This window comes from Astatotilapia calliptera, unplaced genomic scaffold (genome assembly GCF_900246225.1).
Source record: "Astatotilapia calliptera unplaced genomic scaffold, fAstCal1.2 U_scaffold_28, whole genome shotgun sequence".
NCBI classification, from domain to species: domain Eukaryota; kingdom Metazoa; phylum Chordata; class Actinopteri; order Cichliformes; family Cichlidae; genus Astatotilapia; species Astatotilapia calliptera.
The window spans coordinates 1-52,141 of NW_020535765.1; the positions used below are offsets into that span (position 1 = coordinate 1).

Consider the following 52,141-nt stretch of genomic DNA (forward strand, 5'->3'; position numbering starts at 1 on the left):
AACCACCCCAGGAGAGATCTGCCCTTTGCACACTATTCACATTCAGTCTTCATTAGTCAGCGGAGTTGTTAAAGTGGCTATTCGTTCTGCGTTGCCCATACCAGGCATTGACTTCATCCTAGGTAATGACCTTGCTGGAGGCAAGGTCATACCCATTCCTGAGGTGTTAGACAGACCCGAGCTGAGCCGGGATTCTGACTCAGCCCAAGACCAGCTTGCCATCTTTCCAGCTTGTGTAGTTACGAGGGCCCAGACAAAAAAGTATGGTCCTGACTTGGCCGATTCCTTCATGAGGTCAGATCCCGTTGGTGATGTGATTAACTTTACCTCTGGATCTAAGGTTCAGGCCACAGTTCCACCTGCTGACAAAACACAACCAGTTCTGGATTTGCCAGTCTCCCGAGAGGAGTTCATTATTGCACAGAAAAATGATGTAACCCTGTCCAAGTGTCATTCCTCCACTCTCAGTCAACAGGATGCCAAAGGGAAAAAGCTGGCTTACTTCTCTGACAAAGGTCTTCTGATGCGTAGATGGACAAGTGAGGTCTCGGAAGACGCTGACTGGTCTGCAGTATATCAGGTGGTAGTACCTACTGCTTATCGTACCCAGGTACTGTCCTTAGCACATGACCACCCATGGTCAGGACATTTGGGGGTTAATAAAACATACACCAGAATTCTGAAACATTTCTTCTGGCCCGGACTGAAATCTGATGTTGTTCAATACTGCCGTACTTGCCATGTATGCCAAATGACCGGCAAGCCAAACCAAGTAATCCCCCCCCGCTCCTCTCTGTCCTATCCCAGTAATAGAGGAGCCATTTCAAAAAGTGATTGTTGACTGTGTGGGGCCTCTACCTAAAGCTAAAACTGGAAACCAGTTTCTGTTGACGATCATGTGCGTTTCGACCAGGTTTCCCGAGGCAATCCCACTACGGAGAATAACAGCTCAGATTGTTGTCAAAGCACTGTTGAGATTCTTTTCAACCTTTGGTCTGCCTAAGGTTGTGCAAACAGACCAAGGCACTAACTTTAAGTCTAGAGTGTTTGCCCAAGCCCTGAAAACATTAGGCATTGAACACATAACCTCGAGTTCTTACCATCCTGAAAGTCAGGGGGCACTAGAGAGGTTTCATCAGACTTTGAAGTCTATGTTAAGGAAACACTGTTATAGTTCCCAACGGGACTGGGATGAAAGTGTTCCACTTGTTTTATTTGCCTGTCGGGAAGCAACCCAAGAATCTCTGGGATTTAGTCCCAGTGAGCTTGTGTTTGGGCGTGAGATGAGGGGTCCTTTGAAGGTTTTTAAAGAGAGGCTGGCTACACCGGTTGACAACACCAAAAGCCTTCCAGAGTACGTCAAGACACTGAATGACAGGTTGAAGGGGGCTTATTCCTTAACCAGGAACGTATTAGCCACGTCACAAGCGAAAATGAAGAGACACTTTGATCAGCGGGCTGTTGACCGTTCATTTCTGCCAGGTGACAGAGTGCTCCTTCTCCTTCCGGTGCCCGGCTCCTCTCTCTCCGTTAGGTTCTCTGGTCCTTATGTTGTAGAGAGAAAACTCAGCAAGACTAACTACATTATTCAGACCCCGGATCGCAGACGTCCCACTCGGGTGTGTCATGTCAACATGATGAAGCTGTACAACTCTCGTGAACCTTCAGCTGTGCCATCTGTGGTCCAAGAGCAAGTGGTTACGTCTCCGATGGCTTCGGTGACCAAGGTGGAGATTACTCCAGATGAAGATGGGTTGGTGTTACGAGGTGCTGAGCCTCAAAGTGCTCGACTAGGTAATTCTGTGATATTGTCAACCCTAACACAATACCTGTCCCACCTTCCTGCTGAACAGAGCAATGATATTATAACACTCATATCGGGATTCCCATCTCTGTTCAGTGATATCCCGTCTCAAACCACTGTCATAAAACATGATGTGGTGCTCACTAACCCTACACCAATCAAACAGCGAGCTTATCGGGTTAGTCCTGCAAAGAGGGAAAACATAAAACAGGAAGTTGAGTATCTTCTTCAGAATGGATTTGCAGTGCCAAGCTCCAGCTCTTGGAGTTCACCATGTCTCTTAGACACTAAGTCAGATGGAAGCCCAAGATTCTGTACAGACTTCCGAAAGGTGAACTCTGTCACTGTACCCGATGCACATCCCTTACCCCTTATCGATGACTGCATTGATGAAATAGGGCCTGCAAAATACATCACTAAACTCGATATGTTAAAAGGGTATTGGCAAGTGCCTTTGACACAGCAAGCATCTGAGATTTCAGCTTTTGTCACCCCTGACCACTTCCTGCAGTATACGGTTATGCCTTTTGGCATGTGCAATGCCCCTGCAACGTTTCAGAGACTGGTTAACAAAGTGTTGGGAAACATCCCTAACTGCCGAGCATACTTAGATGACATTGTTGTGTATAGCAGTGACTGGTCCACCCACATAGCTACATTAAAAGAAGTCTTCATTAGCCTAGACAGTGCGTCTCTCACTTTGAACCTTGCCAAATGTGATTTCGCTAGAGGCAGTGTCCTCTACCTTGGCCAGCAAGTTGGTCTAGGGCAAGTGCGCCCTGCAGATGCCAAAGTCATTGCGATTAGGGAGTTCCCCCAACCAACCACCAGGAGAGAACTGCGGCGGTTCCTTGGGATGATAGGATATTACCGACGGTTTTGTAAAAATTTCTCTTCTGTTGCTGCCCCTCTCACTGATTTAACCAGCCCCTCAAAGCCGTTTATTTGGTCTGGGAGTTGTCAGCAGGCTTTCGAAAGCCTTAAGGGCTTACTTTGTTGCACCCCTGTTTTGTCTGCTCCTAACTTCTCTTTACCATTCAAACTGGAAATAGATGCTAGCGCAGTTGGGGCGGGAGCGGTGCTTCTCCAGGAGGATACCCAGGGCATTGACCATCCTGTGAGTTACTTCTCTCGGAAGTTTGACAAACACCAGCTCAGGTATTCTACCATTGAAAAGGAGACCCTTGCTTTGTTGTGGGCCTTGCAACATTTTGAAGTCTATACAGAGTCAGGTCAGAGGTCAGTCCAAGTATTCACAGATCACAACCCTTTAGTTTTCCTCTCCAAGATGTATAATCACAACCAGCGGCTTATGCGTTGGTCACTGATTATTCAGAATTATACCCTCAAAATCCATCACAAAAAAAGGTTCAGAAAACATTGTGGCAGACGCGCTCTCCCGTGCTGTTTAGAGAGGTCACCAAACCCTGAGTTTGGTTTTTGAAGGGTGGGGGTGTTACGTGCCAAGGGGTGTGGCTTTGCTTTTGTGCTCTGTTTTGTGTTCTGTTTATCTTTCAGGCGTCAGGCCTCCTCTGATTGGCCAGTTCGAAGTTGATTGGCAGGTGTCTATTGGCTGGTCTGGGCTCAGTTGGCCAATCACACTCCAAGGAACACTACAAATGAGCCGCTCCCTGGCCAGCTGGGGGCTGCTGGCTTCTGCTTTGACAAACATTTGCGAACAGGCATCTTTATGTTGTGTGTGGTGGGAGGCTGGACAGGTAAGCCGGGGTACCCTATACACTGGTTGTAGATTTTACTCTGTTAGTCACACTAGGTTATGCGGTTGATGCCACCCTTGTATGTTTTCACTGACTTTTATCGAGTAGCTAGGTAGGCCTTTTGTTTTGCATTTTTCTTTCAGTTAGGCTAGGCCCTGGAAGCTACTGACCTCTTTTTGTTTTATTACTTTCTTTGATTTGGATCAACCGCCCAGTCCTCCTCCCCCACCTCTTTACTGTTGTTAAATTTGACTATCCAGGCAAGCACCCAATAAATCCTGCCTGATACTTAACTGTTCTGTGGTCTTCCTCCTTCATTGATTGTGGTTGTCCAGTGTTGCTGTCTCCTTCCTACCTTTGCCTCCGCCATGGTGGGGGGGACGTCAATCATGTTATAAAACACGGCGACTGGCCAGCGCCGTGTTCCTCTGCGGACAGTGTACTCCCGAACCATCTGGTCCATCACATCCACGCCACACTTTGTTTTGTTGTAAAGGGTGACAGTGTTTGGCTTCCTTTTGGTGGTGTTATCAGTCTGAACCACGCCGTGCATGCTGCTAAGAATATAGACTGTCCTCTTCCGTTTGGCCGCATACGCCGTCAGCGTGGCAGCAGAGGTTGAAAACACCTAAGAAATAAGATAAATTGTTATTTCCATAGCCCTTTTACACACAATGAAACACATAAACATAGAACCACAAAAGACCTGCAACATACCTGAGTGGTGAATTCATTGCGATCTGTCTGTCTAGTGGATTGAGGAATTTCCCTGCGACTCTTGTTGACTGTGCCGAGGATGGTGGTTTTCCGTCCAAGAAGTTTTCGCGCAAGTGAAAGCGATGTGAAGAAATTGTCTGTGGTAACATTTCTGCCCTTGTCTAGGAATGGTTCCATCAGCCTCATCACTACATCTTCAGACAGTCTCTCCCCACTGGGACGATTGGGGTCCTTGCCAAGATAAATGCCATTAGTTCAGGGAGGTCCATGAACCAATGAACATGCTCCGTTTGCTGTGCATGTTGAATAGTCCATTCTTGAATGCTATGAAGCATGTCAAGAGTGATGAAACACAGGAAGCTCTGAAGGCGACTCGAGATACTTCTCCTGGCCTTAGCCGTTGGCTCTCCATCTGCAGTGTACGGTTCTATTGGGGTGAAAGGGAGACGGGTCCCCACATGTTCTTCACGCCACACTGTGCCATCTTTCGCTGTCTCAGGGCAGAAATGTTACCACGGACAATTTCTTCACATCGCTTTCACTGGCACAAAAACTTCTTGGACGGAAAACCACCATCCTCGGCACAGTCAACAAGATTCGCAGGGAAATTCCTCAATCCACTAGACAGACAGATCGCAATGAATTCACCACTCAGGTATGTTGCAGGTCTTTTGTGGTTCTATGTTTATGTGTTTCATTGTGTGTAAAAGGGCTATGGAAATAACAATTTATCTTATTTCTTAGGTGTTTTCAACCTCTGCTGCCACGCTGACGGCGTATGCGGCCAAACGGAAGAGGACAGTCTATATTCTTAGCAGCATGCACGGCGTGGTTCAGACTGATAACACCACCAAAAGGAAGCCAAACACTGTCACCCTTTACAACAAAACAAAGTGTGGCGTGGATGTGATGGACCAGATGGTTCGGGAGTACACTGTCCGCAGAGGAACACGGCGCTGGCCAGTCGCCGTGTTTTATAACATGATTGACATGGCAGCACTGAATGCACATGTGCTGTATCAAGCATGCACCGGGACGAAGGAAAGACGGGTGGACTTCCTGGTGGAGCTTGCAAGGGAGTTGGCTCACTCTCATGTAGCTGCGAAGAAGGCAAGAAAAGATCAGTTGCTTTGGACACAACCCTCCACACCGAGCCCTGGAAAAAGAGCCACGTGTCAGGTCAAACACAGATGCAAAAAAAATCAGGCCACTGTGCGATGTGTTCACTGCTACAGGTACACATGTGGTAAATGCAGACGACAGATACCGTGGCAGTGCCAGGATTGTGAGTGATTGCTGAAAATGTTGAAATGTACTCACTCACTTTTTATCATTATTTGTAAATATGTGTACAAATGGTTGGTTTTTTGTACTGTTTTCATCAATAAATGTCAGCAACAAAGGACATACAAAGGACATGTGTTGATTTCTCCCTAAGATGGCAAACTGAAACACTCCACTCCCCCACCCCCTCAATCACTCACCCCCACTCCCCTCCCTCCAGAATTCTCAGGTAACGACCTAATATACATATGAATGACTCCAGCATTTGACTGACTGCTCTCCGGCTTTTAAAGGTAGAAACGCAAAATGATGACTCCGCGGGGGTCTAAGGTAGAAAACCAAAATGACTGCTCTCCGGGGGTCTAAGTGTTTAAGGTAGTGTCCTTTTGTTATTTGTCTGCCCCTCACCCTCAGTAACTCTTGCAGTAACTCTTGCTTCTGTCCTGGGGGTGGGGGTTAATTCTTCTCCTGCCCTGCACCCCAGTTCATTGTTCACATTCCAGGCCTTTTCTGTTTGTATTCTTACACACTAGCAAACTCCATATTATAATTTTGCAAGCCACCCTAAAATACAGTCTCTTTAGCTCTAATGTATATTCAGCAATCTATTATTCTCAAAACAACCAAAGTGGTCATCTGATGCAAAATGTAAAGAAATCATACATATATACCAACAAGACAGTGTACATCACTGTCACAACAGCATTTGTTTTCATTCAAAGGTTTTATGTCTTTGTGGTTCTCTAGTCAAAATGCCCAGGACGATTTTTTGTCCCAGTCCAGCCCTGATTGAATTCAAGCTACTTTGTATTCAGACATGGCTACAATTTAGATGGAAGACAATTATAGTCTAGTTGATGAATATTAAAATGATTAATCACTTGATCAGTTAACTTGTTGAAGAAAAATCCATTTGCGAAAATCCATACTGGGCTCTACAACTAGTTTCTCATTGGTTTGGGGATTTTTATATTCTTTTCTTACTTCTTCACAAATAGGAAAGTGAGATACTAAAAGAAATGATGAGTTGAATGCCAAAGTGGTCCACCCTTCCACCCTTATTTGAAATAGCCAAAGAATTGTCAGTTGACTACAACTCATTAATTACAGTTAAAATATACAATGAATAGTCCATCAAGTAAATATTTTACTGTTTTACTTGTCAGTTCTTTTAGTAAATGCTCCATCACTGCTCATACTTACCAAACAAGTAGAACAATTGGTGATTGGCTACTTTATCGTAGGTGTGCATGAGCAGACAGTCAGGGCAGGTCTGCAGGAACCTGTGATAGGAACTGGCAATTTTCACTGTGCAACAAAACACAAGCATTCATGATGGGAGGATAACAATTCTGATCAACTGAGCATGCAAATTGTACTGTGACAAACATCACACACCTGAGTGACAGATGTAACTGATGTGATTACATGTGTACATGCTGTATGTTGTTCACTGAAGCAACTTACTGTAGAACTCTAAGTCTTTGCCATCAACTAGGGACATGTTCTGAACATTCCTGAGGCAGCGATCCTCCCTAAAACAATGATCAAGCAGAATGGAAGTGGAAAATGGCAACATTAAAATTTCATCTGGATTGATAATGAGACACCAAAAGAAATATTGACTTGCACACCATGACGTTTTTCTCAATGCATCCTTGACCGACACTTTCAAACCTGATTTGACTTTAATAATAGAAGACTGAGTTCTAAACAGAGTAATCTGTGGCATTTTTTAATCAACACAAATGAGGGCGGCATGGTGGCTCAGTAATGACCACCGTTGCTGTTGCTGTTCCTGGGTTACCCCAGAGTGGACCTCTTTGTGTAGAGTTTGCTTACGTGGGTGTTCACTGGGAGTTCTGGTTTATTCTGCCACTGCTCTTACTATAGATACTCTTAATCTGAAGAGTTTCACTTTCTGATTAAACTAATATTTTGCAGAATATAAAAATTGCATGATGCAACCACACTAGTTTTTATATAAAGTTGCAATCAGTTCATTTCAGTATCAACCAGCTTTCTGCCAACAGTATAGCAAATTGGAAGTATTGGAATTTCAGGAGTGGGACCACACCTCCAAACATGCTCCTTCCGGTTCTGATCAATGTCCGGTCGTTAAGCGATGACGTGACGAATCCTACTTCCGGGCCTAAAGTAGTCTGCGTTTAATATGGCTTTTGTGTTGTTAACATGTTTAATGTTTTGTATTTTCTTCTATTTAATCTCAAAAAGCTCCTAAAACAGTCAGTGATCACCGTTGACCTCCCTCGGCTTTTATTACCTCTAATCATTTATTTAAGCTCAGTTTTTAAAACCTTAGGATGTAACTACAGCAGACTGAACGACCGGATATGTTCCCCCAGTTCACACCCTCCCTCGCCTTTTCAACTTCTTCTCTTCTATTTTGTACATCGGGAGCCGTCACCAGTCCCCTTCGAGGCCTCCCCCAAACCACAGCTCAATTAATGTCCAAGCCATTCACCTTTATCTACTGAAACACTATCAAACGTTAAATGAGGATGTGAAATTTGAGGTTAAAAAACCAGCAGACCTGTTGACGCAGCGCGAGGTAGGGAGTAACATGCTAGCCAGAATAAAACAGTGTAAATGCAGATCTCTGAGTGAGAGTTGAGAAACAGGTGGAGATTAGGATATATCCAGAGAACAGCTTTGCTATCAAAAACTATTCCACCATTATCTCCGCCATTATGATTTGTAGAACAGCACAATACATCTCAGTTAATCTGATCACCTCTCAGATGAATGAGCTCCTCACCCTACAGTTAGGTCCATGATTGAAGGCTGCTTCTAACAGCTTGGATGAGTTTACGGACACTGTCACCTCCTATATCCACTTCAGTGAGGACAGCATTGTGCCATCACGCACCAGGGTGAGTTATAACAATGACAAACCCTGGTTTACTCCTAAACTCAAAAAGCTGTGGCTGGAAAAGAGAAAGGCGTTCAGAAGCGGAGACAGGGACTGCTACAGAGAGGCCAAGTACAGGTTCACTAAAGAAGTGGACATTGCCAAACATCAGCACTCTGAGAAGATGCAGCAGCAGATCTCAGAGAATGACTCGGCCTCTGTGTGGAAAGGTTTTAGGAATATCACCAACTACAAGCCTAAAACCCCCCACTCCACTGATGACTTGCTCTTGGCCAACACCCTCAACGACTTTTACTGCCGTTTTGACGAGCCATCAGGCAGCCTTCACACCTCCAACGGCCCCAACAATAGAGACACTTTGGACACTCATTCCCCCACCTCTCCCCCCTCCATAGAGCCATCACCCCCATCAAACACTTCACCTACAACACCTCCCTCCAAACCCCACACCAAGGAGGATTTCACACCACCTCCTCCCACCACAACTCTTCATATTCATGAAGCAGATGTGAGGAAGCAGTTTAATACATCTTATTCTTATCTGTATGCAATATCATTTTGTCAAAGCTACTGGTGTAGATATAAGTTGCATACAAAGTGTCTGTGTGTGCAGTGTGTGGCATGTGATACACATTTGTAAGGCATAATTCAGTATCTTTTAACCCAAATTACTGCACAATCTTTTCTTATTGTCAGCCTGGCTGCGGGTAGTGCCTACACTTATTCAACAAGTCAAAATAAAACAGTCCTGACAGGGGAAGGCTTCTTGTGAAAAAGCTACAGATCCTGTTGATAGCAAAATTGATGTGCGTACTGAGTAAACAGGTTTGGGGGGCCGTTGCAAGCAGACGAGTAGCCAGCCACAGTCTGTATCTCATAGTTCAGCGGCCACATGTGGCTTTGCTTGTTCTTTCACAGTACAAGTTAATTTGGGTAAACTATGATTGCACAGTTCATGTCATCTTGTGCACCTAACAAGTGCAATATTTTCTTTTCCCCACAGAAACAGTTCTCAAATATATGCAGATGTCAAAATTTATGAATTGTTAGAATTCTTGTAGAGTCTTGATTAAGCAATCCTTGGGTGCCTTGAAAGGTGCTTTCAAATAAAATTATTATCATTATTATTATTATTATTATTGTTGTTGTTATAGTTATATCAACATTATCTAGTTGTGTCAGTGTATCCATCCCTCCATCCACCCATTTGTCCTGTAAATTACACACCAATGTAGAAAGAATATTTAATTTGCTAGTGTTCCCTGTGGCCTATGAGTGGTCCACAATTCTTATACAGGGAGTGCAGAATTATTAGGCAAGTTGTATTTTTGAGGAATAATGTTATTATTGAACAACAACCATGTTCTCAATGAACCCAAAAAACTCATTAATATCAAAGCTGAATGTTTTTGGAAGTAGTTTTTAGTTTGTTTTTAGTTTTAGCTATTTTAGGGGGATATCTGTGTGTGCAGGTGACTATTACTGTGCATAATTATTAGGCAACTTAACAAAAAACAAATATATACCCATTTCAATGATTTATTTTTACCAGTGAAACCAATATAACATCTCCACATTCACAAATATACATTTCTGACATTCAAAAACAAAACAAAAACAAATCAGCGACCAATATAGCCACCTTTCTTTGCAAGGACACTCAAAAGCCTACCATCCATGGATTCTGTCAGTGTTTTGATCTGTTCACCATCAACATTGCGTGCAGCAGCAACCACAGCCTCCCAGACACTGTTCAGAGAGGTGTACTGTTTTCCCTCCTTGTAAATCTCACATTTGATGATGGACCACAGGTTCTCAATGGGGTTCAGATCAGGTGAACAAGGTGGCCATGTCATTAGTTTTTCTTCTTTTATACCCTTTCTTGCCAGCCACGCTGTGGAGTACTTGGACGCGTGTGATGGAGCATTGTCCTGCATGAAAATCATGTTTTTCTTGAAGGATGCAGACTTCTTCCTGTACCACTGCTTGAAGAAGGTGTCTTCCAGAAACTGGCAGTAGGACTGGGAGTTGAGCTTGACTCCATCCTCAACCCGAAAAGGCCCCACAAGCTCATCTTTGATGATACCAGCCCAAACCAGTACTCCACCTCCACCTTGCTGGCGTCTGAGTCGGACTGGAGCTCTCTGCCCTTTACCAATCCAGCCACGGGCCCATCCATCTGGCCCATCAAGACTCACTCTCATTTCATCAGTCCATAAAACCTTAGAAAAACCAGTCTTGAGATATTTCTTGGCCCAGTCTTGACGTTTCAGCTTGTGTGTCTTGTTCAGTGGTGGTCGTCTTTCAGCCTTTCTTACCTTGGCCATGTCTCTGAGTATTGCACACCTTGTGCTTTTGGGCACTCCAGTGATGTTGCAGCTCTGAAATATGGCCAAACTGGTGGCAAGTGGCATCTTGGCAGCTCCACGCTTGACTTTTCTCAGTTCATGGGCAGTTATTTTGCGCCTTGGTTTTTCCACACGCTTCTTGCGACCCTGTTGACTATTTTGAATGAAACGCTTGATTGTTCGATGATCACGCTTCAGAAGCTTTGCAATTTTGAGACTGCTGCATCCCTCTGCAAGATATCTCACTATTTTTGACTTTTCTGAGCCTGTCAAGTCCTTCTTTTGACCCATTTTGCCAAAGGAAAGGACGTTGCCTAATAATTATGCACACCTGATATAGGGTGTTGATGTCATTAGACCACACCCCTTCTCATTACAGAGATGCACATCACCTAATATGCTTAATTGGTAGTAGGCTTTTGAGCCTATACAGCTTGGAGTAAGACAACGTGCATGAAGAGGATGATGTGGACAAAATACTCATTTGCCTAATAATTCTGCACTCCCTGTACTTCTAAACCTAAAAAAAGATGTAAGAGAAAAGAATTCTGATATCCCAGAATTAATTACTTAATTTATTTACTGAGTTGCTTGACCTACCCTGATAATTTGCCCAGGCGTCCTCTCACAGTAACATGTTTTCTGGGCTAGATGCATAAGCACTGTTAGGAGTGCCTTTCTAGGATAGTGCTCTATAACTGTTTAAGTATTATATATTTAACAGATAGCACTGTAGATAGATCGATTCCTGTTGTTTGTATTATTATTCACTCAGTTTTATTCATTCATTTATTTATTTTTCTTCATTCACATTTCTAACCAAGCACTCCATCTCACACACACACTGGATTAATCCTAATAAACCAAAGCAGTTTGTCTTGTGTCTGTAATAACTGTGTGTCCAAGACACAATTATTACTATTGTTGTTCTATAAGTTAAAATTAAGTCATGAATGTTGAAATGAATGACACGCGCTGTACTTGATTATTATGTACAGTTTGTCCAAAAGTTTAACAAACTCAGGTCTTGTTTGGTAAAAAAACTAAAGTTGAGATTGTTTTTCTTTCTTTCTTCCTTTTTCTTCTTCAAAGTCACGCAGTACTGAACAAAAGCATCACAGGCGTTGAAAACCTATAAAGTCGTTCTTCAGCTTACATATGTTGGTCACCTCACAGGTGTCATTTGATGCCTTTGTCAGCTTCGCTATGTTTTTTTTCTCTGTATTTTTCCGTGTGTGTGTTTTCTTCTCATTTCCTGTGATGCAGTCTGTCACATAGAGGCGCCTGCTTTTCATAGCTGCTCATGTTGTCTTGCACAGTTCAGACGGTGATTTTTCTTGCACCTATATCAGAGACAGTGTGTGGTTGATAGATGTTATCAGTTATCAAGTAAATTCCTATCACAACGTGGCTTATACAGTTTGTGCTACTGCAAATTTACAGCTGGGCTTCAGTCAGCAGTGTTAGTGAGGTACAGCTTAAGAAGTCACACATTTAAAACATATTCCTTCAGTAGATAATATGTCTGGCGCTTAAAGGTTACTGTATTAATATTACTGCTGACCATGTAATGCATTTAGTATGTTGATTTTGCCATGTTAAAGAAGAGCCGCCTTTGTGACGCTGAAAAGTCTGACGTTCAACACATCTTATAACAGAACCCATTAATCTTTATTCACAGTGTGCTCATCGGTTGTTTCTAATTGTTCTGGAAGTGGTGAAAAGTTACATTTTACTGGATGCAAAACATTTCTGTCTTGAATGATTTTTTCCATCCTGGAAAGTTGAACCTCATAAATGAACTAAAGAAATCCCAGAGAGATTTTCCATTTATTATGATAATGGTGTTTACACTTGTTTGTGAAGCTCTGTGATTTAACCAACCTTAAAAACTCTGGTTTTGACTCTGTTCATTCTGCAAACCTCAGGTGGGTTATGTTTGCATCTGCCAATAAATATTTGTAACTGCCTGAATTACCAATTAATTACAAATGAAATAAGCTCATATCTTAATCACCGTATACATAAATGTGCTTAAAATACTTTTTAAATTGCTTATTTAGACTTTATAATGGCACCGCGACCTTATTATATATTAGCTCATTAAGGATAAATGTTTATTTTTACATTCAAAAATGACATTTTAAGGCAGGTTAGCTTGTTCAATGATGAGGTTTAATGGATATGAATTTCAAATTTCTCTGTGCCATGGGCCATCTGTCCACTCTCACCTCCTCTGGGTGCTCCTGATATGAGCTTAAGTCCTTCATGACAAGGGCCATTCAAGAGTAAACCCAGGACTTATAGGATGAAGCTGGTTGATTAAAAAGTTCCATTTCTGGATGTAATCAGTGATTACCGTTGGCCCAGATGAAATATCCATGAACACAAAGTGTGCTCCAACTCTTGTGATTTGTCCCAAAATAAATAAAATATAATTAAATTGAATAAAGACTGATTACAGTACATAAGGAATTTCTTTTTCACAGACATCATTATTATAGTCATAAAACGTTGCAATTTCTTACATAGTATTTATATTATTATAATTATAATTATATCATTATTAATACTTTTTATATTATTTTTATAAATATATGCATGTATTAAGCATCTAAAGAATAAATATCTTCTCCTAAAATCGTTCTGCATTGCTTCTTTAGGCCACTGTGAGCATCTATTACGTCACATCTGGCCATTTTCAACATAATTACTTTGATGTGTTTAGAACTTAGATGATATTTTTGTTTTTCTTGGGCTTCATTAAAGCCAAGACATAAAAATAAGAAATAAGATTTAAAAAATGCAATATTCAGTCAGAAATACAGCAATGTTGCAGTTCAGCTCTGATCTACATGGATATGCAAATTTACATACACAACTACAACAAAACTAAAATCTTATTAACTATAAGCAGTCATGCTTTTGATCACCTATTCAAGGCCAAAGGTCTTCACAGCTTTGTAGATTTCATGCTTCTCCACCTTTGACTCTTTCATTTAGCATCTGTCAGCTTCTATCATGGTAAAGACAACAGCAGAAAACATCCATGTGTCCTTATTCTGGGAAATGGAGAAAGAAAAAAAAATATTGGAAAGATCAAAACTTAACCATAAAAGATTCATATTTCTGAGGATATTGCTGTCATTAAGTACTTTACCTGTTGTGTTTTCTGACCACAAAAGTTTTTCTGCTGGACAAGTGCTTGATTACAGAATAGACAGATGACAATAAATACAAATGTAAAGATTTTTTAACTTTTGATCTGTAGCGAACTGTGAGTAACTTTGATTACCTTTGTGATGATCATTGTTGTTTCTTTTGAATGTGTACATGAGGACAGCTATAACAATATTATACCCACACACAGCAGAAAAATAATCGTACTTCCTGGCTGTGACGACGGAGTGTCTCCTGAAACAAGTTTGATGTTACCTCAAAGTTATAAAAATTGTATTAATTAATTGTCACTGTACATACTGGCACTTAAATATTATATAATTTACATATTATATGGATTAATTTAAAAATCAATGGGACGGGTACCTTGAATATTAAGTATAGTTCCATTTCCAGATATTATTTCCCCACATGTGGCCACAGCACAGTAGTAAGTCCCAGCATCAGAGGAGCTGACGCTCTTAGAGAAGCGATAAACACATCTTTTCTGAGGGTTAGATCTGTTCTCATATTCATTATGTCTTTTCCCGTCAGTGTAGATGATGTTTGGATGAGATCCCGCTCTGAACCAGAAAACATTATGATCTCCTGGACACATCTTGTTCTCAGAATCGGAGAAGACTGAACACTCGAGAGTCGCTGTGTCTCCTGAATAGACTGGATTTGATTCCATCTGCTTTTGGACAACGATATAGTTTGATGACCTCTGAGTGTTTCCTGTGTAATACAAAACACAAAGACATTCTTCAAAACATGCTCAGAGATTTTTAAAATGTTTGTAAAAGTAGAACAGTTGAATACCTTTTACTAACAAATACATCCCGCTCCATTCACCACTAACACAACTGCCTTGCTCACAGTGATAGTAGCCCTCATCTTCTTGGACTGTCTTCACAATAGTCAGGTTGCCAAAATGTTTATCAATTTTTGCCTTAAATCTTGATTCAGGAAACTCTGGAGTATAAACAGGCTGTGTAGTTCCATAAAATGTAACAACTAATTTAAGAGCATCTCCGACACTCTGCTTGTACCACTGGACTCTACTGCTGATCTCTTTAGTAGTTCTAGCGCATGTTAAAGTTGCTGCTTCACCAAGATGAGCGGTTTTCACTGGAACCAGAGAATCTGAGTGAAAACAAAACATAGAAAAAATCACGAGACAAAAATAATTTAAAATTTAAAAATACTCTTGTTATTGTATATACACACAAATCTATTCAACATAAATAATTATATTTCAGACATATAATCAGAATAAAAAAGCACTTACAGCGTTGATGGAGAAAAAGCAATCAAATCAAAAAAATCAAATCAAATCACTTTTATTGTCACATCACATGTGCAGGCACACTGGCACAGCACATGCGAGTGAAATTCTTGTGTGCGAGCCCCACAAGCAACAGAGATGTGCAAACACAACAACACAAACGAGCAAAATACAAGAATGGCCAACCTGAGACTAATAAATATATGTACAATATATAATAGTGTATGCATTTCTGGATGTGTATACTAAATATTTTCCTACGTGTGTGTGTGTGTGTGTATACACATTTTTACAAATTAAATAGTAAAAAAAATAAAAATAAAATAATAATAATAATAATAATAATAATAAAATATATAAAATATACAGAGTTGAATATGTGCAAAACAAGTGGCATTTATATACAGTATGGAGTGCATAATGTTAAATGCAGCCCATAATATGATCATCTTGACACTGCTCCTTTGTTGTGGTGTTTCAGCAGGTCTAAGAGGAGAACTGTACATGTTGGGTTAGACTATAAAATGTATTTGATTGGTTAACATAGAGCAGGCTTAAAAGTACACTTCCTGTCACACTGGATGTGTACTTACCTCCCCACATGAACGTTCTAAAACATATTTAGAAATTTTTTTAGAAAAAACTCTTTTTCTTGTTTTCTGAATATTTCAGATTAGTCAATTTTCACATTTGACTATCTGATAGGAGAAGTTAATCACAGAAACAGTAAAATGCAGTTCTATTCCTGGTTGTACTACTTGCTGCAAGAAATATCTCAAATACATTATACTCTGCACTTTAGAGAAAATTTGCAACCTGCATGTTTCATTGGTGCAAGGCCATGTCATGTTATTCTTCGGAAGAGCTGAAGAGCAGGATGAACAAATACTAAATGGTTTTGCTTCTTCAAAGACAGAACTAATATGCAAGTTGTAGAGCATTTCATAGAAAACAGCAGCAGACACTTAATTATCTTAAGTTTATTACTTAAGTAATAAAATTCTATCCATCCACTTTGGTTACCTCAGTTTTGTTAAGAAGAAATGCCAGACATCTTTATCGATAATCTGCAGCATTTCCAGGATTAATACTAAGGTGTGTCTCCTACGTTCAGCTCCTGCTTCAGTGGGAAATCTATGACATAACATGTCCATGTCTTGGCCGATATCCTGTAGTGTAAAAATGCATTTACATAGTACTTATAGAAACACATGAAATAGGTGGGAGAAACAGCGGTGGTGCCAAAATTTCAAAATTTATCCTCATTCAAAACCAGCCCAGTGGACAACTGGCAAAAGCTCCAAGGGTAAAGTTTCTTTTTCATTACCATCCAATATAAGATAAGATAAATTATGATTACCGCTGCAACAAAGTACATAAGCATCTAGAATAATAGGTGGCTGTAGCTCAGGTGGCAGAGCCGGTCAGCCACTAATCAGAAGGTCGGTGGTTCGATCCCAGGCTGCCTCCTGGCAGCATGCCAAATATCCTTGGGCAAGATACTAACCCCATGTTTGCCTACTGGTGGTGGTCAGAGGGCCCGGTGGCGCCAGTGTCCGGCAGCCTCGCCTCTGTCAGTGCGCCCCAGGGCAGCTGTGGCTACAACGTAGCTTCATCACCAGTGTGTGAATGTGTGTGTGAATGACTGAATGTAGTGTGAAGTGCTTTGGGGTCCTTAGGGACTAGAAAAAGCGCTATAGGGTTTTATCAATAAAACCCTAAACTGGCACAATTTTGCTGACAGACGTTAGAATGAATAAACAGTACAGATAATCTGTTACCTCAAAATGTCTTCATTTATTTTCATTCATTGGTTTAACTGATAGATCGACACATTTGTATGGATGTATATTGTTCAATTACTTTAGCTCACTTTAGCTCACAAGACAGCACCAAATGCAAACGTGCACCCGGTCAAATCCTTCTGCTCACCGGACCTGGAGTACCTGATGATTAAGTGCCGGCCATTCTGGCTACCGAGGGAATTTACAGCAGTATTATTACGGCTGTTTACATTCCCCCACAAGCCGACACTGACCGAGCACTCAGGGAACTGTACAGCGCGATCAGCAGCGAGGAAACCGCACACCCAGAGGCAGCGTTTATCACAGCCGGAGACTTTAATAAGGGAAACCTGAAGAAAGTCTCACCCAAACTCCACCAACACATCCATTTTAACACTCGTGGAGATCGGCTACTCGACCACTGCTACACCTCTTTCCGGGATGCGTACAAAGCCCTCCCCCGCGCCCCATTCGGCCAATCAGATCACCGCTCCATCCTGCTCCTGCCCGCCTACAGGCAGAAGCTGAAACAGGAAGCTCCAACCCGGAGGGCGGTACACTGTTGGACGGACCAATCGGAGTCTGCGCTGCGGGACTGTTTTGATCACGCGGACTGGGAAATTTTCACGTGGCTGCTAGGGACATTGATGAATACACAGACTCAGTCTGCGGATTTATCAGGAAATGCGTGGAAGATGTCGTCCCATCCAGAACAGTCAAATCCTTCCCAAATCAAAAACCCTGGATTAACGGAGATGTTCGCGCGGCACTGGCGGCACGGAACACCGCCTTTGCCTCCGCGAACACATCGGACTACAAACACGCACATTACCAACTCCGGAAGACGATCAAAGCAGCCAAACGTGAGTACAGGGACAGGGTGGAGCAACAGTTTGACAACCCTCGGAGTATGTGGCAGGGACTAAACACGATCACAGACTTTAGAGGGAAAACCAGCACACCGCAGACCACGGCCTCTCTGTGTGAGGATCTAAACGTATTCTACGCTAGATTCGACACAGCGAACACCATGAGACCGGACAGTGTGCGCACCGCGGATGACGTCAGTGCGCACACTGTGTCTGAGGAGGATGTGCGGAAGTGCTTCAGGAAGGTGAACGCACGCAAAGCTACTGGTCCGGACGGGATTCCCGGCCGCGTCCTCAAGTCATGCGCGGCTCAGCTGGCTGGAGTGTTCACGCACATCTTCAACCTTTCCCCCTCTCTGTCTGTAGTCCCAGCCTGCTTCAAAGTGGCCACCATCGTCCCTGTACCCAAATCCTCCACCATTTCCTCATTGAACAACTGGCGACCTGTAGCCCTGACCCCCATCGTAAGCAAATGCTTCGAGAAGCTGGTCAGGGACTTCATCTGCTCTGCACTACCCGACTCACTGGACCCTCTACAGTTCGCACACCGCCACAACAGGTCCACTGATGATGCCATAGCCCTGACACTACACACTGCCCTGTCACACCTGGAGAAGAGAGACACGTATGTGAGGATGCTGTTTGTAGATTACAGCTCAGCATTCAATACCATCGTTCCCTCGAAGCTGGACAGGAAACTGCAGGATCTAGGACTGAGCAGCTCCCTCTGCAGCTGGATCCTTAGCTTCCTGTCTGACAGACGCCAAGTGGTCAGACTGGGCAGCATCACCTCATCCCCCGTCACACTGAACACTGGTGCTCCACAGGGGTGTGTACTGAGCCCTCTCCTGTACTCACTCTACACCTACGACTGCACAGCCACTAACAACTCCAACATCATCGTGAAGTTTGCGGACGACACTACAGTGGTGGGTCTTATCACCAACAGTGATGAGACGGCTTACAGGGAGGAGGTCAGCGCCCTGACCCACTGGTGTCAAGACAACCATCTCACCCTCAACGTCGCAAAGACAAAGGAGTTGATAGTGGACTTCCGGAGGTGCAGAGAAGTACACACCCCCATCACCATCAACGGCGCTGCTGTGGAGAGAGTGAGCAGCTTCCGCTTCCTTGGTGTACATGTCTCACTCTGTATATTTTATTTTATTTATTTTATATATTTTATTTATTGTTTACTCTATTTAATTTGTAAAATATGTGTACACACACACACACACACACACACACACACACACACACACACACACACACACACACACACACGTAGAAAAATATTTAGTATACACATCCAGAAATGCATATACTATTATATATTGTACATATATTTATTAGTTTCAGATGTAGCCATTCTTGTATTTTGCTTGTTTACATTATTGTATTTTGCACACCTCTGTTGCTTGTGAAGTTCGCACACAAGAATTTCACTCACATGTGCTGTACCAATGTACCTGCACATGTGATGTGACAATAAAAAAAAAGTGATTTGATTTACACCTGGCTGAGGATCTTACGTGGTCAGTACACACAAACAAAACAGTGAAGAAGGCGCAGCAGCGCCTCTTCTTTCTCAGGAGACTGAAAAGATTCGGCATGAGCCCCCGCATCCTCAGGACCTTCTATCGCTGTGCCATTGAGAGCATCCTCACTGGATGCATCACCACCTGGTATGGCAACAGCACCGCCTACAACTGCAAAGCTCTCCAGCGAGTAGTGCGGTGCTCTGAACGGATAATTGGAGGTGAGCTTCCCTCCCTCCAAGACATCTACAGGAAGCGCTGCCTGAGGAAAGCGGGGAGGATCATCAAGGACTCCAGTCACCCCAGCCATAAACTGTTCAGACTGCTTCCATCAGGAAGGAGGTTCTGCAGCATCCGGTCCCGTACCAGCAGACTGAGAGACAGCTTCTTCCATCAGGCCATCAGACTGATGAACACGTCATAGACACCTCAGCTTCACTACTGGAACTTTAACATTATGCACTCCATACTGTACAGTAACGCCACTGTTTTGCACATATTCAACTCTGTATATTTTATTTTATATATTTTATTTATTGTTTACTCTATTTAATTTGTAAAATATGTGTACACACACACACACACACACACACACACACACACACACACACACACACACACACACACACACACACACGTAGAAAAATATTTAGTATACACATCCAGAAATGCATATACTATTATATATTGTACATATATTTATTAGTTTCAGATGTAGCCATTCTTGTATTTTGCTTGTTTACATTATTGTATTTTGCACAACTCTGTTGCTTGTGAAGCTCGCACACAAGAATTTCACTCACATGTGCTGTACCAATGTACCTGCACATGTGATGTGACAATAAAAGTGATTTGATTTGATTTGATTTGACAAATAAGAGTATTCATCATTACTTTTATTACATTTTAATTGTAGAACCAGCTTTTGTGGTAGAAGCAGGAGTAATGTTAATGAGGTAAAATCATAAACAAGTAACTAATACAAAAGTCATTTGTGGCTGATTCCTTGCTTTTTGTTTCACAAGCTGTGCGAAACAAATGATGCATGGAAAATTCAGCAGTGATGAGGCTGCCTGGTTTGAATCCACACAGGATTTTTTTCTCCTTTGATTTTTAGTGTCTGTGCATGGGGGTTATTGTTTGCAAACCTTATCAGGATTTCCAAAAACTCTAAATTTATATAAAGCATCGCTTCCTGTTTTGTACTCAGAACTGAATTGTGCCTGCCCTAATTAATGGGTTTGAGAATCTATGAGAGAGGAAGGCTAGGGTGCCATTTAATATCATATTCTGAAAGCTACTGGTGCAGACAGTTGCATACAAAGTGTCCTTGTGTGCTATGTGTGGCATGTTGCATGTGTGCTGTGACACACATTTGTTAAGGCATATGTGAGAGAGGACTGTCCACTTCTTTTGCGCTAAACTATTGTATTTGATCTTTTTGTAACCGCAACCTAGCTGTGGGTAGTGCCTGCACCCAATCAGCAAGTCGACATGAAAGACAAAGTCGTAACACTGTGAACAGGCTGCACATCCTGTAGATAACAAAATACTTGTGTGTTCGGAGTAAACAGGTTTGCAGAGAAGTAGCTAGCCGCGGCCTGTATCTCACAGTTCAGCTGCCACATGTGGCTTTGCTTGTTCTTTCACAGGCACTAACGTACAAATACCGCTGCACTTTGAAATGAAAAAGGATAAGTCAATTCGGTTAAACTATCTTTGCACAGTTGTGTGTGCACTGGCCATTGTTAGCTTTTTGATGTGCTCCTAAGTGCAACATTTTCGTTTTCATATGTAAACAGTTCCTGTACATGCAGCAGTCATGTCAAAGTTTCTCTGTTTCTGCAGAAAACGTGTTACTGCCTCTTTCTAAAAAGTACTTACTGGTTTAGCTTGTAAATAAGGCTGTTATATATCAAAATTATCTGGTTGCCTCAGTGTATCCATTCATCCTTTCCTTTTCTGCCACTTATAAAGGTTTAGATCACAGGAGAAGCAGTGTAAGTACAGCTGGAAAAACAGTTCATGCATTTATTATTGGGCTACTGTAATGCCTTATTATCAGGATGTCCTAAAAAATCCCGAAAAATCTCAGTTGATTCAAAATGATGCAGCAAGATTACAAAGAGGGCTTACAAAGGGCGACCGTGGCTCAGGGGGTTGGGAATCGCATCTGTAACCGGAAGGTTGCCGGTTCGATCCCTGGGCTCTCTGTCCTGGTCGTTGTGTCCTTGGGCAAGACACTTTACCCTACTTGCCTACTGGTGTTGGCCAGAGGGGCCGATGGCGCGATATGGCAGCCTCGCTTCTGTCAGTCTGCCCCAGGGCAGCTGTGGCTACAACTGTAGCTACCTCCACCAGAATGTGAGAGTGAATGAATAGTGGCATTGTAAAGCGCTTTGGGTGCCTTGAAAAGCGCTATATAAATCCAATCCATTATTATTATTATTAGAAAGCGAGAGCACATTTCTCCTATATTGGCTTCTCTTTATTGGCTGTTTGTTAAATCCAGAATTTTAAAATTTAAAATCCTGCTCCTCACATACAAGGTCATGAATAATCAGGCCCCTTCTTGCCTCAATGACCTTATAGTACCATATCACCCCTATCACAGTATTTAAACGTAGAATGGGAGGCAGAGCCTTCAGTTTTCAAACCCTTCTTCAAACCAGCTGCCAGTTTTGATTCGGGTGACAGACACTATCTGTACTTTCAAGATTAGGCTTAAAACGAGATAAGAAATAAATTAAGGATAGCGTTAGGGCTGAATCAGGTGACCCTGAACTCTCCCTTAGTTAAGCTGCAGTGCGTCTAGGCTGCTTGAGGATTTTTTAGTCACCCTTTTCATTCACTATTTATTTTTTAAAATTATAATTTATAATAATTAATTATAATTTGTTATAGATATTTTTTTTTTATTATTAATCTCTGGCTCTCATCCACATCATCGGTTTGTCTTGTTTTTATATCTGGTTCTGCTGGAGGTTTCCTGCTGTTAAAAGGAAGTTTTTCCTTCCCACTGTCACCAAAGCACTTGCTCATAGGGGGTCATGTGACGTATGGTGCGCTCTGTTTTCTTTGTATTATTGTAGGGTCTTTACCTTCAAATATAAAGAGCACTGAGGCAACTGTGGTTGTGTTGTGACATTATATTAACAAATCTGAATTGAATTGAATTGAATTGAATTGAGGCTACCAGATGTCCCTCTCCTCAGCCACTGGGTTATTGAATAGTTTATTTGTGGCTTGTTATAGTGCATCCTGTGAATGCTTGAGTCTGAAGGTTGGGCAAAATGTTGCATTCCTTGAGTTGTTCAGGAGAAGTTTTGTGGCATGAGAGGGCTGTTGTTCTTCTAGGTGAGGGTGATGAAATTGGTGACTGACTTTGCCACGAGAGGTTTGCTTGGGCTACAAAAGTGTTTAGTTGGCTGATATGTATCGCTGTAATATTTACACAAATGCCAGGGCCTGGTTTCAGCGTTAGTGGTTTTAATGTTACAGTTGATGAGCGTAAAAGAAGACACCACTTGTGTGGCAGGATCTTATACCATTTCCTTTCATCATTTCTCACCTGTCAGGAAATTGCACAATAAGCTAAAGCTTCTTCTAATGCATGTACCGAACTACAATGTCACGTCAGATGAAAACAAGCCAAAACTGTCAATTGTTTGTCATTCATGTTTTGAGGGTGTCAGACTAATTTCAGCCTTTTAAATCTCATATCACAGGATTGCTAACACTTCTTGCTCAACTGTAATTTTGTTAAGAGTACTGAATTTGCTGTTAGTCTAGATGAGCCCTCTCACAACAAAAGAAGATGATCTGTGAAAACAGAGAAGTGTCTCAGAATACGTCACGGGGCGATCGTGGCTCAAGAGTTGGGAGTTCGTCTTGTAATCGGAAGGTTGCCGGTTTGAGCCCCGGTTCCGACAGTCTCGGCCATTGTGTCCTTGGGCAAGACACTTCACCCGTTGCCTACTGGTGGTGGTCAGAGGGCCCGTTGGAACCAGTGTCCGGTAGCCTCGCCTCTGTCAGTGCGCCCCAGGGCAGCTGTGGCTACAATGCTGCACACATTCACATTGTGTGTGAATGTGTGAGTGACTGAATGTAGTGTAAAGCGCTTTGGGGTCCTTAGGGACTAAGTAAAGCGCTATACAAATGCAGGCCATTTACGTTTGTCTTTGTCTGACCAAAATCAATTTAGAAAATATTCAGATCAGTTTTAAAAGTTTGAATACCACACTGTAACAAAAAGAGGGGATCTCTGATTCCGAGGACCCAAATATACATATTTGGTTTTAAATTTTTTTGATGCATTTAATTTATGAAACAGTTAAACAAAACGAGTGAGGACAAAAGAGAGATAAAAACCAAGAGGCCAAGTGGAGTAAACAGTATCCTGACATCATATATTGAATTACAATTTTCAGTATAATTACAATCTTAACTGAAATGAAACACTTTACTGCAGTTCAGCTCTGCTAAAGTGGACATGTAATATCCCTGGGGATGATGTTGGCTTATTTTACTGGTATAAAGTGAATTTTGGATATATTACTGAAACAATTACTTCAGGAAGTTTTTGCAAAATTTTATGACTGACTTAAAATATTACTAATCAGTGAAACGTATTCAGTAAATGTATTCAGAGTTTTACTTTATTATTATTATTATTATTATTATTATTATTATTATTATTATTATTATTATTATTATTATTATTATTATTATTATTATTATTATTATTAATATTATCCATCAATCCATCCATTCGCTTCCACTTACCCTTTTCAGGTTCGCTGGGGGTCATAGTGGGAGAGGCAGGGTACACCCTGGACAGGTCGCCAGTCTGTCGCAGGGCTAACACACAGGGACAGACGACCATTCACACTCACAATCACACCTATGGGCAATTTAGAATAATCAGTTAACCTATCCCCACAAACTGCATGTCTTTGGACGGTGGGAGGAAGCTGGAGTACCCGGGGAGAACATGCAAACTCCACACAGAAAGACTTTGCTGCCCTATTATTATTATTATTATTATTATTATTATTATTATTATTATTATTATTATTATTATTATTATTATTATTATTATTATTATTATTATTATTATTATTGTCTTATTTCATGTAGACACCAAAGGTTTTTCTTTGCTTTAGAGCACCAAAGCACCAAAGTTCAATCAAGGCCTGTTATACTGAAGTTATAATAGTCATTGTCAGAATATCCTTTTATTCTAATATTGGCATGTTTCATTAATCAATAATCCACATGTCTGAGCATAACACATGCTCTGGATGACACATTTTTTGCAGAGCTCACAAGCTCTAACTCTGAGACTGACAGAAAGATATATGACTCTCTGTGTGATACATATATTTTTTTCATATACTCATTGCGTCATATTGTTAATGCATTAAGTTGTTGTATGTCATATTCTGTGCCACAAAAATAGGTATATACCTGTAAAGTCTACACAAAGTATAAAAGTCTGCCTGTTCATGTAAAACACTGTATATCTACACCCCACATATTATCAGACATTACTGTTACCTTTATATTTGTATTGATTGTTATTGTGCTTTTGCACCAGTGTCTATTATTATTGTATATAATATATTAGACAGACTATGTAGCACCACAAAACCTTTAACTTCTACACTGAATGTTATATTTTAGTTTAATTGCTTTAATAAATTTGTAAAAATTTCAAGCAGCCTTTCTTCATTTTGTCATAGCATATGAGGTAAAAATGTATTTAATCCATTGAAATAAGGCTATAACATGACACATGTGGAACAAGTGATAACCTGTGAAAACTTCTTGAATGTTATATATACAATTATTACAACATGTAATAAAATACAGGAGCAGACAGTTATGTTATTATTTATAATAGATTAGACAAACTATGCAGTGCTACGAATCCTTGCCCTGCTGGGTGATCACTACAGGGAGACTGTGTTGCATCCCCCTCCTTCCCCCTGCCGCCCCAATTTTAACAACAACAGGTAACTAACTGAACATCCATCTGAAGCACAACTGGCCAAAAGACACCAAAAGACAATGAGCAACAATTTTTAACAATAAAACCTTCCAGAACACTGACGGGATGAAGGACCAATATGTTAAGCCAAGCAGGGCTTTGTAACCTTTTAATAAAAAAAAAAGAAAAAAAGAAAAGCTGTTAAAAATGATAGCAGTGTTGGATGACGTTAAAAAGGGAATAGTCAAGTTTGGTTAACAGGTTTTAGCATACAAAGAGAAAGGAAAATCTTATGTCTCATTGATCAAGGATATGCAGTGGAACACAGATTTTCTTGCAGTAATTTTTTATTTCAACATAAACACTGATTACAGTACAAAAAGACGGTCTTTCACACAAACACCATGATAAAAACTTTACCATTCCATTAATAGTTTATTATTACAGTCTCTATGCAGGTATTTTAATGTTTTTTTCAGTGGAAACAGTGGAAGACTAAATGTGTTTCAATCTCAAAATACTTTTTCTACATATTCAAATTCTGACATGTTTAACATATTTAATCAGGTTGCTCTTGATTCTTTTAACTATGTTTACACAGTTGTTTGATTTCGGAAATTTCACAGCAATTGTTATGTGCCGAAAGATGAACATTTTTTATGCAAATCAGAGATGGTCGAGCAGAAAAGGTTCCAAGAAATGTGCTGCTCTGGAATTAAGTGACCCTTGAATCAAATTTGAATCAGAATACTTTATTAATCCCTAAGGAAATTGTGTAGGCTACTGGCTACCTTTTCCTGGTACATGAATATCACCCTGAAAATAATATTTACATTAATACTTTACAACAACCTTGCAGTAATTTACAGAAATGTTAATTAAAAAGGAATGGGTTGTTAGCATGACAGGAAAGAAAGTAGGGGAATTATGTGGGCACCCATTTAATCACACCCCTGGTGCAGTAATGTCCATTTTTAACATAATTACTTTGATAACTTGGGCTTTATTAAAGACAGCACATAAGATTGTAAATAAAACAGAAAAAAAGCAACCGACAGTCATGACCAGACTACAGTAGGAATCTTGCAGCTTGGATGTGTATGCAAGTGTATATGTAAAGAACTAGAGCATAATTTCAACACATAAAAGCGCATTATCTATAAGATGAAAAAAATCCTCTACTGTAGATTGTTTCATACCAAGCAAGAGTAAGTAGATCTAATCCAGCCCAAAAGCTTTGATGGCGGTGTAGATCTGCTGCTTCTCTGCTGCCTTTGCATCCTTTTTGTTGCAAATATCAGCTTCCATCACGGCAAAGACAACAGCAGAAAACATCTGTGTGTCCTTAATCTATTCAAAAATGTAAAAATGCTTATTAACCTTTAATATTTATTTTTAATTTTCATATTTGTGAGAGTAATCGTAGCATTTAATACTTTACCTGTTGTCTTTTCTGATCACTAAGGTTTTTCTGCAGGACAGGAGCTTGATCATAGTACAGAAAGACAACAAGTTAATATCAATTTAAGAATCTTTTATTTTGTTTATAGTGAACTGTGAGTAACTTCAATTACCTTTGTGATCACTGTTGTTGGTTTTTTTGGTTAAGTAAATGAGGACAGCAGTAACAATGAGATTTATACCCATGACAGCACAAAGCACAAAAACAACTGTACTGGCTGTCTGTGATGATGCACTGCTTTCTGCAACAATAGTAAAAGTGAGAAAACAAAATTAGAGTTGCCTAATAGTAAGATTACAGTAGTTATGAAATAAAAACGTGTATTAATTACTGGTACTTAAATATAAATGTATATGTAACATGTATATGTCTATCTACTTAGCACTTTTAATTCTTATTCTTATTTTTGTTTTCATGTCTATTTAAGCGTAATTTATGACAGTATGTTTGCACTGAAGCACCGCAGCAATTTCCTAATGTTGTAAACCTGCTCAACATTTGGCAATAAAACCCTTTCTGATTCTGATAAATATTATCTGATTTATGTATATTATATGTCTTGATTTAAAAATCAGGCACAGATACCTTGAACATCCAGTGTAGTTCCATTTCCAAATAATATCTCCCCACATGTGGCCACAGCACAGTAATAGGTCCCAGCATCAGAGGAGCCGACGTTCTTAGAGAAGCGATAAACACATCCATCCTGAGGGTCAGATCTTTTCTCACATTGATCAGTTCTGTTTCCATGAGTGTAGATGATGTTTGGAAGAGATTTATTAGATCCATCTCTGAACCAGAAAACATTATGATGTCCTGAACATGTGTTGTTCTCAGAATTTGTCAGAACTGAACACTGAAGAGTTGCTGTGTCTCCTGGACGGAGTGGATTTGATTCTGTCGGCTGCTGTACAACAATATAGTTTGATGTCCTTTCAGTGTTTCCTGTGTAATACAAAATGTAATACAAGTAAATTATTCACCACATTCTCAGAGGCATTTAATAATTTTGTAAAAGTTGGTCAGTTCATTACCTTTTACTAACAAATATGTCCCACTCCATTCAAGTTTAATCCAGGTGTCTATTCCACAGTGATACATTCCCTCATCCTCTTGGGCTACATTCCAAATGGTCAGGTTGCTAAAATCTTTACTATTATGTGCAGAAAATCTTGACTGAAAAAACTCTGAAGAAGGTTTTCCAGAAAGTGACACTAATAATTTAAGAGTATCCCCGACTCTCTGCTTGTACCACTGAACCTTTCTGCTGCCGAGCTCTTCATTTGGTAAAACACATGTTAATGTTGCTGTTTCACCAACATGGACTGTTTTCACTGGAACCAGAGAATCTGCGGTAAAAGAAAACGTTCAGTTTTTATGTTATTATCTCTCTTATTATCTCTATGTCTATCTATATATGAATCTATTCAACATAAATAATACGTTCAGTTTGGTCAGATGGTCAGATAAAACAAAAAACAAACAAACAGAAACAAATCCCCCCTTACTTCCTCGATGAAGAAAAAGCAATGTAATCCATAAGATGACCATCTTGAAAATGCACCTTAGGGTTTTTCAGTAAGTTACGAAGGGGAAATGAGAACACTGGGTTAGACCATAAAATGCGTATGATTGGTTAACACAGAAAACACTTAAAATAAACTTCCTGTGACACCAATTTCATCTTGATCTTTTTCTAAAACATATGATCTTTTTTCATCTCCTGTCACAATGTTTGTTCACTTCCTTTTTTTGACTCTCTATGTATGGTTTAATATGTACTGCAAAAACTGCCTAAAACACCACAAGTTCTGCAGTTCAGGGAAATGTTAAGTTGAGGGACCATAACATTTTGTTCTTCAGTAGTGTTGAACAGCACACAGCATGATTTATTTTCTTCAAAACCAGAACTTATGTGGGTACCACTTTACAATAAGGCTCCCCTTATAGATGCTAATAAATAGTTTATAGCTATATTATTAATTAATCTGTAAATGCTTTATAAACCATTATTAATGGTTTATTATGCATTAGTTAAGGGTGAGAAAGAGGAAAAAATCTGACCGGTTTCTTGCCAAATAGTGAGCCAAATGTGTTCACCTATATATTTCATCTAGAGTTGCTATATTAAACATTTCAGACTAAGTTACTATGCTGTAAGCACAATCAGCATTTGTAAACATATTTTTTATCATATAAAATTGTACTTCAGAAATGCATTATAAATATCCACAACTATCAATCGGAGCTTTGTTGTAAAGTGTAAAGCATAAAACCATTTATTAATGAATAATAAATATTTATAAATGCCAAATGGGAGCCTTATTGTAAAGTGTAAAGCATAACACCATTTATTTATGACTAATAAACATTTATAAATGACAAAAGTGAGCCTTAAATGTATAATGTCACCATTTATAACACTTAGACCTAAATTACAATCAGTGCTTGAAATAACATTTAACTACTGTCAAAAATGGCAATGTATTGTAAGAGTAACACATGTAACATTAAATGTGTTTTTTAAAACACCAAACAGTCACCCACTCCAAAAAAAGTTCATGCCAGACTGGTTCAAACTGGAAATATTTTTTGTATGTCCTTAAATAAGCGTCCCAGTGGTCCATCAGGGTGTCGTGAACCAAGCCAAGATGACCACTCAAGAACCATCAGGTGTTCCTGATGGACATGTTCTACGGACATGTCCTTTGATGGTCATCCAAGCCCTTTCGATATGCTGTGTATGACTGCCAGATTGAGGATCTACAAACCACCTGCTGTGATTTACAGTGTAATGTCTGTACCCTATGTTTGTCAAAACATTCTTGTAGGCTCTCCACTCATTACTGATAATGGCACTACCCAACTTAACATGCTGTCTGATCAGAGGAACAAGGTGGCGCCTTGATCTTTTTTCAGCAAGTTTTAACACGAGCCCTCGCCTTTTGTCTTTAATTCCCATCATTCCAAATACCCATTTCTTCCTTTTCCATGTATTTCCAAAGCGTCCACATGCATACTGAAAACAAAAAGAATAAAATTAAACAGAATTAAAATTAAAAAGAATAAAATTAAATATCTACAAAGAAACATTCAAAAAGATGGTTGCTTCTACTAATTTTTTTTACTTATGGTAAAGGTTTCCATGTTTAGAGGACACATTCAGATCTGCATTGATTCTAACAAACCTGTCTGAGAGTTTACCAACCTTTCGCTGATGACGGAGACAACTTTCATCTATAACCACAAATTCTCTGTCACCACCAAGACGGTGTCCATTGTTTATTCTGTGTCTTTTAATTGCACGTATACAAACATGTCGAATGTGTCTTGCCATGCTACTTAGTGTTCTGGAGCTGCCAGCCACTTCATCATCGATCATATCTATTTGTCTGAGCCTGAGCCCTTGTGAAAATCTGTGATAGAAATTGAGGCAATTATTACTTACTGAGGCCCTAATTTTATTTCACAAGTCTCGTATTAGTGTTCAATTATGAAAGGTGCATTGCTATTAATGTCTACATCTACATATACCTGTAAATGAACTTCATCCAACTGAAAAGAGATGTTTTTGATTTCTCAAAGAGGGAGCCAGTTCTAATTGTTCTGGAAACTTTCCTATGACTTGCTCTTTTGCAGCACCTGAGAACATATCAATGAGTTAAGTAAAGAAATGGACCCTTAAACAAGAGCATTAATTGAAAAGATAATCACAAAATTAAGTATGAAGAAAATAATAATGAAAAGAGGTTAATGCTCCCTCTTGCATTGATAACCGAAATATTTTGTTATATTTACTACATGCACTACATTATCATGCATTATACATACCACATATATTGGTCTTTCTTCACCACGGAAATCATTTTCATCTTATGGTGACAAACTGGACATCTAAGCTTCTTTTTTAGCAGGTGTTTCTTCTGCAGCCATTTAATGAGCCTTAGTGCCTTATATTTAGTTTGTTTTCCTTCTATTCTGGCGCGCAATCTCATTCCCAGAGACATTCTGGTGGAAAAAAATGAGTAATTTATTTTATTATCACCTCGAAACACCGTAAAATACTCTATGGGAGTCTAGTGCAAATCGGTTCAGAGTTAAAGAACTTCACATGCTATATAAAACAAGCCCTATAATCAAAAATAGTCCCACGCAAAAAAGAGGATTGTCTCACCTGTTATAATGTGTCTCCGACTTTGTTATGTAGATCTAACCCGCTGGATTCATGCTAAAGAAATATGTTCTGCCGCCAAAGGGAGGGAAAACAAATTTAATTTAAACGCAGAGGAGCTTATACAACCATCCAATCACAGTTAACTTTATTAAGGAAAGCCCCTCCTCTCAGAGCGTGACAGGCAGTGGAGCGCTCTGGAAGGTCAAGCCAAAGGGGCACGAACAGACACACTGAAGGCGCTCGTTCAAGTTGCTGCGCCATGGATGGAGCAGAAGATAAAAATTTGTGTGCGTCTGCGACTTACACAGTTAGCACACGTTCGAAGAGATACAAAAAGCAGAGACTGGATGATCTAGATTGCACTAAGCCAACGACGTCAGCAGTTAGACATGAAGGTGAGTATAATGCTAGCTAGCTAGCTACCGAGCCATTTGGCTGCTAGCTACAGTGGCTAACTAACATCACATAACATGTGAATAGCTCTATTACTATCGGTTATTCCAAACGATTGATATCACTTAGTTGTATATTTTTAGTTTTGTTTATGTGCATCATTACATTTATATTAAACACCCTGGTAAGGCAGTACACAGAAGAATTATTTGCCTTGTTTTAGAAATGTCTGAACCACCACATGTGTATATAACATAATTTTTACAAAGTGGCTTTTTATAAATTCAAGTTGTAACCGTTTTTAATCAATATTTTATTTGAGTTTCCCAAGTTTAGATTATAAATTATTTTAGTATTGTAATTTAATAATTGTTTGTTCTTTAGATTCTTCTTCTAATCCTGCCCCTACTGCAACTGCCCTTCTTAACAAGGAGCGAGAGAAACTGACTTTTCTTAAGGAGAAACTGGAGCGCGACACCCTGATGGACCACTGGGACGCTTATTTAAGGACATACAAAAAATATTTCCAGTTTGAACCAGTCTGGCATGAACTTTTTTTGGAGTGGGTGACTGTTTGGTGTTTTAAAAAACACATTTAATGTTACATGTGTTACTCTTACAATACATTGCCATTTTTGACAGTAGTTAAATGTTATTTCAAGCACTGATTGTAATTTAGGTCTAAGTGTTATAAATGGTGACATTATACATTTAAGACTCACTTTTGTCATTTATAAATGTTTAGTAGTCATTAATAAATGGTGTTATGCTTTACACTTTACAATGAGGCTCCCATTTGGCATTTATAAATATTTATTATTCATTAATAAATGGTTTTATGCTTTACACTTTACAACAAAGCTCCGATTGATAGTTGTGGATATTTATAATGCATTTCTGAAGTACAATTTTATATGATAAAAAATATGTTTACAAATGCTGATTGTGCTTACAGCATAGTAACTTAGTCTGAAATGTTTAATATAGCAACTCTAGATGAAATATATAGGTGAACACATTTGGCTCACTATTTGGCAAGAAACCGGTCAGTTTTTTTCCTCTTTCTCACCCTTAACTAATGCATAATAAACCATTAATAATGGTTTATAAAGCATTTACAGATTAATTAATAATATAGCTATAAACTATTTATTAGCATCTATAAGGGGAGCCTTATTGTAAAGTGGTACCGGTGTGTCCAAACTTTTGACTGGGAGTGTATAAGTTTTAATTTTCTAAGTAATCACATTTCTAAAGGTACTACTGATATAGAATTCCCACCAGATCTCATTAACAACCCATCCAATCCACACATGCAATGAAAACAAACTATAGATGTGTACTAGAAAAAGTTTTATTTCCTACGAAAATGGTGTGTGGATGCCATGTAGCAGAAATGTAGTGGAAGTGTTGCTGAAAAAAACTGAAGAAGGAACTATCTGCTGAAAAGAGGTGAAGAAGCTGAACTGTCCGCTGAAGATGGCTTTATTTGAAAGGGTACACTGAAGAGAGTCAAGAAAGCAGAGGGAGAGAGAGCGGGGAAGACATGCGGCAATGGCCATAGGCGTGATTTGAACCTGCGCCGCCTGCTCTCAGGGTGCCTACTCATCTCAGGAGGCAAACCGGCACTCATCCCAGAGAGAGATATGACGTAATGTAAAAAAAGAAAAAGTAAAACAGGGAGTAATGGGAACGCACACACAGAGCCGCAGACAGACACACAGAAACATGACTGAGAAAATATGAATAACATGACAGGGAACAGAATGAAACATGAGAGAAGCAAGTCTCAAGAACTCCCAAAAAAGATAATCACAGCCACACAGAGGGAGACACAGAGGGCAAAGACACAAGGGGCCATCGGAGTCTAAGAGCCAAGCATCTATCAACACTCTGTTCATTCTTTCCAATGACCTCTCCTTATGGAAATGACAGTTGGCTATTGTCTTTGAAAGCCAGATTGATGCCGAGCTACTGGAATGTATATTTTTTGTATTTCTAATGGGTATTTCCATATTTCATTACCAAAGGCTGGTGCTTTGCAAGCTGAGAGGATAGTAGGTTTTGCACATACATTTTGGAAAACCCTGTGCTCTCTGACAGGAGGCTGACTAAAAACTGGCTCTGAAACATATGACAAAGAAGACCCAGGACTGTTGAACAGCTATTGGACAATAATGGGGCAACTTTCACCAAGTCCAGCAACTGGTCTCTTCAAATCCCAAACAATTATGAACTGTTGTTAAAAGAAGAGAGGATGCTACTCAGTGGTAAACATGTCCCATACTGTTTTTATATACATTTTACACAGTGTCCCACATCTTTTAAAACTATGGTATACACGTATCAGACTGTGAGACTGAAAACATTGATTTGGATGAATGAAAAACACTACATCCAGATGGACAGAATCCACTTTCTGGCATTACCATTTGTTAAATTCACTTTTAATGTGACATATTTGTATCACTAGAGAATGTAAATAATAATAATAAAGTCAGTTAAATTTAATTTGACAAGGATGAGATGGTATCGTAGTGATAAGATGGTTACCTCAGGGAACTGATTTAAGATTTAAAGTCTGAAGTCATGTATTGTCCACACATGTCAGTAATAATAGGATTAAAAATTAGTGACCAAAGCAGTCTTAGGATACATGGAGAAGAGTGACTGGGGCCTGGTGGTATATCACATATGTTTGGTTCCTTCTGCCCAAACAAGTGGGCTTTACGAATCTTACGATTAGGTATGGTATGGTGGCATTTACGAATACAGGACAATTGTACAATGACAAACACAATGTAATTGCAGAGTGTTAGGTCATCTTTATAATTACTTTTTTTAATGAAGTGTAAAAATGCATTTAGATTCTGCATAGAAATAAAACAAGAAACAAGAAACAGAAGCAGCGGTGGTCTTTATTTATTAATAATTTACTGGTTTAACTGACAGATTAACAAATGCATATTTTTTTATTTTCATAATCTAATATTTTTACAAAGCAGCGAGATTTACATGAAAGTATAATTTTTCATTTAGGCAATATATTTTGTAATTGTTTTCTTCAAGAATCACTGTGGAATAACATTAAAAGAATGAAAAACTTACCAGCAGGTGGCAACAGAGCATTTGTCACCTTGCTGGGCCAGATGTTCCTGCTCTTCTTCTCAATTCAACTGAAAATCATTTCAACTAATTTATGATTCTTTTAAACAAGTAGCAAATAAGAGCTGTCATTTTTATCTATCATCTATCAGCACTTATAGCTATCCATTTTAATTGTAGCAGCAGTTTTTGTGTAGTAGGTCTAATTGTGCTGGTACTTTGTATAAAAGACAAGAAAGTGCTGAACAAATTAGTGTTCAATTGAAAAAGAACTGCAGGGAATTAATGGGCTAACATTTCTGACATCCACCCACCCTGCGGGGGAATGCTGTTTTTTTTCTTCTTCCTGTCTTGTCTTTCAGGTTCTGGGTGCCGCAGGTGAGGAGCGTTACGGCTGGATAGCCATGGGATCAAAACGGCCATGTCTGACGCGCCAGCCCCCCCGGTACGAGCGTCGCGGTACGGCGGCTCGAGCAACAGGCTGGTAGCAACGTAAAGGCTAAGAGGATTTTGCGGACCTTTTAGCGACTGTGTGGTTTTTGTGTGATTGCGCTCCTTCCCGTGCTATTCTGCGCCCCCCTCCCCCTCCCGATTACGTCCTTCTCTTTCCCCTCAGTCTACGTCCATTCTTGTTCATAGTCCCGTTACCTACTGCATTGACTGTTGTAATTCTCTCTTGCATGGTTTCCCCCCCCCCAAATCCCTCCATAAGCTTAAACTTGTTCAAAACTCTGTTGCTTACATTATTACCAAATCACCTCTGTTCTTCAGGAACTTCAATGGTAAATGGTCTGCATTTGTATAGCGCTTTACTCAGTCCCTAAGGACCCCAAAGCGCTTCACACTACATTCAGTCATTCACACACACATTCACACACTGGTGATGGCAGCTACATTGTAGCCACAGCTGCCCTGGGGCGCACTGACAGAGGCGAGGCTGCCGGACACTGGCTCCACCGGGCCCTCTGACCACCACCAGTAGGCAAACATGGGGTTAGTATCGGATCCAGAATGGGTTATTTGTGGATCAAGCTTTTTCCAGTGCGTTCTGTGAATGCTTGAGTTTGAATGCTGGGCAAAATGTTGTTGAGCAGTTTTTGTGGTAGTGCTAAATAAACTGGGGCTAGTGTATCTTCTAGGTGAGGCTGCTGCAATTGTTGACTGCATGTGCCATGAGGGGTTTGCTTGGGCTATAGCAGTTTGTAGTTGGCTGGTATGTATGTGGCCTGGTTTCAGTGCCAGTGGCGTTAATGTTGTGGTTGATGAGTTTAAAAGAGGACACCACTTGTGTGGCGGGCTCTTATTGAGAATTGCTCAATAAGCTAAGGCTTCTTCTAATGCACGTACCTGTCTGCAATGCAATGTTAGATGAATAAAAAACAAAACATTGTCAGTTGTTTGTCATTGATGTTTTGAGGGTCTCGGATTGATTTCAGCCTTTAAAACCTCTGATCAAAGAATTGATAAAACTGTCATTTTCAAATTCTGAATTTGATGGTTGTCTAGATGAGAAGATGTCTTTAAAAACAGACTAAGAATACAAGGTTTTTCTTTATCACTACTGAAGGAAATTTCCGTCCCCGGTTTCCTCCAAGGCGTGAGCGATAAGCAGAGTTTTGTCCTTTCCTTATAAGTAACACTCAGGTATGCCGTTCAGCTGGGTTAGTTACAATATCGGGAGCAGTTAGGAGAACAAAGTGATACAGAGACTGTTCAGATTGCTTTCCCAGAATCAACTCAAAGGTTTATTAAGTATACAACAGCTTATATAGAGGAAAAAGGTTCGTGTGTCAGCATGTTCTCAGTTCAAATCGGTACAGACCAAATAAGGAAACGTCTTCCTGCCTTCTGAGCAAAGAAGTATCCTTTGTGTAGTTTATCTCTTCAGTTACAATTTATGATCATCCCAGCAAAATACACTTCTAGACATAGAATACAGAGTTCTTTCATTAGTGAATTCTGAAACAAACCACCTGGCCTTTAACGAGCCTTTTTCTAAGAGATAAAGAAAAAGGGAGGATGGGAGTAAGGAAGTGGTCTCGTCTCTGTGGTATTTTCGACCTTGGGGTATCAGCCTGTGAGTCTTACACATTAATTCTTGGGTCACAGAGAAAGAGAAAAACAACTAGTAAATGGGCCTTATTGAGTAACAGTTTTCCTGTATAATATCACTATAAAACAATATCCTGTAAATGCTACCATGGTATCAAAATATCACAACAACTACCAAAATCAAAGTATTCAGATCACTTTTGCAATTTTTACGAGAGGAAGAAATCAAGAGATTTAGTGGAGAATAGACTATCATGAAATCATGCATTGCGTTACAATTTTTGGAGTAATTACGATCCTCAATGCCAAATCTATAACCGTAGGAATTAGTAGCTATTGCTTTGCTTCAATGATAAAACATTAATCTCAATGTATATATATTTTTAACCTATATCTATGTACAATTTAGGTTTTAAAATACAGATTATGCTGGGGAATAATCAGTGAAAACAAACTGTACAGCTAAGTTTCACTAAAATGGTTTGTAAAATTTTACAGGAAGTGGATTTTCTGTGTTTCAGCCAATGACTGTAATTTCCACTTCGTACCCCCTGATTATCTTGTGACCAAGTCTTCCTTTGAGTTGGAAGACATCAGTTGTGCGAGAGAAGGCTGAGGTACCACAATGATCAGAAGGCTGCTTTCTTTGATTCTTCTAAGTACATTGTGTAAGTTTACTTCTGCACTGAAACATGTGACACTGCGATATAGGGTTGAGTAATATTTGTTAAATTTAAGGTGCTTTGTCCTGTCATGTTCGAATCTAACTGATACCGTATTTTGTTTTGTTTTGTTTTTAGGTTTGACTGAAGGGGATGAGGATCCTTTCCAGAGCTCTATAACTGTGACTAAACTTGGAGATAATGTGACTCTGACATGTAAAATCCCTAGGGATAATGTTGGGTTGTCTTACTGGTATAAGCTGAATTTTGGAAACATGATTGAAACAATTGCCTCAGGAAGTTTTGACAAAATATCACTAAAGGGACCATTTAACAACTCAAGATTCAATGCCACAAAAGTGGGTGATATCTATTCTCTTACCATAACAAATGCAACCAAAGAAGATGAAGCAACTTACTTATGCCAAGGAGGAACGGCATACATAATGGAATTTTTTAATAGCATGCTTTTGGTCGTGGATGGTAACGTATTTTAATTTGAAAGTTTTTGTCATATCTGCTTCTAAGCCCAAATAATTACAGTTAATGCTATTTCATGACTTTTTATGATTCACACAGATACAAAAACGCTGCAGAAATCTTTCACCGTGAAACAAACTTCAGACGTGGAGTCAGTACATTTGGGTGATACAATGACTCTGCAGTGTTCGCTCCTCTCTGAGAACAAAGATGACACAGATCAGTGTCCAGATGAAGACAAAGTGCACTGGTTTAAAGGTGGATCAGAATCCCATCCAGGCAGCATTTACCACGGCAGTCTCAGAAATAAAGAGGACGGGAGATGTGACTACAGTCTGTCCAAAACTGTAACAAACTCATCTGATGCTGGGACGTACTACTGTGCCGTGGTGACATGTGGACAGATCCTGTTTGGTGAAGGAACTGTGGTTGAGATAGGTATGTATATTTTTTTAAATTACTTTGTTTAATTATATAGAGATCTTAAATGGTCACAATTCTAATTGCCTAAAATCTTTTGCTGATTTTTTCCTACATGTTAATTCACTTCATTGAAACTGTTTTTATGCTTCAGGGAATCATTTGATAGGACTTTAAAACATATCTGTAATTCTTATATTATGCATTAATGTAAATGTAATATTTGATTTGCTACTGTTACCTGTGGACTTGTGGACTTAAATGGCATACAACTCTTAAACTTCTAAACCCAATAAAAAGCCCAGAATTAATTTCTTAATGCTTTCCACATTCATCATAAACAGTATTGGGACTAACGCGTTATTAAGTAACGCGTTACAGTAACTACGTTATTATTGTGGTAACGAGCACGGTAACTAGTTATTATGCCAAAATCAGGAACGCGTTAGTCGTTACTGGGATTTAGATAGGGTCGTTACTCGTTACTTCGTGTGGTGGCATCGCGGAGCTTCCACAGATTCAGTAACATTAGCAAGTGGTGGAGGCAGCAGGTGGATGAAGGAAAAGGGACGCAGAAGGAAAAGAGACCCGAGGTCCAAGTGTGAACTGAACTTCAGGTAAGAAGTTATGACCTGCAGTCTCTCTGGGTCAGATATAAACCAAGTTTAGGTGGAGTTTATTTTCGTTATGCTGACTTTTTCCGTACTGCGTGCTAGCTAGCATGACGGGGTTTCTATACAGCTGGGTGGGTGCTATGAAGTTAATGATGTTGAACTTTATTTTGTTCATAAGTTATTAGAGTTGCCAACCGTCCGGTCTGGTATTCAGAGAAAATATTACGCGTTTCTTATTGAGGTGAAAAGGAACAGTTTGTCCCGTAATTCAGCTACAATGAAAAAGGCACAAAGCTGGAGTTATTCTGTGTCTTTGCTGCACAGCTGCCTCTTCTTCTCTCATTCTCCCCCCTCCCTCTCCCGTTTCTACTTCAATCATGAAAACTGATCAATGATCAGCTGATCGGCTCTCTTGTTTGTTTATCGCTTACTTTGCGCCGAAAGAGGAAACCAGCAGATGTCGCGGTAAACAACAGCAGCACGTTTAAGCTTGATCAGCTGTTGTTAGAATTTAATATTAATTTCTAGTATCAGCTGATGTTTGCTGGAGCCACAGCTGTAAAGCTGCTGGTCATGATATCGGTTTGTATATCTGGTGAGAGGGAAACATGAAGATGAAACCAGGAGATGACCTTACTGGATCATCAGAGCTGAACAGGTGATGGAGAAACAGGTTTACCTTTTAGGTGACATGAATGAGTTGAAGGGAAGTTATGAACTGTTTCTGAGAGACAAATAACACCAGGATCCTTTTTTAGGTAGCTGACAGCTGGTAACTGTCCAGGTGCGGATCTATTAAAGTTTGGTCAGAGGGGGCCAGGTAGGGCATTAACAGGGAGAGGGGGGCACAAAGAAATACTTTTCTATCTTATTCTCATTTAAAATGTATAGCTTTTAAAAAATAATTATCTGAGTCTTACAACAAACGATTGATAGATTGATGCATATATACCACCAAAACAGTGCACATCACTGTCACAACAGCGTTTGTTTTCATTCAAAGGCTTTATGATTTTTCCTATAATGGTATTCAGTTTCTGATGGCACAGATTTCTGTGGTGTCTGGTGTTCTTTGTATTTAGTTTCATTTCCCCTGTCCTGTTATTAGGTTCATGTGTGTCAGCTGTTCTCCTTGTGTTTCCACTTCCCCTGATCATCCCTGTGGGTATTTAGTCTCTGTGTCTCATTCAGTCTGCGTTGCGTCGTCTGTGTTACATCCCTCATGTGATGTCAGGTTAAGTGGTTTCAGGATTGTTGTGCAGTTCATGTTCCTGTAAGTGATTCATGTATTTCATAGTTTTGTCATGCACTCAGGTCCTGTTCACAGTCATTGACAGTCCTCCTAGTTTTGTCATAGTTAAGTCAGTTTTCCCAGTGTAGGTTCTAGTTTAGTTTCGTCACTGCCCTTGCTGCTTTATGTTGCCCCTGTATCAGCCATAATAAAGGCTCGCCTTTTGTTAATTCCGTCTCCCTGTCTGTGTTCACACCTGGGTCCTCCATACACTCTCCACACGGTCTCTAGTCAAAATGCCCAGGCCAATTTTCTGTCCCAGTCCAGCCATGTATGCAGCTCATCTGCAGTCTGGTGTTACCTACATCTTCCTATTCAGAAGGCAGAATTTCAAATTTCTGAGTACAATCAAAGCACCACGACTGCAGTTTTTATGTTGGATGTAAAAGGCGCACATGACGCTGTGACGTAGGCTAGAATCATGGCAGCAGTCAATGACGGTCCAGACGTGGGATTTCTCTCGTGGAAATATGCACATTATCTTTTCCTGTCTATTGGTAGGTGGCACAGTGCACTTGTGGCAAGTAAGCAAGCTAGAAGACTGGCAAAGTTATGGAAGCAACACATTAACAAGAGAATTCTGAGTAAAACCAAAGTTACTTTCCCTAGTAACTAGTTACTTTGAAAGTAACGAGTAACTTGAAGTAACTGAGTTACTTTTGAGAGAAGTAACTAGTAATGTAACTAAGTTTTTTTTTTTTTTTTTTTGCCTGTCCCATTTGGTTCTTTAGCCATCAGAATTGTTGTCTGAAGACCAACAAGGATACCCAATGGATTTACTTTGCCAAACGGATCATCGTGGCATTGCCGTATTGGTCCATTTGGTCGATCTTTGTTTTTATTATTTATTATATTTTATTTTCAGATGTTACAGACGGGACAGACATGAGTGAGGGATAGGAAAGGGAGAAAGAAAGAGGAAGGAAAGGAAAAACAGAAGGGGAGAGGGACAGTGAGAAAGGGGGGGAGAAAAAAAATAAAAATCTCCTGGATCACCTGTTGAGAGAAGAATAGAAAACAAGCAAAAATTAAAGCTGCAAGCAGCGTTATGAGGGCCCTCGCACCCCCGGCACGTCGAGCCACTGCCAACACCTCAAACCAGCACGTCCGATGTGATGTCACATTGATGGATTTCATGCTTTTAATCACCAGCTAACATTTCATTTTATTCAACCAGGATTATAGTCATGCCACTAGGTGGCGCTCTAACCATTATTGACAAATAGCACAACAAACATTTCCAAGCTCGAGTCTCATCACACCTGCGACCTTTGGGAGAGATTGGACATTGTGTTTTTTAGTGACAGCAGATTACTGCTTTTTGCGAGTGATTGAAACTCTACGTGCCGCCATGACCACCCCGTTTCCCTGAACGGAAAAAGCTTCGCAATTTAACATCACAAAGGTCTTTAGATTCTACACACTGAAGAATGCTTCAATATGATGAAATCCCTTGGAGGAGTTCGTCAAAGTATGAGGCCTGAAAAGGGGGGAAAATGTCATCAAAATTACACATTAATTTTAAAATGGCTGACTTCCTGTTGGATTTGGGATATTGCTCCTAGAGACTTTTTTGTACATCTTGATATCTTACACAAGCTTACCAAGTGTCAGACTCATAGATGAAACACAGAGCAGGGGCTGATGTTTTGAAATATTGTAGGGGGCGCTGTGGAGCCATTTTGCGCTATTCAAGGAAAATGGTTACATAACAACAATGCCTTCATCCATTTGGAGGTGTGTGCCAAATTTCAAGCCTCTATAAACTTTCCAAGCCCCTCAAAAGCCACTTCATCTTTCATGATGAACCGCGTTGCCACCAGGGTGCGCCGTTCAGTTTAAAGTCACAATTTTTGCACTGAAGCATCACGAGGGACTGATGGTGATATTCACCGCTTTTGAGGTGGCCACGATCAACCTGTGAAAATCAGTACAACAAAGTTAAAGCCATGACATTTCCTGTTGCCACTAGGTGGCGCTGTCCGTATTTCCGACAATGGGCATATCAATCTGTTCAGGGCGGGTCTGACATCATGCCTGTAAAGTCTGGTACTGATCAGACTGGATTTCATTGAGTTATACTAATTTGTTTCTTCATGGCGTGACATCAAAGTTCGCCATGCTGCTGGGGTCACACCCTTTCGTGAAAAGTCACAGTTTTCACTGTAACCCAAGACCAACTCCTTAAGGCTTTCCTGGAGAAATTTGAGGCTGCAGATGTCACCCATCACAATACTGTACCCCAAAGTGTAAAACATGACATTTCCTGTTCCCACTAGGTGGCGCTGTCCCTTACGTCAAATATGGCACTTGAAATATGTTCAGGGGTGGAGCCTTATCATATGTGTTCACTTTGGTCAAGGTCAGAAAATGTATGACAAAATGAGAGGCAATAAGATTTTCATGGCGAGTCATCGAAATTCGCCATGGCGCCACGGCCTCATAGTATTGTGAAAACTCAAAAGCTCCGCAATTTAACATGGCACAAGGGTGTAGTTGACACTGACCAAATATGAAGGTTATGAAATCAAACCCCAAGGAGGAGTTCGCAAAAGTTCGAGGCATGGAAATGGCAAAATTAGAGCCAAAATGTCACCTTCTCTTCCAAATGGCGGACTTCCTGTTGGGTTTGCGTCAATGGGCCCACTGACTTTTTTGTTCGTCTTGGCATGATACACATGTGTGCCAAATTTCATACATGTAGCTCAAACGATGTGGTCGTAGGGCTGCATTTAACAAGGCATAGGTGGCGCTCTAGAGCCATTTCCCAGTGCTCATATGTAAAACCATTAAAATACAAAATTTTTCACCAGACCTGGCATGTGTGCAAAATTTCATGAGTTTTTGAGCATGTTTAGGCCCTCAAAAAGGCCCTTGTTTCGCCTGAATAATAATAATAATAATAATAATAATAATAATTAAAGCTGCAAGCAGCGTTATGAGGGCCCTCGCACCCCCGGCACGTCGAGCCACTGCCAACACCTCAAACCGGCACGTCCGATGTGATGTCACATTGATGGATTTCATGCTTTTAATCACCAGCTAACATTTCATCTTATTCAACCAGGATTATAGTCATGCCACTAGGTGGCGCTCTAACCATTATTGACAAATAGCATAACAAACATTTCCAAGCTCGAGTCTCATCACACCTGCGACCTTTGGGAGAGATTGGACATTGTGTTTTTTAGTGACAGCAGATTACTGCTTTTTGCGAGTGATTGAAACTCTACGTGCCGCCATGACCACCCCGTTTCCCTGAACGGAAAAAGCTTCGCAATTTAACATCACAAAGGTCTTTAGATTCTACACACTGAAGAATGCTTCAATATGATGAAATCCCTTGGAGGAGTTCGTCAAAGTATGAGGCCTGAAAAGAGGAGAAAATGTTGCCAAAATTGCACATTAATTTTAAAATGGCTGACTTCCTGTTGGATTTGGGATATTGCTCCAAGAGACTTTTTTGTACATCTTGATATCTTACACAAGCTTACCAAGTGTCAGACTCATAGATGAAACACAGAGCAGGGGCTGATGTTTTGAAATATTGTAGGGGGCGCTGTGGAGCCATTTTGCGCTATTCAAGGAAAATGGTTACATAACAACAATGCCTTCATCCATTTGGAGGTGTGTGCCAAATTTCAAGCCTCTATAAACTTTCCAAGCCCCTCAAAAGCCACTTCATCTTTCATGATGAACTGCGTTGCCACCAGGGTGCGCCGTTCAGTTTAAAGTCACAATTTTTGCACTGAAGCATCACGAGGGACTGATGGTGATATTCACCGCTTTTGAGGTGGCCACGATCAACCTGTGAAAATCAGTACAACAAAATTAAAGCCATGACATTTCCTGTTGCCACTAGGTGGCGCTGTCCGTATTTCCCGACAATGGGCACATCAATCTGTTCAGGGCGGGTCTGACATCATGCCTGTAAAGTCTGGTACTGATCAGACTGGATTTCATTGAGTTATACTAATTTGTTTCTTCATGGCGTGACATCAAAGTTCGCCATGCTGCTGGGGTCACACCCTTTCGCGAAAAGTCACAGTTTTCACTGTAACCCAAGACCAACTCCTTAAGGCTTTCCTGGAGAAATTTGAGGCTGCAGATGTCACCCATCACTATACTGTACCCCAAAGTGTAAAACATGACATTTCCTGTTCCCACTAGGTGGCGCTGTCCTTGATGTCAAATATGGCAGTTGAAATAGGTTCAGGGGTGGAGCCTTATCATATGTGTGCTCTTTGGTCCAGATCAGAACATGTATGACAGAATGAGAGGCAATAAGATTTTCATGGCGAGTCATCGAAATTCGCCATGGCGCCACGGCCTCATAGTATTGTGAAAACTCAAAAGCTCCGCAATTTAACATGGCACAAGGGTGTAGTTGACACTGTCCAAATTTGAAGGTTATGAAATGAAACCCCAAGGAGGAGTTCGCAAAAGTTCGAGGCATGGAAATGGCAAAATTAGAGCCAAAATGTCACCTTCTCTTCCAAATGGCGGACTTCCTGTTGGGTTTGCGTCAATGGGCCCACTGACTTTTTTGTTCGTCTTGGCATGATACACATGTGTGCCAAATTTCATACATGTAGCTCAAACGATGTGGTCGTAGGGCTGCATTTAACAAGGCATAGGTGGCGCTGTAGAGCCATTTCCCAGTGCTCATATGTAAAACCATTAAAATACAAAATTTTTCACCAGACCTGGCATGTGTGCAAAATTTCATGAGTTTTTGAGCATGTTTAGGCCCTCAAAAAGGCCCTTGTTTGGGGTGAATAATAATAATAATAATAATAATAATAATAATAATAAGAAACGGAGCAGATACAATAGGGCCTTCGCACTCTCGGTGCTCGGGCCCTAATTAAAGCTGCAAGCAGCGTTATGAGGGCCCTCGCACCCCCGGCGCGTCGAGCCACGCCCAACACCTAAAACCAGCACGTCCGATCGATGTCACATTGATGGAATTCATGCATTTAACCACCAGCTAACATTTCAACTCATTCATTCATGATTAGCTAGTCGTTCCACTAGGTGGCACTCTAACCATTATGTACAAATGGCATAACAAACATTTCCGAACTCGAGTCTCATTATGCCTGCGACCTTTGGGTGAGATTGGACATTGTGTTTTTGAGTAACAGCAGATTACTGCGTTTTGGCGAGTGATTGAGAGTCTACGTGCCGCCATAACCACCCCGTTTCCCTGAACGTAAAAAGCTTCGCAATTTAACAACACAAAGGTCTTTGGATTCCACACACTGAAGAATAGTGCAATCTGATGAAATCCCTTGGAGGAGTTCGTCAAAGAACGATGCCTGAAAAGAGGGGAAAATGTTGCCAAAATTGCACATTAATTTTAAAATGGCTGACTTCCTGTTGGATTTGGGATATTGCTCCAAGAGACTTTTTTGTACATCTTGATATCTCCTATAAGCTTACCAGGTTTCAGACTCATACATAAAACACAGAGCTGGGGCTGTGGTTTTGAAATTTTGTAGGGGGCGCTGTGGAGCCATTTTGGGATATTCAATGAAAATGATCACATGACAACAAAGCCTTCATCACATTGGAGGTGTGTGCCAAATTTCAAGCCTCTATAAACTTGCCAAGACCCTCAAAAGCCACTTCATCTTTCATGGTGAACAGCGTTGCCACCAGGGTGCGCCGTTCAGTTTAAAGTCACAATTTTTGCACTGAAGCATCACGAGGGACTGATGGTGATATTCACCGCTTTTGAGGTGGCCACGATGAACCTGTGAAAATCAGTACAACAAAATTAAAGCCATGACATTTCCTGTTGCCACTAGGTGGCGCTGTCCGTATTTCCGACAATGGGCACATCAATCTGTTCAGGGCGGGTCTGACATCATGCCTGTAAAGTCTGGTACTGATCAGACTGGATTTCATTGAGTTATACTAATTTGTTTCTTCATGGCGTGACATCAAAGTTCGCCATGCTGCTGGGGTCACACCCTTTCGCGAAAACTCACAGTTTTCACTGTACCCCAAGACCAACTCCTTAAGGCTTTCCTGGAGAAATTTGAGGCTGCAGATGTCACCCATCACTATACTGTACCCCAAAGTGTAAAACATGACATTTCCTGTTCCCACTAGGTGGCGCTGTCCCTGGTGTCAAATATGGCAGTTGAAATATGTTCAGGGGTGGAGCCTTATCATATGTGTTCACTTTGGTCAAGGTCAGAAAATGTATGACAAAATGAGAGGCAATAAGATTTTCATGGCGAGTCATCGAAATTCGCCATGGCGCCACGGCCTCATAGTATTGTGAAAACTCAAAAGCTCCGCAATTTAACATGGCACAAGGGTGTAGTTGACACTGTCCAAATTTGAAGGTTATGAAATGAAACCCCAAGGAGGAGTTCGCAAAAGTTCGAGGCATGGAAATGGCAAAATTAGAGCCAAAATGTCACCTTCTCTTCCAAATGGCGGACTTCCTGTTGGGTTTGCGTCAATGGGCCCACAGACTTTTTTGTTCGTCTTGGCATGATACACATGTGTGCCAAATTTCATACATGTAGCTCAAACCATGTGGTCGTAGGGCTGCATTTAACAAGGCATAGGTGGCGCTCTAGAGCCATTTCCCAGTGCTCATATGTAAAACCATTAAAATACAAAATTTTTCACCAGACCTGGCATGTGTGCAAAATTTCATGAGTTTTTGAGCATGTTTAGGCCCTCAAAAAGGCCCTTGTTTGGGGTGAATAATAATAATAATAATAATAATAATAATAATAATAATAATAATAATAATAAGAAACGGAGCAGATACAATAGGGCCTTCGCACTCTCGGTGCTCGGGCCCTAATAATAATAAGAAACGGAGCAGATACAATAGGGCCTTCGCACTCTCGGTGCTCGGGCCCTAATAATAATAATAATAATAATAATAATAATAAGAAACGGAGCAGATACAATAGGGCCTTCGCACTCTCGGTGCTCGGGCCCTAATAATAATAATAATAATAATAATAAGAAACGGAGCAGATACAATAGGGCCTTCGCACTCTCGGTGCTCGGGCCCTAATTAATATTCACAGCAACAAATATGTAATAAGCTTTGTGATGCAGAATTAGAGAAATTAATATCTGACTCTGAAACTACAGAAAGTAGTGAGTTTACTGCCCAGAATACTTAATCTAAATCAGAATCAGAATACTTTTTTCATCCCGAAGGAAATTAGGTGAATAATATGAAGGACAGCCCCGGTGTGGCTGAGCTTGGAGATTTCTTCTTGTGCCTTATCCTCTTTACCAGCCCTGATTTATGCCCAAAAGCAGCCTCCGAGTGCAGGTTTTTATAATAACTCTATTGTCAAAGTTACCTTGAAAATATGGTATCAATTTCGTCGTTATTTTAAGTTGACCTTTTTTTCCTTCAGTCACCTATTTTGAAAAATCCCTCTTTTCAGCCTTCTTTAGTTGATGATGCTTTTTATTTGTGGGCCTCCTTGGGTATCAGGTCTTTTTCTGATCTGTATATTCAGAATACATTTGCCTCCTTTGAACAGCTCTCATTGAAATTTGGCCTTCCAAAAAGTCACTTTTTTCGCTACTTACAAATCCCGAGTTTTGTTAACCCTAGAACACTATCGCTATAAATAGTAACACAATCACTAATGCCGGGTGATTTTTACCCGATATAATATAACCAATAAAAAGTAAGGCAAGGCAAGGCAAATTTATTTGTATAGCACAATTGGTTCAGAAACAACAGATCAACAGCTTTGGCACTGATAGATTTAATGGAAAAGATAACGGAATGTATGGATAATAAGAGGTATGCGCTCGGAGTTTTCTTAGATCTAAAGAAGGCGTTTGATACTGTTAATCATGAAATTCTATTAAAAAAACTGGAAAAGTACGGGTTTAGGGGAGTGGTTTTGGAATGGTTAAAAAGCTGTGTAGGGAATAGGCAACAATATGTACAAATAAATGAATATAAATCTAATTTGATGGATATAGCTTGTGGAGTACCTCAAGGTTCAGTACTGGGTCCAAAAATGTTTATTATGTACTTAAATGATATCTGCAGAGTATCGGAGATTTTAAAGTTTGTGATATTTGTAGATGACACAAATATACTGTGTTCAGGTGGGGAATTGCCACAGGTTTTGGAAATGATCACACAGGAATTAACGATATTAAAGAAGTGGTTTGATATAAATAAATTATCATTGAATCTAGATAAAACCAAATTTATGTTGTTTGGAAACCAAAAGAAAAACATCGAAGTAGAAATATGTGTTAACAATGTATATTTAGAAAGAGTAAATGAAATAAAATTTCTTGGGGTGATCATCGACCACAAGCTCTGTTGGAAGCCACACATTACTTATGTTCGGGGGAAATTGGCACGGGGCATTGCCGTCCTGGGGAAAGCAAAGCATATGTTGGATCAGAAAGCACTGCACATTTTATACTGTGCTTTACTACTGCCATATATGAGCTACTGTGTAGAGGTCTGGGGAAACACATACAAAAGTAACACACAAACAATAACTATAATACAGAAAAGGGCCATTAGATTAATAAATAATGTAGGGTACAGGGACCATACAAATGCACTCTTTGTCAAAATGCAAGCTATTAAATTCCAAGACTTGGTGAAGCTTAAAACAGCGCAGATAATGTATAAAGTAAGAAATAAATTGCTTCCCAAAGAAATCTGTAAATTGTTCATAGAAAGAGAAGGTGGCTATAACTTAAGAGGGAAATGGAATTTAAAAATACAAAGTGCTAGAACAATTTTAAGAACTATGTCAATCTCAATTGCAGGAGTTAAATTATGGAACAGTCTAACAGAAGAAATAAAAGACAGTAAAAACATAAAACAGTTTAAAGTAAAATATAAAAACCTAATTTTAAATAAGTATAAGAATGAAGAAAACGGGTTTAACCCAGGACGGTAATGTTGCTGGTAATGGTGTTGCGGTTCTTTTTTGGTTTTTTTGTTTTGGTTTGTTTGTTTTTCCATAACTTGTGTATCTGCAAATATACACATTCTGTATTTTTCATATGAAAGAAACTATACTGTGGTGGGGCTTGCTAATTTCTTGTTTTTGATTTATGTATGTTATGTTTTGTTTTACTTCATATGTTTCATATGTTTCATATGTTGTTTGTTTAATTTAAGACAAAAAAAAATTTAATGAATGAGAGGTAAAACTTGAGGGGGTAGGGACAAATAAGTAAATACTTCTGCCTACTCCTTTTCAAACAAATAATGGAATGATATTTTGTAATGATTGTGAAGGCACATGTTTGAAATGTTTGAAATAAAAATGAACTGAACTGAACTGAACTGAACAATTCAACAACAAGGTGATTCAAAGTGCTTTACAGAGACATTGGAAACAAAAACAAATAAAAAGCATGATTTAAAATTGATTAAAACAAGCAAACAAACAAACTAACTAAACACACACATTTCACACCTGTTCGCGCGATATGAACCCTTATCGTAAGGGGAGCTACCAGTCCTTCTGTGGACGAGCTACTTTCTATTTTAAATTCCCTGAATTTAAAATACTCTCTAGACCCAGTCTAGACCCAGCTGGGGAACTACCCAGAGCTCTAAACCCACTTAACAAACAAACAAACAAACAAACAAAACAGTATGTAAAATCAAAACAGATAAAATCAGAACAGTAGATAAAATCAGTAGTTAGTGTAAGTTTTGAAATTTAAGCTTAAAAGTGTGGATTTGGTGCTTTATTCAAATGCAGCTGAGAACAGGTGAGTCTTCAACCTGGATTTAAATAAACTGAGTGTTTCAGCTGATCTGAGGCTTTCTGGGAGTTTGTTCCAGATATAAGGAGCATAAAAGCTGAATGCAGCTTCTCCGTGTCTGGTTCTGACTCTGGGAACTGATAAAAGACGGATCCAGATGACCTGAGGGATCTGGAGGGTTCATACTGGGTCAGGAGGTCACTGATGTATTTTGGTCCTAAACCATTCAGAGCTTTATAGACCAGCATCAGAACTTTAAAGTCTATCCTCTGACGGACAGGCAGCCAGTGTAAAGACCTCAGAGCTGGACTGATGTGGTCCACTTTTTTGGTCTTAGTGAGGACTCGAGCAGCAGAGTTCTGAATGAGCTGTAGTTGTCTGACTGATTTTTTAGGTAGACCTGTAAAGATGCTGTTACAGTAATCAAGCCTACTAAAGATGAATGCATGGACTAGTTTTTCCAGGTCCTGTTGAGACATCAGATCTTTTATCCTTGAAATATTCTTGAGGTGATAGTAAGCTGACTTTGTTATTGTCTTAATGTGTTTTTCTAAGTTTAGGTCTGCATCCATCACTACACCCAAATTTCTCGCCTGGTTTGTGGTTTTTAGGTGTATAGATTGAAGTTCTCTGGTGACCTGTAATCGTTTTTCTTTGGCGCCAAAGACTATTACTTCAGTTTTGTTTTTGTTTAGTTGGAGAAAATTGTGGCACAACCAGTCAGTAATTTCCTCAATGCATTTACCAAGAGCCTGTACAGGGCCTCGGTCTCCTGGTGACATTGTGATATATATTTGTGTGTCATCTGCATAGCTGTGGTATGTAAGTAAGTAATCAAATATATCAAAATATGACAACACATGACAAATTAGAGTGGTCTTCTTTTACTTTCAACTGTGCCATGTCTAACAAAATGAAAAAAAAAACCCTCCTAAAACAAAATAATGACTCTGGAGAGCTGGTCTTTGGTCCACCCATTCCTGGGACATTTGAGACTTCCCTGGTGAAGGCACAGGCTCCTCGACACGCAAACAGCTGCAGGAGAGAGAAATCATGTAAATGTATTTGCTCGGGTGTAAATCACCCAGCGATAGTGTTCTAGGGTTAAGGAGAAATCCTCCCATTTCCCATCTAGACCTCCTTGTCATGACTTTGATAACCTTCTATCCCCCCCCCCCCCCCCCCCCCCCCCTTCATCACAGGGCCTGATCTCTTGTCTGTATGGGAGAATATGTTCCTTTGGCAACTCCTCAACCTCGGCTATTAAAATGGCATGGGAGCAGGATTTGGGGTGTGTGATTTAGGATGACTCTTGGGATAAAATTCTTTACCGGGTCCATGGCTCCTCATTATGTGCCAAACACGGGCTGATTCAATGTAAGATTTTGCATCGTGTACACTGGACTAAAACCAGACTAGCTCAAATATACCCCAACCTTAGCCCTGATTGCGACTGTTGTCATCAAACACCTTCCTCTCTAATACATATGTTTTGGTCATGTCCATCCCTCAAACAATACTGGATTAATATTTTTCTGACTTTATCAAAGATCATCCAGCTGCCCCTCCAACCTGTGCCCTTAACTGCTTTGTTTGGGGTTCTTCCTGATACAGTTGTCTTGCCGACGCCCCAAGCGGATTTGGTAGCATTTCTCACCTTATTGTCAAGACGCAGAATATTGTTATGTTGGAAGTCCCCTTCTCCCCCATCCTGGGAAATCTGGATCAGTGACGCTTTGCATTTTAGCAAACTCGAAAAGATTAAATTCACCCTGCGTGGGTCTATGGCCAAATTTTTTAAGATCTGGCAACCCTGTTTTGACTATGTTCAGACTTTGCGGTCCCGCAACGCTCCCAATTAGCCAGCTCAGACTTTATTCTATTTTATTTTATCTTATGTTTAAGTATACAAACTCTATTGTGCCTGCGCTTTATGATGGCATTTACTTACCTACTTTATACATATTTCTTTTCTCTTACAGATTTGACTTATCTCTACAACTAAGCTGACCACTCAGCCACTCTTTTCTTTTTCTACACCCACTGTCCATCCATCCATCCATCTTCATCCGCTTATCCGAGGTCGGGTCGCGGGGGTAGCAGCCTAAGCAAAGAGGTCCAGACCTCCCTCTCCCCAGCCACCTCCTCCAGCTTATCCGGGGGAATACCAAGGCATTCCCAGGCCAGCCGAGAGATATAATCTCTCCAGCGTGTCCTGGGTCTGCCCCGGGGCCTCCTCCCGGTGGGACATGCCTGGAACACCTCGCCCAGGAGGCGCCCAGGAGGCATCCTTGCCAGATGCCCGAACCACCTCAGCTGGCTCCTTTCGATGTGGAGC

The 52,141-nt window shown here is 40.2% G+C and overlaps 2 protein-coding genes across 2 annotated transcripts; one reads left to right on the forward strand and one right to left on the reverse strand.

Annotated features, from left to right (window-relative positions):
- Positions 1–26,612: 26,612 nt before the first annotated feature.
- Positions 26,613–28,407, reverse strand: LOC113017917 (uncharacterized). Its single transcript, XM_026161017.1, has 6 exons — positions 28,365–28,407; positions 27,891–28,205; positions 27,442–27,801; positions 26,969–27,097; positions 26,836–26,879; positions 26,613–26,744 (listed from the first exon to the last, which is right to left on the reverse strand). The coding sequence occupies exons 1-6, from the start codon at positions 28,405–28,407 to the stop codon at positions 26,613–26,615; spliced, it is 1,023 nt and encodes a 340-aa protein (XP_026016802.1).
- A 5,672-nt stretch (positions 28,408–34,079) lies between these two features.
- LOC113017918 (uncharacterized) lies at positions 34,080–42,361 on the forward strand. Its single transcript, XM_026161018.1, has 5 exons — positions 34,080–34,106; positions 34,891–34,987; positions 37,381–37,725; positions 37,822–38,160; positions 42,327–42,361. The coding sequence occupies exons 1-5, from the start codon at positions 34,080–34,082 to the stop codon at positions 42,359–42,361; spliced, it is 843 nt and encodes a 280-aa protein (XP_026016803.1).
- Positions 42,362–52,141: the final 9,780 nt, after the last annotated feature.

Excerpts from the sequence above, each read along its gene's own strand:
- LOC113017917 (XM_026161017.1), bottom strand. The coding sequence starts at position 28,407 with ATGGTCATCTTATGGATTACATTGCTTTTTCTTCATCGAGGAA. Across the intron at positions 28,206-28,364 it reads GCTTTTTCTTCATCGAGGAA|ATTCTCTGGTTCCAGTGAAA; the intron begins GTAAGGGGGGAT and ends CTTTTACCGCAG. Across the intron at positions 27,098-27,441 it reads AACTACACTGGATGTTCAAG|AAAGCAGTGCATCATCACAG; the intron begins GTATCTGTGCCT and ends CTATTGTTGCAG.
- LOC113017918 (XM_026161018.1), top strand. The coding sequence starts at position 34,080 with ATGGAGAAGAGTGACTGGGGCCTGGTG. Across the intron at positions 34,988-37,380 it reads CCCCCGGTACGAGCGTCGCG|GTTTGACTGAAGGGGATGAG; the intron begins GTACGGCGGCTC and ends TTTTGTTTTTAG. Across the intron at positions 38,161-42,326 it reads AGGAACTGTGGTTGAGATAG|GTGGCGCTGTCCCTTACGTC; the intron begins GTATGTATATTT and ends TGTTCCCACTAG.